Source organism: Aythya marila, assembly GCF_965140915.1.
Source record: "Aythya marila genome assembly, chromosome: 16".
NCBI lineage: Eukaryota > Metazoa > Chordata > Aves > Anseriformes > Anatidae > Aythya > Aythya marila.
Genome location: NC_139057.1, coordinates 905,689 through 972,138, shown reverse-complemented (window position 1 = coordinate 972,138; position 66,450 = coordinate 905,689). Strand labels below are relative to the sequence as shown.

At 49.2% G+C, this 66,450-nt stretch overlaps 5 protein-coding genes across 12 annotated transcripts in view; 4 read left to right on the top strand and 1 right to left on the bottom strand.

The window, feature by feature from the left end:
- The window catches only part of TM9SF4 (transmembrane 9 superfamily member 4), a 15,248-nt gene extending 654 nt beyond the window's left edge, over positions 1–14,594 (top strand). Inside the window, exons 2-18 of the mRNA XM_082773224.1 lie at positions 2,784–2,897; positions 4,432–4,531; positions 4,941–5,109; positions 5,188–5,317; positions 6,543–6,666; positions 7,038–7,156; positions 7,348–7,459; positions 7,962–8,032; positions 8,612–8,744; positions 9,313–9,394; positions 9,500–9,575; positions 9,903–9,986; positions 10,162–10,337; positions 10,665–10,728; positions 11,304–11,423; positions 11,973–12,062; positions 12,458–14,594. Coding sequence (XP_082629350.1) covers positions 2,784–2,897; positions 4,432–4,531; positions 4,941–5,109; positions 5,188–5,317; positions 6,543–6,666; positions 7,038–7,156; positions 7,348–7,459; positions 7,962–8,032; positions 8,612–8,744; positions 9,313–9,394; positions 9,500–9,575; positions 9,903–9,986; positions 10,162–10,337; positions 10,665–10,728; positions 11,304–11,423; positions 11,973–12,062; positions 12,458–12,607 — 1,914 coding nt within the window. The 3' untranslated portion in view covers positions 12,608–14,594. The remainder of the gene's footprint in view (positions 1–2,783; positions 2,898–4,431; positions 4,532–4,940; positions 5,110–5,187; positions 5,318–6,542; positions 6,667–7,037; positions 7,157–7,347; positions 7,460–7,961; positions 8,033–8,611; positions 8,745–9,312; positions 9,395–9,499; positions 9,576–9,902; positions 9,987–10,161; positions 10,338–10,664; positions 10,729–11,303; positions 11,424–11,972; positions 12,063–12,457) is intronic.
- A 5,546-nt stretch (positions 14,595–20,140) lies between these two features.
- Positions 20,141–28,688, bottom strand: PLAGL2 (PLAG1 like zinc finger 2). Of its 4 annotated transcripts, none has more exons than XM_082773651.1 (4): positions 28,650–28,688; positions 26,310–26,528; positions 24,728–25,122; positions 20,141–23,809 (listed from the first exon to the last, which is right to left on the bottom strand). In XM_082773651.1, exons 3-4 carry the CDS (start codon positions 24,988–24,990, stop codon positions 22,588–22,590), a joined length of 1,485 nt encoding a protein of 494 aa, XP_082629777.1. In that variant the 5' UTR covers positions 24,991–25,122; positions 26,310–26,528; positions 28,650–28,688; the 3' UTR covers positions 20,141–22,587. The 4 variants fall into 4 exon arrangements, with proteins under 4 accessions (XP_082629777.1, XP_082629778.1, XP_082629780.1 ...); XM_082773652.1 differs by having other exon boundaries at positions 26,379–26,528; XM_082773654.1 differs by lacking the exon at positions 24,728–25,122.
- A 68-nt stretch (positions 28,689–28,756) lies between these two features.
- On the top strand, positions 28,757–33,447 carry POFUT1 (protein O-fucosyltransferase 1). The gene is made up of 7 exons (XM_082773655.1): positions 28,757–28,961; positions 29,071–29,192; positions 29,685–29,867; positions 30,465–30,577; positions 31,023–31,215; positions 31,482–31,724; positions 31,849–33,447. The coding sequence occupies exons 1-7, from the start codon at positions 28,841–28,843 to the stop codon at positions 32,035–32,037; spliced, it is 1,164 nt and encodes a 387-aa protein (XP_082629781.1). The 5' UTR covers positions 28,757–28,840; the 3' UTR covers positions 32,038–33,447.
- A 250-nt stretch (positions 33,448–33,697) lies between these two features.
- On the top strand, positions 33,698–44,331 carry KIF3B (kinesin family member 3B). 3 transcript variants are annotated; one of them, XM_082773505.1, is made up of 9 exons: positions 33,698–33,753; positions 37,704–39,142; positions 39,740–39,841; positions 40,529–40,651; positions 40,763–40,881; positions 41,117–41,230; positions 41,921–42,026; positions 42,234–42,412; positions 43,453–44,331. In XM_082773505.1, the coding sequence occupies exons 2-9, from the start codon at positions 37,760–37,762 to the stop codon at positions 43,460–43,462; spliced, it is 2,136 nt and encodes a 711-aa protein (XP_082629631.1). In that variant the 5' UTR covers positions 33,698–33,753; positions 37,704–37,759; the 3' UTR covers positions 43,463–44,331. The 3 variants fall into 3 exon arrangements, with proteins under 3 accessions (XP_082629631.1, XP_082629629.1, XP_082629630.1); XM_082773503.1 differs by having other exon boundaries at positions 42,681–44,331; XM_082773504.1 differs by lacking the exon at positions 33,698–33,753 and adding an exon at positions 37,440–37,469 and having other exon boundaries at positions 42,681–44,331.
- A 2,639-nt stretch (positions 44,332–46,970) lies between these two features.
- On the top strand, positions 46,971–65,510 carry ASXL1 (ASXL transcriptional regulator 1). Of its 3 annotated transcripts, none has more exons than XR_014318621.1 (12): positions 46,971–47,121; positions 51,297–51,379; positions 54,284–54,392; positions 55,531–55,824; positions 56,170–56,263; positions 56,557–56,709; positions 57,134–57,297; positions 57,404–57,500; positions 58,002–58,107; positions 58,576–59,191; positions 59,926–63,838; positions 65,023–65,510. XR_014318621.1 is itself a non-coding variant. In XM_082773346.1 (12 exons), the coding sequence occupies exons 1-12, from the start codon at positions 47,062–47,064 to the stop codon at positions 62,851–62,853; spliced, it is 4,629 nt and encodes a 1,542-aa protein (XP_082629472.1). In that variant the 5' UTR covers positions 46,971–47,061; the 3' UTR covers positions 62,854–64,961. The 3 variants fall into 3 exon arrangements, 2 of the variants coding, with proteins under 2 accessions (XP_082629472.1, XP_082629471.1); XM_082773346.1 differs by lacking the exon at positions 65,023–65,510 and having other exon boundaries at positions 55,531–55,651; positions 55,727–55,824; positions 59,926–64,961; XM_082773345.1 differs by lacking the exon at positions 65,023–65,510 and having other exon boundaries at positions 59,926–64,961.
- The last annotated feature ends 940 nt before the right edge of the window (positions 65,511–66,450 follow it).

Here is a 66,450-nt window from a genome sequence, read left to right as displayed (position 1 = left end):
GGTGCTGGATCTGTCCCCGGCAGGGAGGAGGCAGGGCCCGAGCTCGTTCCGAGAGCTGCAGGGGTTTCTCCGGGGGATCTCCCGGTGTCCTGCTGTCATACGAGGGGCAGAGGCTGCTCGCAGCCCTGCTGGCGTCAAAGGGGCTCTGAGAGATGGGTGTGAAAGCAGCGCCTGGCTCCTTCCCAGAGCCTCTCAGTGCCTCCTCTGAGTGCCAGCAGGCAATAATAAAGCTGGGCCTGTGCTAACGGCCCTGAGGAGGCAGCCCGTGGGGAGGTGGCGGGCTGGCAGGGCAAGGGGTGGGCGCTGCCTGTGCCCAGCCAACATCCTGATCACCGAGCTGATGCTGATCGAGGAGCTTGGGGTGCTGGTGTCTGTGGGTCGGTGTTTCCTGCCCTGTAGTAGTGGGTGATTCCCTTCGTTCCTTTCTGATCTTATATCAAAAAGTCTCGGTAATTGGATGAAGTCCTCAGGGCGTTGTGGATCTGCCCGGAGGGGCTGTGCACAGGTCGTTTCCCCCCGGTTTTCCTCAAAACCGAAAGTTAGCAGCCCTCGGTTTGTACCTTGTGCCCTCTGTGGAGGAGATGCAGCCTTATCTGGCATCTCATTCATACCGTGTCCGCTGCTGTTGCTTCCTGCTTCCTTTTCTTCCCGTTAAGCAAATCCTTTGCTGTGTTCTCACCTTCCGGGGTGAATTATCAACCAGTGAGCCAGCCCAGACAGTGCCAGGCGTGTCACCGGGCTGCAGGGGGCTGGATCTTGCTGCTCGAAGGCTTCTTTGTGTTGGCAGCACCTAGAAAACGTCTGCCAGGAACCAGGCAGGGGCACCCGGCTGCACTGGGTGATGCTGAAGTGCCTTGGCAGGGTGCCTCGGGCTCCTGGTTGCCCCTTCCCCTAGAGAAACTTTGGAAACTTTGGAATTCGGACTCTGGCACTGGCAGAGCCTGCAAACTGTGCACGTGTGTGGTCACTGAAAGGTGTCTGGGGGGGTGTCTCCTGCTGGGTCCGGCTGGGGTGTAGTGTGACAACCCCGCTTTTTTGGCAGCGTTTGGTAAGGCTTCTGTGAGTCTTTAGAAGAAAAAAAAAAAAGGCAGTATTTTTAAATCTTTCTTAATGAGATAAATCAAAGAAACTGTCCAGGAATTGTTTGCAAATGCTGAGTCTGATAATTATCAATGAACAGCTTCTTGGAAGGGTTTCTGTGCGAGCTGTTGCTGCCTGTGCGTAGGACAAGAAACACTGAGAGAACGGCCGCAAGGAAGGCTCGAGTCAAACCACCCTGACTGAGAAGTGCTTCCTTCCAAAGTTAATCACAGGGATGGATTTTCGAAGGGGATTGCCCGTCATGTTTTCAGCACTGATAGAGGTCCCCAGGCTTCGGGAGGGCTGGATTTCATGCGATGGGATGAGGCAGTGCCTGTCGCTGCTGAGGGTGGCCTCGTGCTCGTGTGGTGCCCTGTGGTGAGGTGCTGGCTGCTCTCACGGCCGTTTCCCTGGGTTGACTGTCCTGGTCTGGAGTTGTGCGTGTCTGCTGTGCTGCCTGTTCCTTCCTTGTACAATTCCCTGGCACCTTAGAATAAAGACCGCCACCTGAGTGATTTTTCATGCAAGCTTTTTGAACCGTACAGAGTCGGGGAAGGCCACGAAGGCAGCGTCCTGCCGTCTGAAGTCTGCGCCTCACCGGGGCTCTGGGACTCAGCTAAAGCAGGGCTGCGAGTTGTGATCTTGCGCAGGAGAGGATCTGCCCTGCAGGCGTCTGAAATGAAACGACTGCCGGGGGAGGCTCGGGAGCTGTGCAGGTGTTTGGGCACGTGCCCGCGTTGCCACCCTGGCTGCTGGAGGAGCAGCTCGTCCGTCAGTCTGGGAGCTCAGATCCTGCTCGGGAAGGCTCCGAGCTTCTCCCCGCACGTGCCCTGCCAGGCAGAGCTGGCTGCAGAGGAGCCCTCGTTGGAAACGTTCCTTCGAATTTCACTTTCAAAACTCGGCCCCACCTGTTGCGTAGCCGTGTTCCCGTTTCTTGTCACCAAATGTTTTTTCTTGGCAGCGCTCTCCACAGTCCCCCTCTTTGCCTTTTCTGCTGCTCGGTGCTGCCTGAGTCATCGTCATCTGCGTGCGGAGAGCCTGATTTCTGCCAGAGGTGTCATCGCAAACTTCATCTTCCACATGCCCGTGTGGCTCTGAGCGCCTTCCAAAGCTCTGTCCTCGTTTTTGCCATCCTGCAAGCTCCTTTTTCCCTGACGCTGAGCTGTGTTGTGGCCCAGAGGGGCAGGGAGAAAAGAGTGGGATGGAAGGAGAGGCGACGTGCCCAGCCCCTGCCGAACCACCCCACGGGCAGCGGTGTGGGGCAGCCCCAGAGCTGCTGCTGGGCAGGGTAATCCCGTGCCAGGCTTGGTGCCCAGTTCTCCACGGGGTTGTGCCGCTCCTCATGAGTGTGCTGGGTGGGTGGGAGTAGAGAAATCAGATGACAGCCTGCAGAGTGAAACGTTACAGCTAAACGCATCTTCCCTGCAGCTCAGCAAAGCCAGAGCTTTCCTGAGTGCGGGTGAAGAACCAGGCAGAGTGGAAAGTGACCCAGTGAGAGTCACAAAACGAAGTGAAGAAAGCTTTCCTGAATTTGGGCTTTTAATCTGTCGGCCTTACAGGTTTTGTAACGTCTGGGGTTAATGCTTTCAGTGTTCTTTCCCACATCTAATATTTCTCTGGTGTTTATTTTGCTATTTTAGTATTATATAGATCTATATTTTAGTGTTAATATAAAAGTATGTTAATATTTCTTCTCCTTGCAGGAAAGGCTAAGGTGTTTGCTGGTCTTGCTGTTGTGGCTTCGTGGTACAGATTCTTTCTATGTGCCTGGTGTGGCTCCTATCAACTTCCATCGGAATGATCCTGTGGAAATAAAGGTGGGAGGAACCTGGATCTGGTTGTTTGTTTTGTGTAGTTTTTTATTCCTTGTTTATATCAGCATAGCTACCTGGGACAGGCAAGTCAAACTTTGGGATCGATCCTGTTACTAAATTTTGGTGCAGATTATTTCTCTTTTTTACCTTCATGTAGGGTGTTGGGGATAAGCAACCCACAAGTGCTCACTGTTGTCACCTCACCCTGCAATTCCCAGCATGATTCTCTTTCTTGTTTCTGATTTCTTCTACCGAATCCCTTCAGCAATTGCCCCAAAGTCCTCAAGTTGTTGCTCTGTTTGGCCACAGAGCGTGCTCTTTCTGCACTTTTGAAGCAAATTTAACCAGATTTTTTTTTTCGGGCACCGTACTGGCTCCCAAAATGCTCATGGAGGATGAGCCTGAGGATGGTAGGGTAAAGCAGCAGTCGAGTCAGACTTTTTCAGTGCTCTCTTCTACCCAGTTTGCACATGGAAGGTCTTCAAGTCAAGTGGAATCCATGCTAAGCCCTTTCCAGGAGCAGGCATTTGTCCTTGAGTGTTGGGACCTTCCAGCCCAGGCTTGCTGCGGAGCTGTTCCCCTACAACGTTGCTGGTAGTCAATGATGGAACCACTGCTTCTGTGCAGGAGGAAGCCAGGCCTCGCTTCCAGACAGCAGCAATTTATAGCCCTTTTCATTTATTTTTCTAAAGCTGTGGCCTCTTGTCTCAGCAAAATCCAGCACCCTTGGGGCTGCTGAGGTTTGATGCTCCCACGTGAAGCCCAACACAACTTGCTCTCTGGCTGCAGGCTGCCAGACCTTGGCTATTTTTAAGCAAATGCGATTTGCCTGTGGCTACAGTGAGCTTCCTGGAAGAGGGGGTATTGGAGGGGCTGGTCTCAGAGGGATTTCATCAGCCAAATGCTTCTTCAAGTGATAAGGCAAGTCAGCGTGCTTGCCAGCGGCTCTTCCAATAAAGGAGCTTGGCTGCACTACAAAACACTCCTGTTTTTCTGAGCAACTGTGGCCTTGGCCATCGTGGTGTCTGTCTGCGCTTCCCTTGTGCCGTGTGATTTGTGGGAACTCTCCAGAAACGTTTGGGTTTTGTCACTGCCCTTTGTCTTCCCAATCTGGTGGCCCTCTGGCTTTTCTTCCAGTGACAAAAATTGCGCAACTCTTTGTGTAGCTGGAGGCCAGACCTCTAGGTCTAGTGAAATATGATTATTTTTTTTTAATTTTATTTTTTTAGGAAATAACTACAGTCTCATATGAAATTTGATTCTTGAATCTATTTCAAGCTCTTTGTTGTTTTGTGGGACTTCACCGAGTCAAAAAACTTGTAAAAATAAAAAGAAATCTGCCATGCTTCTTTCTTCAAGGGTTTCTCTGTGATTGAAATGCCACCCAAAGTCCTAGGGTAGAGAATGTGTGACTAGGAACTGTGCAGGAGGAATATCTGTCTCCTTTCTTACAAAAGTGAACTTCTGAGAGGTGTGTTTACCAGAGGGCAGGAAACTGAGCCCTGTCATGGGGATAATCCTTCCTTTCTCCCTCCAGGCTGTGAAGCTCACCAGCTCACGAACGCAGTTACCGTATGAGTACTACTCGTTGCCCTTCTGCCAGCCCACCAAGATAACGTACAAGGCTGAGAATCTCGGTACGTATCCTCTGAACAGCATGCTCCCAGCAACAAACGGGCTGCTGCTCACGAGCTGGGATTATATCTAAAGGAGGAAAAGGAATTGCAAGCATCCTCTCTAATACACTGTTTGTGGAGAGCCTGCTCCCTCTATTTCTTTATACGCTGGCAGTTTGCAAACTGGGATGTCTGTATGCTGGAAAAAGGAAACAACTTATTTGAAGGAGGGAGCAGTTAACCAGTCATACGTAGTGCTTGGTACTTCCAACAAAGTCAGCTACCCTCCAATTTTTTCTTTGCATCTGTGGTAACGAAGCAGACTTGCTCTCATGACCCAAACTGTACAGTGCTCTGCAAACCGGGTGGCAGGATCAGTGGCAGGAAGCCTGGCAGCCTTAAACCCTGCTCCTATTCTCCTGTTTTCCAGGTGAGGTTCTCCGGGGGGATCGAATTGTAAATACACCTTTCCAGGTTTCCATGAACGTGGAGAAGAAATGTGAAGTTCTTTGCAACTTTCCCAACAAGCCGGTCACTCTGACCGTGGAGCAGAGCAAGCTGATCGCCGAGCGGATCAGGGAGGATTACTACGTCCACCTGTGAGTCACCTGGAGCAGGGGTTTGTGTCTGGGGATTCTGTGCTGTGGACAAATTTGATCTGAAATATGTGCTTTCAGCATTGCTGATAACCTCCCTGTGGCCACACGGCTGGAGTTTTATTCCAATCGTGAGGAAGAGGAAAAGAAGAAGGAGAAGGATGTGCAGTTCGAGCATGGATACAGGCTTGGGTTTATGGACGGTAACAAGGTAGAGAATCTGGGTGCTGCTTGAGGGGTCTGTAGAGGAGTGGTGGGAGTCTCTCAGAGCGTTGGAAATCCACCAGAGAGCATCAGGGTTACAAATGCAATCAACATTTTTGTATAGAATAGAAATACAAGAGGTATTCTAACGGAAGAGAATGAGGGCAGGTGCTGGAATGCTGGTAAAACAACATGGAATTGCCATAAGGCTTTGGATGTACCTGTGGAGTGGTTTCCCCGCAGTAGACCAAAGGTGTCAAAGCCTGGCTGATCTTTAACAATCTTGGAGCACCTTTTATTTAAAAAAAAACAACTGCAGTATTTATTAGTGTTTATTCTAACATTTATTAGTAGATTGGAATGTGGCGGGAAGTTTGATTTGGAAGGTAGCAATCTGAATTCCTTCAGTGCAGAGCAATTGCTTGTGGGTGAAAGAAACCTAATTACCAAAGGGGAGCAAAGGGTATGGGATATTAGAAAGTAAAAGCACTGGCAAATTGTAAAAAGAAAAAAAAATATCCTGTTTGTAACCATCTAGAAGAAGCTTCTTAAGTTTGCAAATGGAAATTTAGCATGTGTATTCCTGCAGGTATTTTTTTTTAAATGGTGTGCCTTAAAGATTGACTGTATTTAACATAACTGATTTATCTTCTTAACATAGTCAGTTCAGTTGCACACACGGCTCTGATTGCTTGGGTATAAGTTCTTACGGGTGAATGAACTTTCTGTGCCTGCAGAGAGAGCTGCTGGACTTTGTTCCTGCCGTAGGTGATGTAAGAGCTTTATGAAAGTACAAGCTTAGGGCAGCTGTGAGCACCAGCAGGCTGATTAATATTTATCTGTTAGAAAAAAGCAAGCAGGAAACTCGAGGTTGTAGCTACTGAGGTCCTTCCAACATAAATTCTGTGGTTTATTTGCCACTGAAGTCTCCCCTGAGTGCAAGGTTGAGATGGATCTCAATGGAACGGTATTGTCTGGGCCAGAAATAGACTGGGACCTCGTCACTGATGCTGGGAGTGTTTGAGGTGCCACCTCTTCAATACCTGTGTTCTCTCCTCTTGTTCTTTTAAACTTGGCAGTGTGAGCTTGATCTCGCCCTATGGCACAATGTATCTGGGAACAGTGGGAGTCTTCCCTTTTCTGCACTGAAACTGCTTTCTCCAGTTGCTTCTAAACTTTGCTCGTTCCTCTCTCGGGTGGCTAACGTTATATTTAATGTCAATCTGTTTTAGTTCTACCTGCACAACCACCTCTCCTTCATCCTTTACTACCACAGAGAGGATGTGGAAGAAAACCAGGAGCCCACCTACAGGGTTGTGCGCTTTGAAGTGATTCCCCAGAGTATAAAACAAGAAGGTGAGTGACTTTTAGGGAGGGGAGCAAGGGAAAAGAATGTCTTGCAGGCTAAGTGTTGAACACATGCCGATGTACCAGTGCCAGTTGTTACTTCCTTGCCTCAGGGCACGGAAAGGAGGGGGTCTGAACTGTAAGAACAATATTAGCTGTAACAATAATATCTTTCCTTAAAATTTGTTTATGCTGTTCACTGCTGATTGGAAGAACAGTTTTGCAAACTGCAGAGCAGCTGGGAAAGGAATGAATGTTTGCCCTGCAGTATTTGGAGGAATAGTGGCACAGTGCCTTGAACTTGGGGCCAGGCTGATCAGCGGGAGAGGTGGTGCCTCAGGGAAGGTCTGACCTAGTGTGTGCCTTGTTTTCTGTTACAGACTTGAAGGCTGATGAGAAGGGGATGTGCACCTTACCTGAAGCCACAGGCTCTGCCCCTCAGGAAATTGATCCCTCTAAGGAGAACCAGATGCTCTTCACGTACTCTGTCCACTGGGAGGTGAGGAAGTAGTGGGGAGCTGGCTGGCAGCTAACTGCCCCTGCCTGGCACGGGCTGGCAGTTCGTGCTCCAGGTATTTGTCACGGCTGTTGTGGAAGACATTGGGAAGGTGCTGGTGTGAGAAGACCCGGGGCAATGATAGCTCCTGGGGTGTCCAAAGGGCTCCTGCTCACACCGTGCTGTTCTTTCAGGAAAGCGACATTAAATGGGCCTCCCGCTGGGACACCTACCTGACCATGAGCGATGTGCAGATCCACTGGTTTTCCATCATCAACTCCGTTGTGGTCGTCTTTTTCCTTTCGGGTGAGTGAGATGTGTGGGCTGAAAAAGGCTTTACTGTAAGTGCAGGGAATTGTCTGGAAGCCTCAGTTGCCTGTAGCTCAAGGAGGAAGTGTCCACGGCTGAACCTGTTTGGAAAGGGCAGGAAATGAGCATTAACATGTATAAAACCTCCTGGTTTGGGCAGTACCCTGTGGGGTCAGGCTGCTACCCGCTTTTGTGCTCTGACTGGGGTCGCTGGGGGAGTAGAATCGTTCATGTGTTAAAGAAAGAAAAAAAAAAAAAGGCAAAACAAACAAAAAAGCAAAACCAGGAAAGCCACAGAGCCATGTTCATGCTGGAATTTTGCCTTCCCTACTCCCTGGGGCTTTGTTTCTGTTTTTGCTGTAAGCTGGGGGAGAAGAGTAATGATTTAAGACTTCCTCTCCTAGCCAGAGCTGTGTGTTGGTGGGATGAGTGTGGTGGCACAGCACGAGAGCAGCAGGGCCACACAGGAGCCTCTGAGCTAACCTGTACTTGTTTTCAGGTATTCTCAGCATGATCATCATCCGCACCCTCCGGAAGGACATTGCCAACTACAACAAAGAAGATGACATTGTATGATGTGTTTGTTCTTGGGGCTGGGATCACAGAGGGAGGGAAGCAGAGATGAGCAGGGATTTGCTTTGAAGATGTGGCTGTAGTATCTCTTCCCACCTTGCCTCCCATTTTTCTTTGAACCCTGAAGATTGGAGAGGTGGTTCTGTAATGTGCTCTCAGGATGCTTCCCATCACTGGAAGTATTCAGAGTCAGGATGGGGCCCTGAGGAACCTGATCTAACGAAAGATGTCCCTGCCTATAGCAGGGGGGTGAGGCAGCTGATCCTTAAAGGTTCTTTCAAACTGTTCCATGATGTGGTTCTGTGATAGCCTTTGCCACTCTGTATACAACAGCAAATTGCCAGTACAGATGCCTTTGTACCTAGGTAATGGCTGCTGACAAATCCATAAACGTGTCCTGGCACTGGCAGTTCAGGTCTTAACTGACTGAAGTGCAAGAGAAAAGAAGTTTGTTAACTAAATGATAGGAATCTGTAGAACTAGTACAAGAAAATTAGCCTCTTGGGGTGGCTGTGATGGGACCGTTATTTCCACTGCTAAACCATATTTAAATACCTTCTTTTCTTGTTGCTGCAGGAAGATACCATGGAGGAATCTGGTTGGAAACTTGTGCACGGAGATGTCTTCAGGCCTCCACAGTATCCCATGATCCTCAGTTCCCTCCTGGGTTCTGGAATTCAGCTCTTCTGTATGATCCTGATCGTCATCTGTAAGTGGCACGTGTTGCATGGAGTGGCCGTAACAAGAAGAGGAGCAGTGCTCAGGGGTGTTTGCAGCTCCAAACTGCAGCTTCAGTCTAGGCTCACCTTAGCTTGAGTGAAGTCACATGAGTCTGCTTCCTGATGGAGGCTGTACCCTGTGCTCAGCATTTCTGAGTTTCTAGATAGATGCCTTCAGCTTGAGAGATGCTTTTTGAGTTTGTATTTTCTGTAATCAAGATATGAGAGGCAGGGATTCTGCAGAAACAAGCACCGGGTGGTAATGGGCTGAGAGACATTTGCACGTGCGCTTTGCCTTCTGAGCTGCACCTGCTCAAATCTCTGGGCAGTGAGGCTAAAGCATGGTCTGTAGCTTGAGAGCAAAGCTGTGACTTTCTCTCTGGCCAGTGCTGGAGGCTGTGGGTGCGTTATGTTATGCTTTGAAGGAAATGAGGTCTGTGCAGGAGGCGGCGATCCCAGGCGGCTGCATTCAGCCTGTGGGGTGGCCCCTGGCCTCCAGGTGCAGGCTGGCACGTGTGCATCAGAGCCATTGTGCTCTGTCCTGGTTTCCCTCCGCAGTTGTTGCCATGCTGGGGATGCTGTCACCTTCTAGCCGGGGTGCACTGATGACTACTGCCTGCTTCCTCTTCATGTTCATGGGGTAGGTGTCACTGCTTTCCACAACTGAACTGTCCTGCCTCCACCTGCCCTCCCTTTCCCCAGCAACGAAAGCTCATTTTCTTTGTCTTGGCTTGTTTCTGTCCAGGGTATTTGGTGGGTTCTTCGCTGGCCGCTTATACCGGACTCTGAAAGGACATCGGTGGAAGAAGGGAGCCTTTTGTGTGAGTTTTTGGTGTTCTGTGCTGCCTGTCCAGGTTGACGATGGCAAGGTCTGGGGTTAATTTCCCCATGAATTTGTGGGTGGCTGGGTGCACGCTGGCTGGACCTGCAGAGATTCTCTGTGGGTTGAGTCCTCGTAGCTTTACATGAAAGGGTAAACACCAGAGCATGTAGTGCTGCAAAGCAAGAGGGTTGCCTGAGATCCTCATCTGCTGCGGGAGCAGAAGGGATGCTTTCTCCATGTGTGCTTTGTCCCAGCAGTGGACTCATTAAAAGAAGCATCTGGTTAATGTTCCGTGTTTTCTCTTACCCTGCGTTTGCTCTTGCAGACAGCTACCTTGTATCCGGGTGTCGTTTTCGGTATCTGCTTTGTCCTGAACTGCTTCATCTGGGGGAAACACTCCTCTGGAGCGGTAGGTACCTCCTCCATCCTGGGAGCCTGCTGGAGTGGGAGGCGGGTGACTGGGCTGTTGGGGAGTTTCACAGCACCTCTCTCATGTGGGTGCCAGTGCAGTGAGTTGGGCTGGTCAGTGAGTTCAGTCTCCAGGGCAGATGAACTTGATTTTTTATGACTCCGTGTGATTCCAGGTGCCTTTCCCTACCATGGTGGCCTTGCTCTGCATGTGGTTTGGGATCTCTTTGCCCTTGGTCTACCTGGGGTACTACTTCGGGTTTCGCAAGCAGCCGTATGACAATCCCGTGCGGACCAACCAGATTCCCAGGCAGATCCCGGAGCAGAGGTGGTATATGAACAAATTTGTCGGGTGAGTGATGAGTGTCTAGGAAATGTGGTGAGTTAAGCCCCATCCCCTCAGTTCTCTTAGGCTGCTGACCGTCACCTTTCTGCTGGTGTCTGGGCACAGCCAGGTCACAGAGGTGTTTTCTTGAGTAATGCAGTATCAGAGACTCAATCTTGACGTATTTAATGTGCCCAACAACAGGAGCAGCTGTGTCATTTACTGCATGAAACTTATTCTAGCAATCTGGAGCTGTAGAGCTTCTGTTAGGAGTGCTCTGGGTGGTTACAGGGAGCTTCTAATGGCCAGACAGTTATGCTGTGCTGCTTACAGTTTCTCTTTCTTGCTCTGCAGGATTCTCATGGCTGGTATTCTGCCTTTCGGAGCTATGTTCATTGAACTGTTCTTCATTTTCAGTGTAAGCATTTAACCCACTTCATTCTTGAATAGGATTCCTCTCGTGCCAAAGCCAGTATGGCTCTGAAAGGGAGGGAGAACCCACCTGGACCGATTTCATACTCCTGTCCTTATTGGAGGGGCTGACAGGTTCCCTCCGGGTCTTTCAGTGTTGTTCCTAGAGAGAGCTGGGCTGTGGGTCTCTGCAGACAGTCTTATGGCTGAAAATACCTGCAGATGTCTGCAGAACCTTCTTTTGAAGGATGGTGCTGAAGATAAAGCTCACTGTAACATTATGTCAAGGAGGGAACCCGACCTTAAGATGTTCAGCTGCTTATTTCTCACCCTTCTGTGGACATGGAGGAATTTGCTGCTCCATTGCTAGGAGAATGAAGGGGAGTGAGCAAGCTACCTCACAGCTGTCTTTGGGTATCTTTTTGCAACCCAGTCCATTTGGGAAATTCACTTGAACCTCATCTCTATGGGGCTGAGGGTACCTCATTTTTTTTTCTTACATTAGCTGGAAGAAGTAAGTCTCACATTTGCCAATTGATTACAGAAGCGTGGAAACATTTTTTTGCTGTGTCTTTGTTTCAGGCAATCTGGGAGAACCAGTTCTATTACCTTTTTGGCTTTCTCTTCCTGGTGTTTATAATCCTGGTGGTATCCTGCTCACAAATCAGCATTGTCATGGTGTACTTCCAGCTTTGTGCTGAGGTGAGGTTTCCCTTGTCATAGTTTCAGTAGCTCAGGGTGCACGCTCGTTCCTGACAAAGCACAGGTCACGTTATTGCTGCTGCTTGGCAAAAAATCTAGCACGGCCCAGATTTGTGGGTGTGATTGTTCTTTACACCTCTAGACTTTAAGGAGAGTTGAAGCTACTTGACATCTAGGCTGGGAACTGTGGTTTCATGCAGGCAATTTTGCTGGGAGCAGAGTATTTTGAGCTGACCTCTCTTTCCAAAGAAACCATTTAATTCCATCTATGTCTGAAGAGAAATGCGGGGCCAAAGGCTGAGCCATGGTCTCTGGTAGCAAGTGCTGTGATGCTGACCTGGCATGTTTCACTGTCAGTTTTCTGTCCTTGTTTGGAAATAATTCTGTGACAAAGTAGCTCCCCATGCCCAAACTGTGGTTTTCCTTTGAAGGAAAATGGGTGATGCTCTCCCAGTCCCAAAAAGTTCACAGCTCCCCTGAGCCAGTGGAAGTGGTGATGCAGAAAAGAGAAGCCTGTGGAATTAATGCTGAGGCTTTTTACCCTGTCAGGATTACCGCTGGTGGTGGAGGACCTTCTTGGTGTCTGGAGGATCTGCCTTCTATGTGCTCATCTATGCCATCTTCTACTTTGTGAACAAGGTATTGTCACCCCTCTCGTATCAAAGTGAGACTTTTCTAGGAGAGATTGTTGGATCCGGGGAAGGAAATGGCAGGGCTGCCCAGTGCGAGTCCGTCCCTGTGCTAGCACAAGGCAGCTGAGCAGCCAGCTGTGCTGATGGCATTTCCAAAACAGGAAGGAGGATTTAAGGACCTGAAGCCCCTGCCTGGGGCACCTGTGTGGAGCGATCAGTTAGCAGCAGTGGTCCCCAGCCCCTCTCTTGAAGGGGACTTCTCAGCTGAACAGTAATGCACTGAGCAGAGGGGGTTGCTCCTACTCTGAATGCCCCTTGGAGAGGATGTTGGCTGGTGTGGGAGCTGATTCGTGCTACCTCTGAACATGATTTCACTTATTGTTAACTCCTCTTCTGTTTTAGCTGGATATTGTTGAGTTCATTCCCTCCTTACTGTACTTCGGCTACACCGCCCTTATGGTCCTGTCCTTCTGGCTCCTCACTGGCACCATTGGCTTCTATGCAGCCTACATGTTTGTCCGGAAGATTTACGCCGCAGTGAAAATAGACTGAAGATGCACAGAGCCAGCAGAAAGCAGACACCTCCGAATACACGTCCTCCCGGGAGCGAAGGAGACATCTTCTCCCAGTTCTTTTAAGGAAACAAAATCCAGTGGGAGAGTGACAAGAGAAATAAATAACTCCTCATTTTGGAATGTAACTTTTGGCACAGTGTACATGGATTCTGGGCTACTTCTGGGGGGAAAAGGGGCCTGTAGATACCTTACATTTTAACTTTATTATCCTGTTCCAGATTTGAGGGAGTTTTTTAGCAGAGAAATATCCCTCTGTATAAGCAAACCCCTTTTTGCTAATTCATCTTTTTTTTTTTTTATGTTGATGATGAATGGATTTAAGACAGCAGTGGAAACACTTGTGAAAGCATTTTCTTCCAGCCCCTAGGGTGCTCTAGGATTCAGGGAGACTCTTCAGACAAGTATCAGACTGGATTTCTTTCCTGCCTTCACGTCTGCGCAGAAGAGGGAACTTGACTGTGGCAAAACAAAAAGGATCCTAAAGGCTCACCCAGCATGGGTCTGGCGTGCTCTCGCTGCAGAAGTCCTGGCATCAGCTTGTTTACAGCTCGATGGAGGTGCCCTTCGGAGCCTAGGAAGTGCAATTTCACCGTGAGAGAGCTGGAGAACTGCAACCCTCAGCATCATTTCTCCCAGCTTCTGGCCTTGGACAGCATGGGAGGGTGGGATTTCCTCTTTCGGGAGGCGCAGCGGGACGCAGCGTCCTGCTGGAAGCGTGCGGTCGCGCTGGGTGCTGGAACGCGCCGCTGGAAGGATGCGTGGGGGAACGGCCGGGGCTTGTGGTGTCCACAGCTCTCCTCCTGCTGGGTGAGGAAACGGGGCTGGCTTCCTTCCTTCCTGGGAACCCCACGGTTCTGGGAAGCCTGAAGTCGGCGCCGCCGTTGCGTTAGTGCCAAGCAACCTGATGCAGTGTTGGGCCTCGGCTGCGGCCGTGCAGAAGGGGCTGGGGACAGGGAGAGGCCCCAAGGAGTCCTCCCATTGCCAGAAGCGGGCTGCCTCACTGCCTGCCCTGTTACCCAGCTGCTCTTGCTGCTCTTTTCTCCTCTCTTAGATTCTCTACCTCCAGGGAACAGAAGTTCACGCCCCCTCAGCTGTATTTTGTTCTCCACAATACGGTCTAAGTCCCCTGGGCAGCCAGTGTGGGCTCTTCTGCAGCAGGCTCCTCTTTTTCTGTGGCTTGATGCCTGAATAAGCCCCTGGGAAGATCTTTTTAAGCGAGGTTTGAAGTTTTATGTTGGTCATTTATGATGTTTACCAGTTAAAAACTTCCACGTTGCAGTGAAGGCTCCCTCCATCCCCAGAGTGGCTGGATTCAGTCAGGGCTACAGGGCAGAGGTGTGGTGGTTTATGAGATCTATAAAAAAAAAAAAAAAAATCTGGTTTTGCTTCTTCCTGTAGTAAGAAATGAGGCCTCCAGGTGACCGGCTGTCCCAGGTGACACCATTCCAACACAGCTGTCCCAAGCCCTCCCTGTTACCAGCACTGATGCATGCACTTGAGGGATTTGGGGCTGTTTTAATCCAAATTTGCTGTAAGAGTTTCCGGTGGGTCCGCACAGGGACCTGTGTCTCGTACTGATGGCCTTGCTCCCTGCAGGGAGCTGGCTTCACGGATGGTTTGATTCCTCCTCAGCCCCAAGTCTTTCTGGCCTTGCCTAATAACTTCCTCAGCCATGCGCCATGCCAAAGTCTGATCAGCCAGGAATCAAGGATGGAAAAAAGAGAGCAGGGGATGCACGAGCCAACTGTGCTGTGGAGTACTGCGTCGGGTCTGATTTAAGATCTTTGAGATTTTTTGTTTTTTGGTTTTTTGTTTTTTTTTTGCTATCCCCACCCATGGAGAGGCTCAGCCAGCATTGATTTCTCTCCTTTCCCCCGGAGTGTTTTCTCTGTATTCTTTGTAATTTTTAATTAATGTATGTATTCTTTGTGCCCTACTGTAAATAAATCTGCCATTGTCCTGTTCTGGGTTCTCCCAAGCCACCTCTTTGATTTTCTTCTCGTAACGTTTAGCCTGCCGTGGCACCTCTGTGGTCTTTGTGTGGCTTCAGTCAGAAGCAGAGCCTGGAGCACGTTCCAGTTTCTTCCCTGATTATTTTTCTCCTGGTAAACTTGATGGAGCACTGAAGCTTCTCCCAGTGTGGCATGTCCTGTATTCTGCTGTGTGTTGTGATTAAAACGCCGCCGGTCGAGGCATTTTGATTTGTTCCTGGCTGTCGTGTGCTGTGCGGGAGGAAGGCTTTAGGCAACTCGGTTCTCTCGGCGTGCAACGCGCGGCTCGACTCGCGCAGCACCAAGGGCTGGAGCACCACGAGGGGACTGCCGAGGGCTGGCAGCATGCGTGGCAGCTCCGTGGGGCTTTGGAGCAGTGGGGCTGGGAGCCTACAGCTGAGGGAAACGCCTTCCCTGCTCACATCCCTCCCGTTGTGAGCCTACAGCTGAGGGAGCCACGTTCCCTGCTCCGTTCTGGAGCTGTGCTGCGCTGTCGGAAGGTGCCCCTCCACTGTTAGCTCTCAGCTCGGTGTCTTTACCACGAGCCCTTGTGTGTTTCTGCTCCGTGGGGCGTTTGTGGGCACAGCTCCCTTCAGAGGTGGTGGGAGCAGGAGGGGCAGCGAGCTCCCTTGGGATTTTTGCCCAGCAGAGCGATGGGGCGCGAGCAGCTCTGGCTGGGGGCACGTTATGGGGCTGCTGGTGGCTGCTGGAGGTCCATGACACTGATCAGCTGCCAAGGCCGGTGGGGAAATAGCTTAAATTTTTAATCAAAAATCATCGGAGCAGTCAATTCCACCCTTAAAAAGGGTGAAGGAAGACTTCAGCTCCACCAGCAGGACGATCTGTGCCGAGCTCGTTTTTCATTTTGAAGCAGACCGAAGTGTGCCATTTCCTCCTGGGCTGAGACCGAGCACAATGAAGGCAGCAGCGCTTTGCCAGGCTGCATTAAGAACAAAAATGAAATCGTACCCAGAAAAGCATGTGAGCAGTGAAAATGACTGTCAGCTTTTAAACCACGTCCTGAAAAGAGATTTCTGCGAGGGCAGAATCCTTTTTTTTGTCTCTGTCAAAAAGCCTCTGCAGCCGGTGTCAGTGAGGTGGTCGTGGCTTCAGCTCTAAGTTTTGGTGCTGGGTCTCTTGCCCTTGTGCAGGGCACCAAAGTTCCTGGCTGACGTTTTTCTCCTTGACACCAGATAACGGCACTGGCTGTTGCTGTGTCCCAGGCAGGATCCCTGTCCTTCCCTGGTGCTCTGCTCTGCTCGGAAGAGATTCAGAAGTCTGTGTGGATACAGGTAGGAAGCTGGGCCTTCGACTTGTTTTGTGATTCTGTCTTTACTTTAAAACAGGCCAACCAAAAACCCCATTCCCCTCCAAAACAACACTCAAGGCGAGTAATTCAAATGCTTTTAATGAACACCTTCCTTATTAAAAAAACTTCCAATTTGAAGTTCATTTTGCAAGACAAGGAAAGAGCTAACTTTAGCTGCGAATTGTACATTTCCTAATGGCACTTCATATTTTTACGATTTAAAAACCTTGTTTATAGCCCCCAAAATACTCCATTACGAGGTTATTCAACGTGTGTAAAAGTGCTAGAAAGTTTATTTTTAGAAAACCACTCACGCTTTAACGAGGGGAAGCTCTGGCTCTGCCAGCTGTAGCTGCAGGAAGAGGTCAGGTACTGGGGCTGGCACGGGCTGCAGCTGCAGGGAAAGGAGCTGAACCCCTGCCATCAGCCGCCAGGGCTGAGAAATCCCAAGCCCCCACCTTACAGCAGGACCTCTGCAGGCTCCGGATCAGGTGCTGCCCTCGGCTTGTGGCAGGAGCAGAAGTGGTGCTGCCCTTTTGGGCCAGGATTCTCAGCGGGATGCAGCTGTGAGGGCCCCGCAGCAGCTTCTCCTCCAGCAGCAGTTTCGTTGTGTGACAGCTTCCCGGGGTGAATCCTCGTGGCTTCCACAGGTTCCCTCTCGTGACTGCTTCGAAGGCAGACGTCTCTACTTTTTTTTTTTTTTTGTCCAATATCCTCATTCAAGTAAAATGCCAGTACAAGTATTACAAAAGAAGCTTTCTAAAAATAGTTTCTAGGTATTAAGGAACACTAGCACAAGAAAAAATCAAGGCTTAGGCACTCAGTAGGGCAAGGAGGAGTCAGAAACTCAGGCCAGGCTTCCAGCAGCAGTAACTGCAGCTGCCCAGGGCCAGCTCTGCCCGCACGGAAAGCAGCAGCTCAGGTGTTACCTTCCAGCACAGGACAGTGAGCTGTGAAGGAAAAGAGGCAGCTGGGGCAGGCACCTGTGTGGGAGCTTTTCACCAGGCCCATGTGCTGAGTGACACGTGGCAGCTATTCCTGTCCCGTGGGCTTTACGTGGAGCTTTTCTTTCGTCCCAGTACGTTATCCATCGGCCCTGGCTGTCTGTTTGCATAGTAGTTTCAGAGAGAGACGCGGGATGTGAAATAGAGGGCGAGAGTGAAGGTGAGGGTAACTTAGAAAAGGAGGCTGGGGGGTGTTGTTAACGAGATGTTTTCCTGTTGAGGATTGTTCCCCTAACTGAAAATGATGAGCTAACCTTTAACGGCAGTAAAAAAAAAAAAAAAAAAAAAAAAAATGGATTCCAAATTCCCTGTTCTTTCTTTGCAGTGTTTAACTTTCCTTGTCGCAGTGAGCTCCAGCCTGACGGAAGGTACCTCCATGCCACACGAGTTCTTTGCGTGTGCTGGTGTTCAGGCACTGCTGGAGGGAATTATTGGAGCCCCAGCTTCAGCTGCGAGCACCCAGCGCAGATGATGCAGAAGGCACAGAAACACGCAGAAGGCACCTGTACACATGGAAACAAAGCGTGCTTTCAATGGGAAAGCAAATTTAATTCCAGCATGTGATTTGTAAAAAGCAGAAAACGATCTATTTGGTCATTGCAAAATCAGACCCAGGAAGAATTTTGCTTGACCTGCTCCTGAGGTCCGAAGCGCTCAGCGGTGCGTGGTCTGTGCAAGCGTGCGGCGCTGGGTGCAGATCACATGGGAAGAAATGAGTAACAAAAAATGAAACAAATTTTGGAAAAAGATGAAAACCCGTGAAGTTTTAACGAAGTGGTTCTGTTCGAGCCCTTCTGCTCGGAGCCGTGCACTGGTGGCAGTCTGCTGGGCTCGGGCAAGCAATTAGCTGAAAAATAGGCACCCAAGGGAGAATTCAGTGAGGCTGAGTAGCCAGGATTAGAGAGGATAAGCAGGAAGGTAGGGTGATGGGGGGAGCATCTTTGAAGATTTCTTTGTAAAAATTTTAATTGCAGGCGGTAGAAAATGCCTCTGTGGGATTATTCTTTGCAGATAGCAAAAGTGATGCAATGTCAGAGAAAGGAAATAGGGATTTTTAACGGCGAACTGCAGGAAATCTTCCAGGCAGCTGCTATTCACCTGTCAGCAAGGAAGGAATTAAAGAACAAAGAGCTGAGCTCCCAACAAAAGTACTGAAATCATCAATCTACCAGAGGGAAAAAAGGGATTCCCATTGAAGTGACAACATTTTTCAACACGAAGGCTAAAGAGCAGGCGCTATTGTGAGACAGCTGAACAGGATCTGTCAAAACGCCGTACGTGGACATTCTGTCAAGTGAAATTCAGTGGAAACAAATGCAAGTTAACATGTTGTTCCTTCATACAAATGGATTTTGAGCAAGCTGTAATCCCATGGGGAAAAAGATCTTCAGACTTTCACACAGCTCCAGAAATCTGAGCCCGGGAAGGGCTGGCTAGGTGAGTTAACCCTGCGCTGCCCCAGAAGTGGCTTGTCCTGCGTGTTTTCTGATGAAGGAGCTGGAATTGTTCCTATTTCAGTGGGACACCGTGTCCGTGCCTTTTTGATACCCGAGGGACGTTCTGATTTGTAATTGCTGGCGTTTGTGTCACGTCCTGTCCTTTCACAGCCTTGTGCTCTCTAATTGTATCTCAGGCATCTGCACGGTGCCTGCAGGTCTTGAACCCTCGTCAGCCACACTCCAGAATATTTCAGAATATTTCTTTACTTAACTAAGCCCTTCTGGCCAATTATTTGCTGTAGTTGCTCCTCTCGGGCTCAATCTGTTGACACCTTTCTGCTACAGACGTGCCTGGAATAAAGACAACACAATGGGAGGGTCCAGGGGCACTCCCCCTGAAGCCCATTTAGCATTTAAAATGCTCTGCATCTTTGCAGTCTGTCTTGCACTTAGTAGGCTAAGAGAATGAGAAGTCTGCTGGCACAGTGTTTATTGCAGACGAGACTCAGCATTTCTGACAGAGCCATTCAGAGTTTTCCTCTCCTACACCTGGTGCTCAGTGCCTCAAATCCTGCTGAGTCCCCGCTGCCCTATTTCAGCGTAAGACCCCACCTAGCTTGCCGTCTCCTATATTTATTCAGTCTCTCTGAAAATATTGCTTTAAAAACTTCTCTCTTCTATCAAAACATTTTGTGCCTCTCCAGATGGCTTAATTTGTGTCTGTCCTGTTTGACTTGCAAAGGTACCCAGCACCTGCAGCCCCGTACCCGCTGTCCTCAGCTGCCTGCTGAACGCGGCTCTGTAACCCTAAGGCTTGGTGCTGCGGTCGCTGACACCGATGCTCTGGGTCTCTGGTTAAGGAACACTTCACATTCACCTTTTTCCCTGCAGTCTCTCACTCCCTGTTAACCACAATGTTATGGGAGAAAGCAGGACGTTAACTTAAACCTCCCTAAACCTTGATTTAAAAGAAAAAAAAACTTTCTGGGCTGAAACTTTTTATCACCAGGTAACTATCTTAACGGGAGCCATTCCCTCACAAATATCCTGTGCACAACCAGAGCAATTGCTTGCTGCAGCACAGCCCGGACATCCTCACGGCGTGGCAAGCACGATGCTGCACTCTACCTACAACTAGCACTAGCAAGAGCTTGTCTGAGCTGACTTCTGATTTTTCTAACAGCTCAGTACACGCCTCCTAAAGAATTCAGATTTAAGTGGCATATCTTAGCTTGTCGTAGTCTTTTGTTACAATCAGCTAAAAGATATTCACCGATCAGCTTCAGTAAATAATTCCTCAGTACTTCAGGTGGAAGGAGACGCTTTCAGGTGCAAACAGACGCGGTAGTTTTAGACTGGCTGAGAAACTCTTTGCAAGTGCTAGGCTCTGCTGTGCAACAGAAACTTTGACTCCAGTTTCCAGTGTAAATATCTGGTATCAGCTTGTGCACGCTGTCTGCAAACACGCTCCCCTTGCTGGTTTCAACTTTCATTTAATTAACAAATGTTTCTGCAAGTCCGATCGTTAGGGTGGCTGTGGAAAGCAAATCACACATGCAAATAATAGTGAAATGAATTCCATTTATTCTTTGACAGACTACTGGGAGGAAAAAGATGCCTGGCTCTAAGTTTAGCTACCGCTGCTAAAGGAATTCCAGTGATGACATCTGTTGAGAGTACAATGCAGGCAAAAAGCAAGAAAGCTGAATACTCGGAAGGGGAAGAAGAAGAAGGTGTGCGATGGCATCGCGTAACTCTGCTAATCCTCACTTGCAGTAAGTGATCAGTTCTGGCCATTTATTTCTCAAAAAAAAAAAAAATCAGCTGAAGACAGGGGTAAGGCTTGCATATTATTGATAACGGTGAGGAACTCTTCGGTTTGCCAAGAGAAAAGCGGTAGGAGAGGGGACTGAGGTATTCAGTGGTGGTAAACAGAAGACTAGCTGCAATGCCCTATTTACCTTTTCTATGTTAGAGAACAAGAAGGCACTCGTTGAACTTTGAAAGGCAACGTTTACGGTGGGGAAAAGGAAGTACTGCATTTAACTCGGGGAGATCATTGCCACAGGATATTGCTGAGGTAAATAAATCTTATATTACATTTTGATACAAAAGTATTATTTGCAGCATCGCTGGCTAACCAAAAACAAATGATCTATGGTTTGGAGAATCAATGGATCGCTAAACAGCCCTTCTGGGAGGAATTCCTAAGCTAAATTAAAATAAAATTTGTGGGTAAAGTGGAACGGGGACAAGCCCATGAAACACGAGGCACGGCTGATGTCAGGCTGTGGGATCGGTGGCCCAGCAGAAGGTAACTCCTGACTGCAGTGGGGGTGCTCTGGGGAGCTGAGCAAGGGCAGCATCTGGCTTCACGGAAGGAGCTGAGATAACAGAATAGAGGTAGATTTTGCATTTTCTGGATTTATAGAGAAAAATACTGACAGATTTCCTGGTTTATATTACCTACAGTGGTTCCTGCATGCTGAGGTACAAGGATCTGCACGTCTGTAATCACAAACATGGACTACTGTAGGGTGAGTGACCTCCACGTGTCATTGCTTCAACACCAGTGCCCAGGAAAATGAGAGCAGGAGACGAGACAATGCTAAATGACACCCAGCAGCTCGCTGCCACTTAGCAGTGTAACCCTCCTGCCCTCGGGAGGGAGACAGTCCGGGGAAGAGTTTAAGAGGTGGGGCAGGGAGCAAGGGAAGCAGAACTTCAAGAGGCAAGGCTCAAAAAAAAAAAAAAAAAAAGAGAGAACAAAAAGGGCAGTGGAACCAAATCCAAAGTGGAAGGGTGACTGCAGGCCCAAACTCTCAGCATTTGTTGCAACTATTAGTGTTGGGAAAAATGCTTCAAGTACAGTACCAGAGTGTAAATGAAGCTGGGACCAATTTTTCCTCCCAACTCCTTGCTGTTATCACCCTACGACAGAGGTTTAAAAAAAAATAAAAATCTATCTCTTGAGACTGCTTCGTAGATAAGCCAGAAGGGTACTGACCTCACTGAACTGTTGTGGTTAAAAAACAAAACAAACAAACAAACAAAAAAACAACCAACAAACAACAAACCAAACACTAGAAACTCGTACTCTGTTCCTCATCTCAAGGGAACCCGTGGAGTGGGGGCCTGAGGCTCGTTCCCACCCGTGCCTGGTCGGACGGTGCTCAGTGCTGCTGCCCCCTCCTCACCCAGCTCCTTCACATGCTTTGGTTTCCAGAACAGATGCACGATCTGTTTGCCTGCGGGAGATACTTAAAAGGGCTTTATCCACACACCACAAAAACAAGCTAAGTTCTGCGAGCTGCTCCATCCCCTTGACACGTGGATAGTCAGAGAAAATACACAGGGAGCTGCTGCCTGCAGTGGCAGGGGCTGAAATGGTCCGAAAAAGCAGTGTATTTCCCCATGGGGGAAGAACGTGATAAGTGAAGAGAAATCAGTGCAACCTGACTTCCTCGTGTAAACAGTGTTCTAGCTACACCAGATATAAAGCCAGTGTATCCTGGTGCCTCCTATGTTTGTAACGGTGGGAAGAGATTTGCATTGTGTAAACAAAGGTCACTGAAATGAGTTTAACCTAACGGCTCCGCAACGAGGAACGAGGAGACGTAGCTGAATTCACCATGTAAACGGTCTCGGTGCTTAACACTGATGTGGAGTAAGCTGGATTCGGTGGAGTAAGCTGTACGAGGTGATGGGATGAGAGGTAGTGGGGAAGGACAGCCTCTTCCCCGTTGGCTTCATACACAGCGGGCGTCCTGACTTCTCCTTCTCCGTGTGAAGGTATCGGCTGTTTTGCCAGAATTGCAGTGTCATAACATGAAATGGAAGCTGGACTCTTCAAAAGTTTAGCCCCGGATGAAAGAGTCTCAACTCCTTCTCAGGGACGAGCCCTTCCCAAAGAGGAACGTCGCTCCAGGCTCTCAGGGAAGGTCAGTGCTAAGTGTGGCTCCTGATTCACAGATTAAGAATTAGATAAAATATATCCAGTCTATTAGCTGAAAACTCTCTGCTGTACAGGACTGGGACTCGCACGGGGATCTCTGCCGTTCCAGTCTACAAGTGCTCCCTCCAGAGATCAGAACCTCCTGGCTGAAACAGCTCTGCAAAGCTTTCGCACCCCAAAGGGAAGGAAGAGTTGTGCGTTTTTAAGGCTCTCCACAGAAGGGTGGCCGAAAGATCTGTTCTCCAGTGCTATTTGCAGCTTATTGGAACGCCTGGTGGAAACGTGGCAGCGTGGTTGTGCTCAAGCTGGAGGTGAAGACGGGGGGCAATGAATGAAGGGGCCCAAAGTTCAGGGAGGCCCCAGCTCCAGGAGATTCTTGAGGTTGATGTTGCAAAGTGGTAAGCAGTGGCTGCGTCTCCCCCTGTGAGTAGCCCATGACCAATCCCCCTGAAGACACGGGTGGATTGCAAGGAGGAAGATTTAGGGGGAGGAAGCCAAGAAGATGAGAGAAGTCCATGTTAGCAGCACAGAGAGCCTCTGAAAGGTTAGCAGGGCTCTTGGAAAGCAAAGCCTCATCCAGGGGGGGTGGCTGAGGCGAAGAGGACTGAGGCTCACCAGATGAGAGAGACAGGCTGCCAGGGAAGTCTGACAAAAAGCTGTCCACCTCTACTTTGGGTAGTTTCTCAGGCAAATATGAGGTAGATCCAAGCTGATACTTTGGAGGAGGTTGCGGTGGGGAGGAGATGGGAGAAGAAGACTCCAGAGGATAACTCATTCCCATGGGAAGAGAATTAGGAACCAAAGAATGGGGCATTCCTGAGCTTGGCATGGTTTGGAGATGCGTGCTGTACATGCCCACGGGCAGCATGCCAGGGAAGCTCTTACCACCTATCATGTCTCTGGATGCCATACACAGGACGGGACTCAGCTCTTCTTTCACAGCTACAGACGAGCTGCAGCTCAGGAGCCCCAGCATGTCAACGGGCTCCGTCTTAATCTTCAGCAGTTCCTGGGAGTGGCTTTTCTTCATGTGCCTGGTCAGATGATCCTTCCGCCCAAACCTCTGAGCGCAGTACTGGCACAGGAAATCCTTCCGTCCCGTGTGCACCACCAAGTGTCTCCGCACATCTTTCCGGGTGTAGAAGCGCCTGTCGCAGTGGTCACACGGATGCTTCTTTTCCTTCGCCCCGCCAGAAGCCCTCCTGGAATGAGCTTTGAGGTGCTCCAGCAGGACCTGGGTGCTTTCGAAGGTCTGCAGGCACACCTTGCAGCTCAGGTCACCGCTGGCAGCCGCGTGCATGGCCAGGTGCCGCCTGAAACCGAGCTTGGTGTTGTAGTTCTTGCCGCACTCAGGGCAGTGGAGGGCCTCCTTGTTGGGATCGTGGGTCTGCAGGTGGTTGCGGAGGTGATCTTTCCGGTGAAACATCTTCTCGCAGTACATGCACTGATGAGGCTTCTGAGCAGAGTGAGTGGCCATATGCCTTTTGGGAGAAAAGCGGGAAAGTTTAGACTAGCGGCCAAGCCCTAGGAGAACACATGCTACTTTTTCAAACCGTTCCTTGCGTCCTACACTGTACGCCACAGAAATCCCAGGGGGCATTTTAACGCCGCCGAGCGGTGCTGAACTGACAGCCCGGGCAGCAGCGACTCTCCAGGCACAGAAGCACAACATCTCGAGCCACGGTTAGGGTCTGTCTCAGCAGTTCCTGGCCTCCCTAGAACGCGTCACCTCTGCGGACGGGTACTTCAGTCACCTACTCAGCTCCTGCTCTCTGTTGAGGCTACCAAAGGGGGAAAGGACAAAGAAAGTCGTAGCAGTTTGGGACAAGAAATGCTCGTCCGCTGATGAGATGGCTTCACGTCATCAGGAAGCACCGGGTGGTGGCAATGTCTGTTGACAGCCACTGCGGACTGATTTTACCTTGGTACCTTACGCTCTGACACTGTTCATCACTTCAAGTTCCTAACGATCACATCATTTAACTATTCTACATTTCAGTACGGAAATAGGAGCTCTACTTCTTCATGCTAGAGCAATAGTGCCATAGAAATACTTCTGATTAAAGTTACAGAGGCAGGGCTTAGGAAATGTGAATGCTATTCTTGCTTTTCTTTTTGGTTTTTAATCTGTGAACTTCACTTTCTGCTTCAATTTCCTCCTTAGTAAAACAGAAAACGTCTTGAGCTCAGGATAAAGTATTATCTGAGGTTCTCTGGAAGGTGCTTAAAGAGATGCCAAGTATGGTAATGTCTGGGACTCAACTGCTTCGCAAGGTAACAAGGGCATTCCCCCTCCTCCACCTTCTCAGAAATTCAATCAAAAAAACATGTCGGAGGGGTTTTCCCCTCTCTTCTGGCAGAGGAGCATTGTTCTGCAGAGGCCCTCAGCAGTTACCTACCTATACAGCTTGTACTTAGAAGCAAAGGCTTTGCCACAGTGCAGCTGGGGGCAGTTGTACGGTCTCTGCTCAGTATGAGAAAGCGTGTGAGTTCTCAGCTTGTCCACATTAGTGAAGGAGGTCTCTGATATTTCACAGTGGCATTTTCCCTGACTTGCGGTCTCTTCACCTCTTGGCCTGGGAACTAATTTCCAGCCTGTCTCTTCCTCCTCCTGCTTTGCATCTTGAATCCAGTTGGGAACACCGGGAAAAAATGCCGTCATGGCAGGCCTAGTGGAACGTGGCCATGTCAAGCAGAACTCGAGCCTGCTGGCGTCTTGCCGTGATGTTGCCTGGGTGCGGTTTCAGTTGGAGCCCTCTGTGACCAAACTGCCTTAACAGCAAAACATCATCATCTGGAATCACAGAAGAGTTGGTGTTAACCCCCTGCACCTTCCACCTGAGCACACGAACGCGGGTGAGCATCAGCAAGTGCCACAAATGCACGAAGGCACTCGCGCTGCACGTTCACAGAGGTGGGAAATTCCCAGCTCCAGAACACGCCTGGTTCTTTCCTCCCTTACCCTCTGTTCCGTCTCCCTGAATAAAATGATGTTAAGCTTCTTTGAACAATGTTTGTGCAACTGTTGAGAGCCAGCGTTACCTGCTGTGTGCATTTTCTCCTGAAATAGGTGGGTGTGTCTCTGGAGCTTTAAATACCTGCCCTTTCCCAGCACCTTTTGCAGACCGTGCTCATCCCCTTTTTTCACCTTCTTCATGGCTACTCTCCCTTGCTCTTGCTCTTTGCTCCCCTGGACCAGAAATTTAAGATCTTATTTCTTTTTTCAGCCACTCTCCTACCACCACGCTGCACTAGCAAGACCATTTTCTAAAACATTTTTTTTCTTTCATGCTCTTATCCATCGCTATGGAACTCCAAACTGTCACCCACTCACCCAAACGCACCTCCCGCATCCTCTTAATCTATGGTGATTCTCTGCTGGCTTTTAATGTAGAAGAAAATCTCTACTGATCTCTGCTAGCAGGTTGGTCTTGAGTCGTGTTTGTCTCGTTGGCACAGTACTGCATTTCTGGCAGGTTCTACCAGCACTTACACCAGTACGTGGTGAGATGGGATGGAAACCTCAGAAAAGCTCTCACTGAGTTTAGCTACCTAAGAAACTTCTTAAAATAGCATCGAGCCCTCAAGCTCTTTCTCGCTCCATGATTGCTTCAGAGGGAGGAACTTCCTGCCTGCACATCAACAAGAGTGCCAGTTGCGGGCAGGATGTGCAACTACGAGGGAACTAACCAACCCCCATGAAGAAAGTGCCCCGCCGAGGGTTATAAATAGCTGAAACAACAATAACGGCAGCCGCACAATCAACGCCATACCCGAGCCGTTCCCTCGGGGCGGGGAACACCGGGAAACGGGATGGCTCCAAGACAATGCGTCCTGTGCAGGAGGTGTGGAAACGTCCGCTAGGAACAGAATTCAGCTTTGGGCAGGCTGAATCCACGCAGGCAGAGCGCAAGGAAAAAGGACCTGGCCTGCTGAGCGCCGCTTTGGTACAACGCAGCGCGGCGTGGTGGCTGCCCCTACCCTTTAGGCTGCAGGAATCCCGTGCTTCGGAGAGGTCTTTGCTGGCGTGTAGGGCTGCGGGTATTTCACCTCTGTATGATGGGTGCTGAACGTGGTGAATGTTCTCTGTCTCCTGCTTCAGGGCTGCGTAGACGTTCCAGGTCTCTCTGCCACTTCCTCCAGGTATTTGCTTGTTTCCCTCCGAACACGCTCGGCCATCTGTGCCAGTTTCAAGGCTACCTGAAAGGAGACAAAATTTCAACTTTGCTGCCTTTAACAGTAAGGTGCACAAACCACCTGTTGCCTTCAGAGCAAAAATCCAAATGAATTAAGACCTGGTAATTTCGGTATTTGATTACTGTTAAATTTCATGAACCTTCCCTACAAACCGTGAGATTCTCACAAGAAAAAGGACACGGCCTACTGAGTCTGTTTCCAATTCTAAAGGCAAGTGGCAGGACGCTGACAGCTGCAGAGTGAGAAAGAAAAAAAAAAGCCCACAAGATGAGGCTCTGGCATAGTAGCAAGGAAAACTCTTTAGCAGCTTGGTTCACCTAAAAGGAACAGCGTAAGCACCGTGACAGGGAGCTTTGGGAGGTTAACAACACAACTCACACCTGGCTAAAAACTCGGTGTGATCTCTGTGCTCATATTTAAAACAGCTTTCTTAGCAGCACTTCCCTAAACTCTGTGGCCAGCAGAGAGTAACAGTCACCGCTGCGTGGAGACACTTAACCTGTGCTCCATCACAGCAGCGGTGCCAGCACCAGGAGCCTGTTTGTCTTATGCAGTCCTTGAAAAACACTTCCAGGCTACAAAGCTCCAGGAACCTCAGATAGGATGGTTACAGAAAACTCCCAGCAGAAGAATTTTCCTCTCTTTCAGTTCTACAGAGGTTGAGAGGTTGTCAGTGAACAAGCTGGAAAAAAAACAGGATCCACCTGAGGGCTGGATTCCCACTGGCTGCCAACACACAGGAAATATTTCACTGTGCACGTCGGGTCTGTGCGAATTAAAGCTGGAAGGCAGCGTGCAAGGACGGACCGTGGGCGATCCCAGCCAGCTGTCAGTGCACAGAACGCAGTGAGACAGGTCCCAGTTCTACAAAAACCTCTCCGGCTTCACACCAAGCCCCTGCCATGGAGTCCCCCACCTGCTCTGACCGTTTCTTCCAGCGGTTAAACCCCCTCCAGGCATGGTTCCTTACTGAGTACCTGCGCAGTGCCTGCCCCTAGAGCCCTCCGGTGACAGAGCCGTGCTGGGAACCACATGGGGGAGCTGACCCAGGTTAAAAACCACCGGGCAACACCGAAAGGGACCTGGGTCGGGTCTCTGACCTGGGCAACAGCAGAGCTGCGCTGTGGTGGGGATGGTGGGACGAGGGCTTGGCTGACACCTTGCAGCTGCAGCTCCTCTTTTCTAAAGTGCCTCTCCGCTGTGCAGTTTGCATTTCTCCATCCTCGGCTTCTGCCTGCTGCTAAGGAGCTGCTGCAGCGCTGCCCCTTTTCCTCCCGCACGCAGGCAGCTGTGCTCACACTCACGCTGGGACCAGTGAGGTCGGCCCCGGGTCCCCCTCATCCCCTTCCCTCTGCACAGCCCTGGCCCAGCTGTTCCACAGAGGGGCTCACCCTGCTGCAAAGCCTCTTACTTTGTAATTTTCCCTCCCCCGGCCAGCTGAGCCCCCCGGCCAGCTTTGCTGAGCCTCCCCACGTCGTTAAAGCCCCAACCTGCTCAGGCAGAACCCGGCGGCGACCCCGCAGAGCTGCAGCCGGTGGGAGCCCAGCACCGGGCAGGGGCTGCAGCTCGGGAGCTCAGCCCGGCCCCTGCGCTGAGCCAAATCCTCGCTGCCCCTTCCCTGCTGCCGCTTCCCACTAATTTATTATTATCATTACCATAATTAATTACCATAATTAACTGTCATTAGTAACGTTTACAGGCACCCAGCCGCAGCCCTCAGGCACCTGCTGCCCCCGCCCCGTTTCCCTCCCCCCACCCACGGCCCCGCTGCCGCCCTGAGCCCCCCGGTGCCCCCCGGGGTTGTCCCCACCGAGCCCCCCGAGCCTCTGCCCGGTGCCCGGTACCGGGAGCTCGGCCCTGAGGCCTCCCCGGTGCCCCTCAGGCAATGGCGGCAGCAGCCCGGGACCGGCCCTGAGGGGAGGCCCCGGGGGTGTGTGTGGGGGGGGGGGGGGCGCTGCCGGTACCGGGACCCCCCCCGGTGCCGCCCCCGGTGCGCACGGGCAGCCCCGGGAGGAGGCTGAGGATGAGGAGGGGGAGGTCGGGAGGGAGCCGGTGCGGGTTGGGGGGGCTCCGGAGGGAGCCGGTGCCGCCCCCGCCCCGCCCCTCCCCCCCCCCCGCACTCACCCCGCTCCCCCGGGCCCCGCCAGGCGCGGCTCCGGCGCAGGCCGCGGCGGCCCCATTGTGCGGGGCATTGTGGGAGTGACGTCAGCGCCCGCCGCCGCCGCCTCGATGGTGCCCGCGCCCCGCTAGAGCGGCCGCGCCGCGGGGCACGCCGGGAAGGGGGCGGCCTCCCGCCGGCCTCCTCCGCCACCGCCATGGCGCCGCCGCCTCCTCCTCCTCCTCCTCCCGTCGCCGTTTTCCTCCTCCTGCTGCTGCCGCCGCTGGCAGCCGGTGCCTGGGACGCGGCCGGGTACCTCCTGTACTGCCCCTGCATGGGTGAGGCCCTCCCGCCGCCCCCTCCCCGCCCCTGCCCGCCGCCGGGGCCCGGTGTGGCGGAGGCTGAGGCCCGTTCCTCTCCTCTCCTCCTCCTCCTCCCTCCCCTCAGGCCGGTTCGGGAACCAGGCCGAGCACCTCCTGGGCGCCCTCGCCTTCGCACGGGCCCTCAACCGCACGCTGGCTGTGCCGCCGTGGATCGAGTACCGGCACCACCGGCCGCCGTACACCAACGTGAGCACCGGGGGGGAACGGGGGGGAAACGGGGGGATCGGAGGGAGCAGCGGGGGGGAGCACCGGAGGGAACCAGGGGGAGAACCGGAGGGACCAGATGCAACACTGGGAGAGAACCTGGGAGGAAATGGGGGGACCAGAGGGAGAACCGGGAGGGAACCGGAGGGGAGCACCGGGAGGGAGTACCAAAGGGAACTGGGGGGACCAGAGGGAGAACCGGGGGGAGGCTGGTGGGGAGCACCATGAGGAAACGGGGGGAGGACTGGGGGGAGCACTGGGAGGGACCTGGGGGGAACCAGGGGGGTGCAGAGGGAGCACCAGGAGGGACCGGGAGGGAACCGGGGGGGAGCATGGGGTGGACTGGGGGAAGGAACTGGGGGGGAGGGACTGGGGTGAACAGAGGGGGGAGCACCGGAGGGAACTGGGGGGCAGGTCCCGGGCCTGGCCTTGGGGTACTGGGGCTCCACTTGAGGCCGTGCCCGCCGCCCGCAGCTGCACGTGCCGTACGAGCAGTACTTCAAGCTGCAGCCGCTGCTGCGCTACCACCGCGTGCTCAGCCTCGAGGACTTCATGGCAGAGCTGGCACCACGGCACTGGCCGCCCGGGCAGCGCGTGGCTTACTGCTTCGAGGCGGCGGCGCAGAGGAGCGCGGACAGGAGCAGCTGCCCCATGAAGGTACGGGCACCCTGCCCCTCACAGCACGGCTCGCTGGAGGCATTTGGGGCTGGCTGGCTCCTCCGTTTGCAGGCACGGCCCCGAATCGCCACGAGTGCTGTTCCTTTTGCTGCTCTGCGTGCCTTGCTGCACCTTCCTGGCAATTCTTCCAAAGAATTGTTTGTAATTCTTCCAAAGAATTGCCAGCAAATGCCCGGGGTTCAGGAAGGCTGTTTGTGTAAATGGGTCTTACCTCTTCTGACCTGATTGCGACTGTCAGGAAAGCAAACCTGGAACAAATGATGCCCATCTCCTACTGGTCTTTGCCTGGTTCCTGTCTGTGGTATAATTTTGCAGCTTTAGAGTAACCTTCAAAACATTTAATGACTGCGGTGTTCTTGTTCTTTTAAAGCAGCCTTTGCATTAGTTCTCAATTAACTCTCTTTAATGTTTCACTCTCTCCTTCCCTTGGAACTGATAAGGGACAGGCAGGCAGTTATATTCCCTCTGTGCTCTGCCTGTAACGGAGGAACTCTTTGGCTCTGCAGCCCGGGATCTTGTTAGCTCACTCTCAGACCCCACGCGTGCACTGAGCGAGCACTTGTCTCTCCTTTGCAGGATGGAAATCCCTTTGGTCCGTTCTGGGATCAGTTCAAAGTGGATTTTGATAAGTCTGAACTCTTCAAGGGAATCTCCTTCAGTCCTGCATACAAGGACCAGTGGATCCAAAGGTAGCAAGAAGCTGGAGGACTGTTGGCGTGATGCTCTAGGCATTTAGATTAACTCGGGAAAACAAAGCCACGAGTGACTTTAGTCATGTTGATATGTTTGGGTGACAACTGCTCTAGCCTGGGATGAAAATGTAAGCAGTCATTGCTAGGTAGCTCACTGTTACGTGTATTGGATTCTTACCTTTTCGTCTGTCAAAGAACACTAGTGAATTTGTTACTGGGTGGGAGGCTAAATGTGCTGTCGGAGTTTTGCTCCATTCTGTTCTCACAGCAAAATGGTTCGGATCTGTCTTGTGTAAATCCGGAGCAGCAGGTGCTGTATGTCTCAGGCTGTTCTTACCTTCACAGAACTTGTTCTCAGCAGTCCTTGTGCAAAATTGTGTGTGCAAGGTTGTTAAACTCCCATCTGTTTGACTTTTTTGTGGTTTTTTCTTCCTCTCCTTAGGTTTCCACCATCCGAGCACCCCGTACTTGCCTTACCTGGGGCTCCAGCCCAGTTCCCGGTCCTAGAGGAGCACCGCCCCCTGCAGAAGTACATCGAGTGGTCTGATGAGATGGTGAAGAAAGGAGACGCCTACATCCACTCCCTGCTGGTCAGGCCGTTTGTAGGAATTCACCTGAGGATCGGCTCGGATTGGGTATGGCTCAGCGCGGGGCTCGTTGCTGTAGTTGGGTGGCTGACACCATGGAAAAGCTGTTGGAGTAGAAGCTGCCCTTCTGGGACGGGAGCCTGAACCTGCTTGCACTCAGTAACTGCTGCGTTTTGCTGCTAGGAATGCTGCTGGGATTCCTCCTGCAGACAGACCGTAACGCTGCTGGAAGGGGTGGGGGGTTTGGTAGCGTGTTCTTGGTGTGTTCTTGCAGCCTTTCCGTTCAAACGTGATGTTTTCTCTTCTTCCAACAGAAAAATGCTTGTAACATGTTAAAGGACGGGACAGCCGGGGCTCACTTCATGGCATCACCTCAGTGCGTGGGCTATGACCGAAACACTGCTGTGCCCCTCACCATGGACATGTGCCTGCCGGACCTCAAAGAGATCAAACGTGCTCTCAAGCTCTGGGTGAAGAAGACAGAAGCTAAGTCTGTTTATATTGCCACTGATTCCGAGCCCTACACGAAGGAAATACAGCAGTTCTTCCAAGGAAAGGTAAAGCTAAGGATAAATCTTATTCCAGCAGGAGTGCTTTAATAAAAGCTGGTATTATGCTGAGACATTTGGCTTGTAACAACAGGTGACTGGGTTGATTTACTTTCCTTGCTTTTCCCTGCAGGTCAAAGTCGTGAGCCTGCAGCCGGAGGTGGCTCAGATCGATCTGTATATCCTCGGCCAGTCCGATCACTTCATCGGGAACTGTGTCTCCTCCTTTACTGCCTTTGTAAAAAGAGAGCGTGACGTGCATGGAAAACCCTCTTCGTTTTTTGGCATGGATCACCCGCCAAGGTTACGGGATGAATTCTGACCGAAAGAGGAACGGGCTCAATAGTTCTCTGAGCGTGGTACCTCACTGGGGGACCACTCGTGTGCTAACGGTGTTCTGTGCTGTGCAGAGCACGCTGCCGGGCTGCGGCAGGGCTGTTTCCAGCTCCTGGGTACTCCTCACAGTCACTCTTCTGTCTGACCTCACTTCTGTGTTTCCAGGGCGATACCAGACAGAAAAGAAATTTTAAATCATGAAGTTTATAGGAAACTGGAAACTATACATATACAGTTCTTATGATGTAATTTATATATCTCTCCATCCTCGTTTTTGGGGGTGTGCCAACAATTTCAAAGAAGCTGCTCAGATTTCCTCTCTTTTACCATTAGTAATTTTTATCTGGAGCTGTTGAGAAGCTTCTCATTGTCCAGAACTGACTGTAAGTTCTTTTAAAGTGCAAAGTATTGTCAGAAATATCATGGTCCTGAAAAGATAAAGCTCAGGATAGGAAATAATATCTGGGTTTTATCGGGTACAGCTGTTGCCTTGCTGGACCCACATCACCTCGGTGCCTCACTTTCCGTTCCCTGTGGCGGGAGATTCCACACCTGCCTCACAGCAGTGCTGAGTGGGCGGCTGTGGAGCAACGCCTCGATCTCCAGCAGTGCTAGAGAAGCCTGGTGGCAGCGCGTTCACTCATTACAGTTACGTGTTCAGATGGTCTCTGTATTGAACTGGGGAAGGGTTTTGGAGGGACGTGGATGGACGATTTTTTGTAGTCGAGTTGGGGACTTAGGGTTTTGTAGCTGTTGATGTAAGGTGGAAGTCTGTTAGAAATTGTTTTTAAGCTAAAGGTCCTGCCGTAGCTGTAGCGTGGGTTGGTGCATGTTTTACCTAGGTCCGTGTTAATGGTGTCTGTTTGGTTTTTTTTGATTTCTGTACTCTGTAAAAGTAACCCCTCTGACAGCAGAACCCCTGGTGGTAGGGCTGCTTCCCAGCACAGCGAACTGAACAGTGTTAGCTAATGGCGAAACAGCAAAACCACCAAAAAGCTTCAGTTTGCCCCAGCATTTATCTATCCGTGTACCTCTGGCACCACATCAGGGCCTTCAGCAGCAGGTCTCAAAGCGCCCACTGCCTTTTGTCCTCCTGTCACCTTTTTTTGAATCCAGACTGCAGAACTGGGGTTAATTCCTGATAGTGCTGCTCGTGAGGCTGTGGTACGGGGCCAGCCGCCTCTGCCGCAGTTCGCTGGGTTTAATTCTGGCATTTTGGGGTTTTTGTTGTTCCTGCTGTTACTTTCCACCTCCCTCCCCGTGCTGTGAAGCAGGTTGGCGGCTCCGTGCCTCGGCCCCCCGCTGCTGCCCGGGGGTGGGCGGGGGGAGAGGAAGAAAAAAGGATTTTTTTTAGAAAAAAAAAACATGTATTTTTCTAACAATAAAGAGCTTTTGTAGGCAATGCCGTTGCCCTGCGCATCCTTTTGGGGGGGGGCTCCGGGGCCTACCGGGGGGGGCCTGGGGCCTACCGGGGCCTACCGGGGGGGGGCCTGGGGCCTACCGGGGCCCACCGGGGAGGTGTCTCCGGGGCCTACCGGGCCCGATGGCGCTGCGGAAGCGGCGGCGTGGGGCGGGTGCGGGCGTTGCCAAGGAAGTGACCGGAGAACGGGGCGGGGGGGGGGGGGAGGCGGCGCCGCTCCGGCCCCGCCGCATCCGGTGCCGCGGGAGGAGGCGGCCGCGGGGCTCCATGGTGACGGCGCAGGTGAGAGCAGCGCGGCCCGGCCCGGCCCCGGGGGGTCCCCGTTTACGCCCCCCCCCGGTCCCTCCCGGTGGGCCCAGGCCCGGGTCGGGGGCTCCCGGGCGGTGCCCGGCAGCGGGAGGCGAGCGGGGGCTCTGGGGGGGGTTGGCCCCGGGCGGTGGCCGGGGGCTGCGGGGAGGTCGGGGGGCACCGGGCCCGAGGAGGGGCTGAGAGGCACGGGGGGGGCTGAGCCCTAGGGCATCGTCGCCCCTCCCGGTACCTGGAAGGTTCACACGGGGGAGCGGCGGTGGGATTCAGGGGGGCTCAGGGTGGTGCCTGGGAGGTGCCAGGGGAGGATTTGGGCACCGAGCCCCAAAATTCCCCAGATCTGAACCCAGATCTCCGCACCCCATGCGGGGAAGCCTCGTGAGGGCCGAGGCATTGGGGTCGCCCAGGTGTGCCACGACCTCGCTGCCAAATATCCCGACCAGAAGAGCCCGCGTTAGCCCACAGCCAGCCCGCGGCAGGGCTCATTTCCTCAGGAGCAGTCTGCTGTCGTAGAAAAGAACTCAAATGCTCCCTTTGCTCCCCACCTTGGTTACGTGGAGCCATCTTCCAACACATTCCTTCAGCCCTGAGACCCAAAAGGATGCTCAGGGGACTGACCCGGGTCTCTTGAGACCTCCCTGTATGAAGGAATCCCCATGGTGCAAAAGTTTGTGGTGCTGCAGCCTGCGCCGCGTCTCGCTGCCAGGCCCCTCTGGGCAGGCCCTGTCCAGCTCCGTCCTTGCAGGAGAGTTTCTGTGAGCACAAACACCACCAACTGGTTCTGCTCCTGGTCACGCAGCTGGGTGAGGCCGGGGAGAAACGTGATTTGATGTGCTGTGCTCCCTCAGGAAGCTTCACACCAGCAGCTAAAATAAGGGGAGATGATTCGTGATAGGTTGTTATGAAAATAGCCCACATCGAGGGTAAGATAAATTATCTGGGTCTATAAAAAGAGACTTGCAAGTGAAACGGGGGAATGCATCAAAAGTTTAGGAAGCTCATATTGCTGAGATACACCCAGAGGAGCAGCAAACATGCAGCACATTTTTTGTTAAAGGTATGTGTTGCCAAATCTGAACAGAACAGGTGCTGGACATTTCACTTTTAACTCCCAGGTGAGTATGTGCACAGCAATGTGTGCTCTTGAAAAACAAAGCAACCAATGTGAAGATTAACTTAATCTTCATCATTTAATCCTAGTCAGCATCTCTTTTGCAAGCTGCCCTTCTCATCAATGTTATATTTTGGATGTTAATTATATAAAATAGGACCAGGCTCCTCCTGTCAGAGTTTGTGCCTAATTTGAGTCTTTGCCAGTATGTACACTCCCCATGCAATGCAGATAAATGACGCGCTGCTTGTTTTGTGAGCTTGTCTCTTGTGAACTTGAACTGTAGGAATATCTCAGGTAGGTGGGGAAGGAGAAGCATCACAGAAGCACAGCACACATTTATATATATAATTACTCATGATGAGTAGAGAGAGAGTTGCTTTTTCTGCTTCTGCAAGACTTGTCCCCATTTCAAGTGTTCTTTTCTGTTGGTATACCAAAATACATGTTCCCTGTGGGCCAGAAAATAAGGTCATCTTTATTTGGAGTTGTCAGCTAGGAGGGAAATGTTTTTCTTCAGTTGCAATCCCAAATTCCTGTCATGGTTCCAGTGCAGCGTGCGGGTTGTTGAGCACTTCTGGATGATTGTCCAGTTTGGGCAGCCCCACGCACGTTCCTCGTCTTCCTGCTGGTAACTTCTAAATGCTTTCATGGGAACAACGAGGGAGCGAGGCGCTTCCCTGCACAGCAGCAAGGAAATTCTGAAGGTCGTGTTGAGGTTTCCATACAATTCTTCAACATGTTTGTTTGTTCCTCTTGTGCTATTCTTTGTAGTGCAGATCTGCAGTCTGGGCGTTGAGATAGGAGCGTTCTGCTTCCTTCTTCAGTCCTCTAGCTCTGCTCTTGAAGTTCTCTGTCACCTTACTTGAGAAGCTCTCTGGAGACATGCAGTTACTGAGTAAAAACAGACTAAATCCATGGGCTGCTGCAGATCCAGCTGGTAGAAAGATGGATTTGGAAAAAAAAAAATAAACTTCTTAGAAATCACACTGCATTTCTCGAGCTGTACCATTGAGATCTTCAGTGTGAGGCTGCCGCTTTAGCAGCAACGCAGTCCTTGTGCTCTGTTTTAAATGGCAGCTCGTGGTGCCAACTGCTGGGAAATGCAGCAGCACGTGTCTTCCTCTGCAGCCCGGAGTCATCAGCGGCTCGGGTCCCTGAGCTGGATTTGTGCACCGTGCCTCCAGGCTGGCGCTGAGCCTTGTGAGCCCGGTGGTCCCCGCTCAGCGGGTGCAGCAGAGCAGGAGCGTGGCGTGCAGGCGGTGTGGTTGGCATGCATGAGCAGAGCTGGCTTTTATGGAAAATCCCCCTAAAAGTGTGTTTTTGAAAGAAAAACAATAGCATAGGTCTGTGCGAACAGTTGTGCTTGAAGGCTCTCAGGCACACAGGGTTGTTTTCTGTTTCCTATAAAAGCAGATGCACGAGCTCTAGCTGAGGAACACATTGGTTTGCAGAATCCTGTCCCAGGGGGCGAGCACGTTAGAGAAAGACGAGGGTGGCCTCAGAGGACTGCGAGCTTTATGAAATGTTTGGAAGTGATATGGAAGGAGCTTCAACTCACCTTCAGAAGGCTGAGAAGGGCAAACCTGGCAGGTGTCCGCTTCGCACCCTCATGTCCTCTGACTGCTTGAGCATTAGGCGAGGCGTACCGTGGGTCATTCCACCTCTAGAGCTTTCCCTTCTACTCTCAGCTGGATACAGGCTGGAAATGCCACCTCTGTTTTAATGCTTCTCTTAGCTGCCAACGGATTTTGGAGTCCAGCTCACTGGGGTGATTTGGTCCCCTGGCTGGTTTGGCTTACAGTATCTGCAAGCCTTGGAACGCTGCTACGCTTGGCTGCCGTAACGCTCTACTTTGCAGCCAGCTAGAGATGTGGGAAAACTTTGGGGTAACCATTATGTTCCTTCACTTGACAGAAAAGTAAAAGTAACATCAGTTTTCCCAGGTGTGGAAACGGAACGTTTGGGGGTGGGATGCCTGGAAATGGACGAACCATTTAATGATTTTGTCTTGAAGCCTCGCAGCTGCTGTAGCCCAATTAAAGATCTATTATGCTGTAGGTAGGCTTCAGAAAGTGACTTTAAAAGTTTTAGTGCACAGGACATAAAAGCATTTGGGCAGCATTCCAGGGAACCGCTGTCACTAAAGAAAACCCAGGCATAGGTTCTAAACCTCTTGTGTCAGGATGGTCCTGATGATGCATCACATCACATCACGTGTGAGAAGACTGTAATATAAAGGTGGCCTCATAAAAATGAGATGTTTTTGTCAATACGTAGGAGGCGTAAAAAGAGGCAACTCTGAAAATACTATATTTGTGTTTTGTAATCTCTCGACTGTTGGTAGGTAGGTGAAGCACGCAGGTGAATCACCGGCTGATTTCCTTTCATGAGCCTGCAGCTGCGTTCTGAGCAATATGGACAGAGCAGGTCTGTGCTGGATTTTCAAAGCACAGGACTTAAAACAAAAAGCTAAGCTGCAAAGGGAATCAGTGGCAAGGAGTTACATCATTTTTATAAATAGTTTAAAAAGCGTTATTATTTTTAAAGGTCAAGAAGAGGATCTCTGCCAACTGCAAAGGTGAGATTTGATGAAGATTCTTAGCAGCAGAGCCTGTATAACCGATACTGACAGGCTTTGGTAAAATAATACTGTCTTGGCTCAGGCCTTTTTTTTAATTTTTATGTTGTCTTTAATTGTTATTCTTCAAAATCCCTCAGAACGTAATGCAAAATTCTGCTTGAATAGATGAGTCAAATATTGGCTCTGTGCAGCAAACTGCCTTCATATATGCCTTCCTTGTTTCTGTTCTAGGTTTCTAGCACTGGATCAGCCATTGATCAGAACACGCCAGCCACAGCCCTGCTGTCATGTCTAAGTTAAAGAGCTCTGAGTCTGTTCGGGTGGTGGTACGATGCCGGCCGATGAACAGCAAAGAGAAGGTGGCTTCGTATGAAAAAGTCGTTAACGTGGATGTCAAATTAGGGCAGGTCTCAGTGAAGAATCCGCGGGGAACATCTCATGAACTGCCTAAAACTTTCACCTTCGATGCTGTGTACGACTGGAATTCCAAGCAGGTTGAACTCTACGATGAGACCTTCAGACCTCTCGTGGACTCTGTGCTGCAAGGTTTTAACGGGACAATCTTTGCGTATGGGCAGACTGGAACGGGGAAAACATACACGATGGAGGGGGTGCGTGGTGATCCCGAAAAAAGAGGTGTCATCCCCAATTCATTTGATCACATCTTCACCCACATCTCTAGATCCCAAAATCAGCAATACCTAGTTAGAGCTTCTTACTTGGAAATATACCAAGAAGAAATCAGAGACTTGTTATCAAAGGATCAATCCAAACGGCTGGAGTTAAAAGAGAGGCCGGATACAGGTGTGTATGTTAAGGATTTGTCCTCCTTTGTTACAAAAAGTGTCAAAGAGATAGAGCACGTCATGAATGTGGGAAACCAAAATCGCTCAGTTGGTGCCACCAACATGAACGAGCACAGCTCTCGATCTCACGCCATTTTTGTGATCACCATTGAATGCAGCGAGCTGGGACTTGATGGAGAGAATCACATCCGTGTCGGAAAACTCAACCTGGTAGACCTTGCGGGCAGTGAGCGCCAAGCTAAGACTGGAGCACAGGGGGAAAGGTTAAAGGAAGCTACTAAAATCAATCTCTCTCTTTCAGCTTTGGGCAACGTGATATCTGCCCTAGTAGATGGCAAAAGCACACACATTCCATACCGGGACTCAAAGCTAACTAGGTTACTTCAAGACTCGTTAGGTGGCAATGCCAAGACTGTGATGGTGGCCAATATAGGCCCTGCCTCCTACAACGTAGAGGAGACTCTTACAACACTAAGGTATGCCAATCGTGCCAAAAACATCAAGAACAAGCCAAGAGTGAATGAGGATCCTAAGGATGCTCTGCTACGCGAATTCCAGGAAGAAATTGCTCGACTCAAGGCACAGCTGGAAAAACGGTCCATTGGGAAAAGAAAGAGGAGGGAAAGGAGAAGAGAGGGTGGGGAAGAGGAGGAGGATACTGAAGAGGGTGAGGATGAAGGAGACGACAAAGATGACTATTGGAGGGAGCAACAAGAAAAGCTGGAGATTGAAAAGAAAGCCATTGTTGAGGATCACAGCTTGGTAGCAGAAGAAAAGATGAGACTGCTGAAAGAGAAGGAAAAGAAAATGGAGGACCTGAGACGAGAGAAGGAAGCAACAGAAATGTTGAGTGCTAAAATCAAGGTAGAATTCTTCCTCGTCATACTTTCATACTTTTTAAAGCACTTTATTTAGGGTGTGGGGAGAATAGCAGGTTTCCCAGTTAGGAAAGGTATTTCAAAAGAAGTTTCCAGAATAGTGGTTTGTGTTTAATCAGATTTTAAAATAAACTGTTTCTAGACAGAAGTTGAAATTCCCTTTGTTTCCACCATTAATTAGGAACCTCAATATTCATGAGTTGCTGCATTGTTCTTATATGCTGATCTTGTAAGATCTTAAGCAATCATCACAATGAAATGTGATGATGCATCTTTTCGCAAGCTGTAGCACAAAAAAAAAGCTTCATTCTGCAACAGATCATTAACAAGATTTTATATGAGAGTACACATTTTCGTTCTTCAGATTGGCCACGTTACAGCAGTGTGTAATTCCAAGCAAGTTACTGTTTCATTTCTCCCACAGTTTTACAGGAATTGTTAGAAATAGTAATGCTCATAGCAGGTAACTTAAGAGAGGGCTGCCCTCGTGAAGCTGTCTGTAAATGAGAGAAAGTCACATCCTGTGGAAAAGACTTGTTAACTGGTCACTGAGAGGGAAACTTATGACCGTGTTTTCTTTCAGGCAATGGAAAGCAAACTTCTGGTGGGAGGAAAAAATATTGTGGATCATACAAATGAACAGCAGAAAATCCTGGAACAGAAACGACAGGAAATTGCGGAACAGGTACAAGGAAGAACATTTGTTATTTTTGTATAAAAAGCCTTGCTGTGGAACTTCTATAAAACATTGTATCAGGAGAAAGGTAAGAAAGTTTGCACAGGGTTAACCCTGAAATTGATTAAATGGCAATCATAAATCTCAAAAAAAGGGTCAAGGGCTTGTGTACTATTTGTTGTTGTATGAAATATGTAGATAAGGCTTATAATACTTTTCTTCCAGCTTTTCCCATTAAAGATTTATATTCCATCTTAATTGGATATGTCTGTAAGTGAAGAAATAATTGGAAGGCCTCAGGGAGTGACAGTTCAACTGTTAACTCAAGGGAAGGGGTGTTTACTATGTGACAGAAGCTTATTTTCTATTACGCATTTTCTGATGGTAATTCATTAAGTGCAATGATTAGTATGAATAGATTTAAAAAAAAATCTAACCACAACATTTCAGTCCTTTAATTGAAACCTGAGCGCTTACTCACCCTATCTGATTCCAATAGACCCTTCACCAAAATAAAGACAAAGAAGAGCTAATGCTTCTGGTATTTCTAAGGCAAGAGATAGGAAGAACTAGAAGCTAAAGCAAAAGCCCTGGAACCCAGGGAAGTAAAAACATCCGAAGTGTTGGTTTCATGTGTGTCAGCCTGGAGGTGGCAATGCAATTGTGGTCCCTAACATTGTACATCACATTCTTCAGAAACGTCGGGAGCGAGAAATCCAGCAGCAGATGGAAAGTCGGGATGAGGAAACACTAGAGCTGAAGGAGACCTATAGTTCTCTTCAGCAAGAGGTGGACATAAAGACCAAAAAACTCAAAAAGGTAAAAAGAAAATTCTTTCATGTCCACTGGGTTTGGAATAAAACCAACTTGTGTGTGAAACTGAGAGGAACATTGGCAAGTTATGACTTCAGCTCTTGTTGTCTGTTCCAGTTATTTTCCAAGCTGCAAGCTGTGAAGGCAGAGATCCATGATCTCCAAGAAGAGCACATCAAGGAGCGCCAGGAACTGGAGCAGACCCAGAATGAACTTACCAGGGAACTAAAGCTAAAGTAAGTCCCGTCACTTCGTTTCCTGTCAGTTAACTTCAACAGAGACGGTTTCTTATGGGGGGAGTGAAAGGAAGGACTGTTCTGCACATGCTTGTGGAACAAGATTGCAGCAAGAGAAAGCCAAAAAATTCCTCCTTTTCCACGGCTATATTAAGTCAGTGCGAGAGGAGCAGTAGAGAAAATTGTCTGCTGATTGTGTTTCTTGTGTATTTCCCATTGTTGTGGTTTTATGTAGGCACTTGATTATTGAAAACTTTATTCCTTTGGAAGAAAAGAATAAGATCATGAACAGATCATTCTTTGATGAAGAGGAAGACCAGTGGAAACTGCATCCCATCACCCGGCTGGAGTGAGTGTACTTCTAATCTTTTACGTAGGATCTAGTTACAGGTCACAAAAGACCCTCTAGTTACTAAGAACAAGGTACCCCAACAGGGGATTGAACTGGGGATATAAAATGGCCCTCCAACTTCTTAGCTTCTTGTTGAATTATAAAACAAAGTTATTATTCATCTGAGTAGGTTGAATAAAATAGGAATGCACAATTAGGAAAATTCTTGGAAGATTAAGATTTGTCTTCTAGATGAGCCCAGTAATTATATGTAGCATATACGTAATTCTCCACACACCACTGAAGTAGCAGTAAATTCCTATTGTATTTGTTTCCTAGATGAGTTGGGAAAGCTCTCAAAAATTATTATGCGAGAGCTGTGGGTATATCCTGAATCTCTACAGAGGAAGTTCTCTAAAGCAAATTTGGTAAGCAGGGAGCAACCAAGTGCATCTGTGGTCTGTATGATAAAAAACAACAACAAAAACCATAGAGATACCCTGCTTTGTGCAGGGAACAGATGACAAGGGATAACTGCTTTATCTTGTTGACTGACTGCTGAGAGCTGTTCTTGGAAATGCAATCTAGGTTGTTTTTGCTCTCTTGAAACATATTTCCATGTGGAATTTGCAGATGTTGTAGCTCATAAATTCCAAGAAGAGTTTTTGGTTCTGGTGTATAATAGACTGAGTATCTGTGTTTCTCTAGTAACCAGCAAATGATGAAAAGACCGGTGTCTGCTGTAGGATACAAAAGGCCACTAAGCCAGCACGCCAGGACGTCCATGATGATTCGTCCAGAAGCTCGGTACAGGGTAAGTCCAGACATGGTGACAACTTTCAAATGTTCGCCTTCCTGGTCAGGGGAATGTGATTTCAGAGGATTGTTAGTTCTTCTATGGGACGTACATTTTTACAGTGTCCTGGATAGATTTATAAAGTACTTCAGAATATGCTTTGGGGGGAAAAGAAACTATTTGCATGAAAACATGCAGGCTTTGATTTTGCTTCTACTTTCCCAGGCAGAGAATATTGTATTACTGGAACTCGACATGCCCAGCCGAACAACAAGAGACTATGAAGGACCAGCCATCGCTCCCAAAGTTCAGGCTGCTCTAGAAGCAGCTCTGCAGGATGAAGATGAGATACAGGTGGATGCTTCGACCTTTGAGAGCACTTCAAATAAAAAACCAAAAGCCAGGTGAGCTGAATTTTTAGTAAGCAGACTAGCCAGCAGCAAAGGGACAAAGCTAATTGCTGTCTGTCTGCAGTTCTCATCAGTAAAGCTATGGCTAACGTGGCTGTAAAGCAGAGATAGAGAGAGAAGGGAACGTAGGACAGTAGAGAAAGATGAGACTGATTAGAGTATAAATCCAGTAAAAAAAATTGGAAGTTTAATTTTGATGAGTAACAGGTGACATTGTTGGGGCTTTTTTTGTTTATTTTTTTTTTCATTTTTACTTCTTCAGGCCTAAAACTGGAAGGAAATCAGGGGGATCCTCTTCAGCAGGCACCCATAGTTCTCAGCTCTACCCACAGTCCCGAGGGCTGGTTCCAAAGTAAAACCAGCAATTCCTCTCCAGGGCGTGAACAGCCTTTGCCTTCTGAGAGCAGAGACAAGTAAAAACCTGCAGAGAGACCTCCCAGCCAGACTCCAACCCCCTTCCCCTGGAGGTGGCCTCTTTGCTGTTTAACTGACTTGTGCCAGTCCAGGTGCACTGAGCCACAGGAAGATACGTGCTTGCAGTTCAGCATTTGGCCTCTGTGGGAAACAGATTTTAGTTAGGAAATCAGAAATGCATGAGGTACGTTACAGTGTATTAGAAGCAATGGGAAGCATGGGGATCACCTCACAGCATCACCGTCTCTCCTTCTGCACTAGCCCTCTTGCTGCACTGGGCTTTTTTGCTGTTGGGCAATAAGAAGACAGAGTTGAAAGTCATCTCAACAGAACCACGGCTCCAGAGCTTCATAGTGAGAACCAAATGAGGTTAAAAAGCAAAGGATTTATCCAAACTTGACTAGGTGCACAGTTTTTCCTCTTCCTGCTTGAAAGGCTGGCATCATCCTTTGGGGTTAAGAAGTTGGTCTGACCAGGCAGAATGGCAGCTGTCAGCATGTATTCACCACCAGATAGCTGTGCCTCCCTTTAGAACTGTAGGACAAGAAGGGGTCTTGAAAGCAACTTTGTACTCGGTAGAAAGGAAGCAATAGAAATTGAAGTCCTTTACTTGTTTACAGGCGTAAGTAAGAGCTCCTCCAAACTGACCTCCTGCAGACCTCACCCCTACCAACAGGAACCACCTTGTCAAAGAATTCATCTGCATACCAGTGCCAGCTCCACAGCTTTCTTCCTCTCTGTTGCTTCCATCTTTACCCCTGGCATTTGACACCAGTATCCACACCAAGCCTGAACGGGGGGCGGCGCACGGCCATTTGCTCAAATCTCCCCCTGTTCACAGGAAATGTGGCGTTGGCATGGAGCTAACTGCCGAGCAGGCTCCTAGGGCTGGCTCTGCTCTCCCCCGTAAGCTGGGTGGAAAGTAGAGCACCTTAATGAGAAGCTGGCTTTTGAGCGCACTGTTCTTGTGAGTGTGGCCCCTCCTAAGTGTCTCAGGAGGTTCAGCATACGGTACCCCTTGTGCCTCACCCGGGTCACGTTAGAAGCTTTTCCTTTGCACCTCCTGGAGCATGCAGGGCCCGGTGGGAGCAAAAGCACACGTAACCGAATCTGGGTAATGGAATCTGGCATTAAATCCAGGGGCTGTACTTTGAAAACAAGGGAGGAAGAACTCCTGCTTTTGATGGTCTCTCTGCAAGCTGCCCTATGACTAAAGCAGGCTGCTGTAATGCTGCAGGCTTGTGTGGCGGGGTTGAGGGAGATGGAACTGCCGTGTTGAAGACAGAGTAAGGTGTCCCTGTCTAGTGTCTCGCAGCTCATTTGTAAGTTTTAGTTCATTGTATATTGAGACTTGGGATGTTATTTTTCCTGGTTGCTGTTGCCTGTCACCCTATGAATGTTTTTACCTATTTCCTCTCCTTCACTGATGACTTTCTCCAGACTGACATGTGTGAGTGTATGAGGACTTGCCTGGTTTTAGAAATGCTCTGATATATGGACTCTGCCTTGTGTGCTCGTTATGTAACTGCTGAGTGACTTCATCCAGGCTGGAGAACTCCATTGTGTCTGACCCCCATGAGCAGAAGGAACTGCACACTCAGCACAGCTCACCTCTGCATCTTGCGGGCATGGTGCCTCGGTGAGCCAGCTGCCCAGGTGGGCCCCGAAAAACTCCAAGTCAGCTGCTCTGGTTCATGGAGTGCTTTTCTGGATCACAAGATCAATACACACGCACACACATATTTTAGTTTTGGTGGAGGAAAGAGGAGTTTGGCCATAACCGAGAGAGAATCACCAGACAAATTTCAAGCAGAAGATGGAAAGCTGGTATAATCTTCCTTTTTATAAAGCACTGTTTGTGTACAGAGAGCCTTTTACTTAGCTCTTGTTGTATAATGTAACGTCAACTTCTCTTCCCTCTCCTCCGTCTCTCCCTAGCACATAATATTCTGTACCTTGACATTTTAAAAGATGATTGTATGCTGTAAGTGCTCAGAGAACTGAAGTGAAACAAGGGGGTTCTACAACCTGTACTAGCAAGGTAATATAGACGCCTGTATGTCCATACCTACGTGTATGTTTCACGGGAAGCTGCATCCACAGCCACGTGTGTTTGCACATGCGCACACTGCCTCAGTTACTTCTGTTCCATAGGGAATCCTACGTTACACTCATATGCTGGAAACTCCCCTTGTGGCAGGACTGGTACAGTGGAAATCACAGTGCAAACCCAAACCGTTCTCTTTTTAGTACTGATAAGCTAGCTGGTAAATATGTCGGAAAGGCTCTGCTTTTAATTCTGTAGAAATTCATTAGCAAGGTAAAAGAAACTCAGTGAGGTGGAAAAAGAATAAAATTGCATATTTAGTCATTGTATTTAAATCGGAGCAGTGGGTAGAGATTTGGTTAGCGTGTTCACGGGCAATCCCAGATTGTTACAGAAGCTGTTAGATTCTCATTTTGATGGACGTACCCTTGACCAGATACTCGGTGGCACTGATATTAAGATAAAATACATTGTCTTAAGCTCTACAAAACGTACTGAACTCTGTGTTGAAATTTTTAAGAAACATTCCTGCCAAGTTTGCGTGCCTCTGGCTGTTATCTGAACCATCTGGGCTTCCTGCAGGTTAACAGCCAAAGACAGGAAATCCAGCAGACTCCTGGAAGAGGCCCTTGGACCTGGTGCGCAGTCACAGCTTTTTCATAGGAATGTTTTACATCCTTCTCATCTTTGCTCTGATCTGTATAGTGGGATTTGTTTTTTTTTTAAAGTGACCTGCAGCAAAAGCAGCCCCTTGTCCCCAGGAGCAAGCACCACATGACACTGAAGTGTAGGAGTTAAAGCACTTTCTTAAAATCCTTAACATAGAAGTAGTGCCTTTTTAAAAATATTTGCATGCTGCTTGACTCTTCTGAAACACACGCATACCTCTGTGATAGCACCTGGGATTACACTGGTGCATTACACAGATCAGATCAAACTTCTCTTATTTTTTTAGCTGTAGTAGGCCTGCCTTCACTGCACACTGAGCGCTTGCCAAGTTCCAGAGAGGCACCTGTACAGCTGGATCTATTCTTCTACCTCTCTTCTACCCGCAGCGTTTAACATGCACCAGGTTTTAGGTTGTTTCTGTTCTGTTGAAACACAGATTGGAAAACTCAACCTGCAAAAGCTATAGGAGGCTGAAATGGAACAGAAGGGAGAGCCCTGGTGCTAGCTGCTCACCGTGGGTTTAACTCTGAGTGGTCCAGGCACTTACTACCTTTTTTAATTCCTCTTTCTTTTCAAACCCGAGGTTCTCCTCACAGGCACGGCCGTGTCGCAGAGCTCCCAGAGCCCTCCAAGCTCAGAGCCACACTGAGCCCGGCTGCCCCTCGGGTGGCTGAACCCTGCCCATACGTTCACGTTTTGTATTTATTTGTACCACCTTTTCGGTCCAGCAGCTCAGGGCCACCCCCACACAGAGCTTCGGGGCACCGCAGCGCGCCCGTTATCACCGTTAATCTGTGAGGGGGCGGCCGGGCGCGGGGACTTCGTGCTCTAAAGAAGCCTCGGGGCGAGCAGCGGGGCCGCCAGGCGCTGAGCCAAACGCCCCCGAGCCGCGGCGGTGCCCCCGGTGGGGCCGTGCCCGGTGCCGGTCCCGCTCCGCGGCCTGAGGCGAGGCCGGGCCCTCAGCGCCCCTCAGCCACCAGGCGAGGCCCGCGGCCCGCCCGCCATACCGCGCAGCGCACGCGCGGCGCCCTCTGGGAGTTGTAGTCCGCGCTCCTCCTGCCTTAGCAGCGCAATGCCCCGCGGCGAACTACAACTCCCAGCACCCCCCGCGCTTTGTTTTCCTTCAAACGGCTCCCAGCCCCGCCGCGCGGCCCCTCCCCTCAGCCTGGCGGCGCGCGGGGCCCTCCCGTGTCCCGGCGCGGCCACCGTCGCCTACGCCCCGCCTCCTCCCCCCTCACCTCCTCCCCCCCCCCCCAATGCTCCGAGCCCTTTGACCCCGTTGTTATGCCGGGCCCGAGCCGCCGCCGCCGCCGCCGCCTCCTCCCGTAGCGCCCGGAGCCGCCCCCGCCGCCCCGCCCGCCCCCGCCCCCACCCCCCCCGGCCGCCTCACCTCGGCCCCGCCCCGCCCCCGCCGCCGCCCGCCCGCCCGCCCGCTGCTGCCGCCGCCGCCCGCCCGCCCGCGCCTAACGGTCCGCGCCGCGCGGGAGGGAGGAGGAGGAGGAGGAGGAGGAGGATGAAGGAGATGAAGCAGCGGAGGAAGAAGGAGCGCACGTGGGCCGAGGCCGCCCGCCTGGTGAGGGGGGAAACGGGGCTGGGAGAACGGGAGGGGGGCGGGGGCGGCACCCCCGGAGCGCCTCTAGGCCCCCCCCGGGCCCACCGGGACGAACCGGGGCTGAGGGGGCCTAACGGGGGTTGGGGGGGGTTCCACAACACCGGGGGTGTCCCGGGCTCGGGGCCGCCTCCAGGCCGCGGCGCTCGGTGGGGGGCTCCTGGGGTGGGCCCCGGGCTCGAGGGGGTGCCCAGGGGGTGCCCGGGGTCCTCTCGGTCCCCCCCAGCCGCAGCCCGAGGGGCCCGGAGCTGCCCCACGCTGGGAGCCGGCCGCTGGTGGCCTCCTCCCGGCCCCGCAGCCCCCCCGGGAGAGGCCTGTGGGGAGCCCCGGGGGTGCTGCCACCGAGGGGGCTGCTCCCGGTACCGAGGGGCAGCGGGGTCCCAGCACGGGGAGAGCGTGGGGCTGGGCGTGCCAGGAGCTGGGCTGAGCCCTGGGGTTGGTGTCGGTGCTCTGGGGACGTTTGTGGAGCCCCCTCCAACTTCCCAAGCGGTGCCCGCAGCGGTGGGGCGGCTCCTTGCTGCTCTCTGCCCACCCCAGCTTCTCCCCGTCAAGCCTTTAAGCTGAATCCATCCCCACCCCAATTTGCGAGCAAGGGAACGCGACAAACCCAGCCTGGACACCTCGCAGGTAGAGAAGGTGAATGAACAAGTGAGCTCCTCTTGTCCTGCTGGTGTGCGTTGAGCACCACAGCTCACTCCTGGTCCCCGGGCAGCAGCCACTGTCCTCAGGGCACCCTGAGGGGGATCTCTGCAGATCCCAGGTGCTGGCGCATGGATTGAGCAGTGATCCCATCCCTGCTGCCGTTAGCTCCATAGCGATGCTCAGCCTCTGCTCTGCGAGGATGCGGGCCTGCTCGCTATGGAGGAAGGGATTTATTGGGCTTGAGGGTGTTCTGCTGGCTCGTTTGGTTTGTTGGGCTGTGTTGTTCTGATGTTTTAACCCGGTGAGGTTATGGCTTGGATTGTACAAACATCAGGAGGGGACAGCAAGGGTGAGTCCAGCTGAGGCTCACCTCTTGCACCGAGCGTGTCCTACAATAGGGTCTTGGTGCCTCTCCTGTGTGAGACTGGTTTGGATATCCGAGTGTGTTCTCACTGCTTGCCAGGGAGAAACCTAATCAGACAGGCATCCGTCTTCCAGCAACTTGCATAATCTTTTTGTGTGAAAATGATAATGTTTTTGACCCACGTGACGTCGCTTGAAAAACTGGAAAAGGGTGCAAGTGAACCTCTGCAGAGCCTGGGTGCGGGAAGCCGGCGCTGCGGGGCCGCACCCTGCGCCCCTGGGAGGCTCAGTGGGTAGCGACCTTGTGGCCGGAGCAGCGCTGGGTGATCTGGTACCAAATCCCCTCTCGTTCAAATGTCCTGAGCTCTGAGGGATGAAAGATCCCTATCTATGGGCTGCCCAGAACACCACATGCTGCTGGGTTTCTAAGAAGCCGTTTCCTGATGTACCTCCCCGCCCTCGTGGAGCGATGGGGAAGGGATCTCTTCACAAACACTGCTCATCTCACCTACTGCTCTTCTGGCTAGAGCCTCGGGCACATCACAGTAGGTGCGTGAGATGGCTAAGCCTCAGCAGCATCTTAGAGCCATTGAAGAACCAGAAATAGAACCATCTCCTCCTAGATTATCTACTTAGAGAGACCTGCAGTTGCGTAGCTGCACTTCCAGCTTGCAGGACTGATTGTAAATCCACTAAAAATAGATCTTTATTTAACACTAGGCTTACACATGCTCCCTGTCAAAATGCTTTTAATTTTCCTTTCTGACGCACGCTATTGGATTCTGCATTCCTCTCAGTGTTTCCGAGAATCACAGGCAAAAGTGCTTTTTAGTGTTGCTGCCCCTACAGAGCTAATATCATGCACATCCCATAAAATAAGCCTTCAAAGATCCGTTCGAACACCCAGAGCCACGGAACTGTTGGACAAGTGCTGTCAGTGCCAAACACCTCCAACACGGCTGATTTGGTGTGGGGAGCGATGTAAGGCTCCAGCACAGGAACCCCTGGCTCTCAGTACTACAAATCCTGGAGGGGAAAATCCTCGTGGGTTGGTTACGGTGTCGCTTGTGCTGCAGGATTAACGTGGCACAGGCAGGGTCAGGTTGGGGTATGGCTGCTGGAGGCTGGGCTCTGCTGGCTAACGAGGCAGGATCTTCTCCCAGCGCTTGCGTTAAGCAGTCTGTACACTTAATATAGCTGTTGATTGGAAATTGTTCCCCTGAGCGCAGATTCTTTTATCTTTATGTAAATGCTCATTCATGCTCAGTTTTAGGCTGCGCTGTGTCTGACACTTGAGAGAGGTTTTGTAAGCTGTGAAGAATTTCCTTGTTTTTTTTTCAGAACAGGCAGCTTCCCTTTTGTGGATCTTGCATCTGCCCCTGCAGCGATGTGCTTCCCCTCGTCAGCCTGTCCCCTCGGAGTGATGGGCAGTGACAGATTCCGAGGGAGGCTCAGAGGAATGGTAACCTGCGGAGGTTTTCTGATTAGTGAAGGAAAAAGTGTGATGGAGCCGTATTGGCAGGGAATTAAAATTGTTTACTCTTTGAGTATAGCTCATCACTTTGTGTTTTCACCGTGTGTTATCTCAGGGTTTGTAGTTCTCCCCTACCAGGTTAGCATCACTTATTCGTGTGATCTTCAAGCATCTGAAAAATCCATATAGGGCGGATGTCGTTTAAGAAGTTCCTTAATCAAAACCCGTGGCTGATCCCTACAGTAACGTGAGGTTGTTTTTTCCCTATTTGCAGAGGTTGGGAGATGGGATGGAGACCCAAGTGGTCCCCTGCATGGCATTGTTTGGAAGTGTCCCATTCACACAGCCCCACAAGGCAGGCAGCAGTCCCTGTGCCTTGACTCGTTGCTGCAGTGACTCAGTTCCAGATGCTGCTGATATAACTGGGGCATTTGGGTTCCTCTGCTGCTTCTCACTCAAGTCAAACTGAAAGCCAGTATCAGGTTGTGGAGCCCTCTAAAGCCTGGTGACAAACAAAATCAGGATTGTGCATCACCGTAGCCATTACACTTGGGGAATTTAGATCATGATTATGATCAGAAAGTTCCAGGCTGAATACCTGTGGCCACTTTTCTTGGCTGTTTCGGGCCACGTCACACGCCTGTGGTGCAGTCCTGATGCTCAACCAGACCCAGAGGTCTGCTGTATCAGACTCTTGCATTCAGGGAGCAGCACTGTCTGCTTCGACAGGAGGCAGAGAGTGTCAGGGAGTTGTGGGGTTATCTGCTTCCAAAGAAACGTGGTGGTTTACATCTACTGCAGCTTTCTTTTGGTCTTTGTTTCCTGATTTTGTGGATAATCTCCTTATCACAGAAAAGTCCGGTCCTCTTTTTGTGTCATTGAAATTCTTATTTCTAGATCCTTTGGAGCAGTAAGTTCTACAGGCTTTAAAAGTAATGAATAGCCTCTTTAATCCTTCATGTGTAAGTGGCAATTCTGCTCTTCCTATGATATATGAAAGGATGAGATGTTATTTATTTTATTGCCTTTTTAATACCTGACTTTACTCGTTTGCTTTCAAAGGCAAGCAGTCCAAATCTTTTTAGTGTCTACCCATAATTTTTCCCATATCCTTTGCTGTTATCGTAGTCCCTTTCTGAGTTCTGTCCTTCTCTGACAAGAATTCTGACTCTGGAGATGGAGCGAAGCTGAAATGAATGCAGTAATCCAAGGAAGGTAGGCTTCAGAAGTACATAGTTGGGCAGTGATATTGTTATTGCCAGAAAAGTACTGGATTCTCTGCTGAGAGGTAGGGAGAACTTTTACATCACTTGAGGGTCTCTAAGCACAGTGTTGAAGGCTGGATGTGGTAGCAACGTGGTGTAATGCAGGTTGAAGTCTGGTAAAGCACCAACTGGCTTTCTTGTTACGGGGTCAAAGCTGAATTCTCCTGCTTTTTTCTTCTTCATGTTCATATTTCTGCTGATCAGGGACCAAGTGAAGGTGAGGCTGTTGTAATGCTTACCGTCATCTTGAGGTAGCCTGAAATTTTTAGCACGTCTTTTGTAGGTAATGCTGTGCCACATAGAACTTTCTTTGTCTCTGAACCCCAGCTTATGGAGCAGTTCCGTGAATTCAGAAGCAAGTTCTGTGATGACACCCACTGTTTCTGTCTCTTCAGGTGCTGGAAAACTACTCGGATGCTCCCATGACCCCAAAACAGATTCTGCAGGTCATAGAGGCTGAAGGACTAAAGGAAATGAGGTTAGTATTGGGGATCTCATTTAAAACTGTGCATGGAGGGTGAGGAGGCCTCATACAAAGCCTTGGCTTGTTTCGTGTGATCCTGCCTCATCTCTAGCCCACTTTTCTTCCTTCTTTCTCTGCCAGCATGGTAATTTCAGATTACATTACAGACATTTATATACTTTTTTTTTTTTTTTCTTTGACAATAACTGGAAGCTTTTCTTGGATTTTTTGATAACATACAGAGCCCCCTTCATCCACCTATTGTGAAATAAATGCCTGTTGCTGCTCTGATTCCTGTATTGTGTTTGCCACTCGTGTTTCTCTCATAAGTAGCTCCTGGTACGTTCTACTATTGCAGCTCTAGTTTAGTAAGTTTAAGTTCTGTCTCCTTTGATGCTTCATTTCCAGAGCAGACGTTATATAGTAGGAGACTCAGAAAAGTCTCCTTTGTTTTATATTACTGTCCAGGCTTCTGCTCAGATTTTTGAGCACTGTGGTAGTGCTGCTTACACTGTTGTGGCTCTTGACATTGTGCATTGTCCTTCTCAATCTGGAAAAAAACTGATATGGAATTTAGGAAGCTACAGGAGTGGGAGATTATTTTCTTTGGTTAAGTTCCTGTGGACCTCTGTTTCTGTGAGCCAGTAGAAAATAAGGATTGTCTTGCACATCAAAGAAAATAAGTAGCTGTGACAGTCCAAGTGCCTCAGTTAGTGCCGTGTGGCCCCCCACCAAAAAGAAAAAAAGAAAGGATGAGGATTTGAGGTTCTGCATGAGTTCTGCCACTGAGGACCAGTGGCAGAAAAAGCAGTCTTTTCCATCCACAGCCTATTGACTGACTTCTGCAGATGTGCAGACTTTTTCTAGTCACGTTTACCTCCTCGCCTTGATTCTGCAGACTGTTTCCCACCATTGGGTTTGCATTTTTTGAACCTGTACTCAACCAGCTACAGAAAGTAAACTAATTTCTTCTGGGACCCAGCAACTCCAAGCGTTATCTTGTTTCTGCTCCGTGTTTGTATGCGAAGTCAGGAAACAGCTGTGGTGGTTTGAATAGTGAAAAACTTTGATGCACGAGGAGGTGTTGTGCGTGGGAGTTACCATTGTTTGGTGAGGTGCTGTGCCACCGTGCTGCTGCATCAGTACTGGAGCTGCTGGAAGCTTGTGGCTTGGGATCCTTACCGAGTAGGTCTTCTGTGGCTTGGATGCGGGTGGTGGTATCACAGCCCTGAGGCAGGCTTTTAATGAAAACTGTCATATATCTTTGTTTTAATCAATAGCCTGCACCTTTCTCAGATCAGCCCTGTTGTTCAAGCAGGTAGCTAGCTGAAGCCCTATGTGCACAGGCTGTCCTGTGCTACAGGTAACAGCAGATCCATTTTCTCAGACATTAGTTATTGCGATGTTCTCCCTGTTTTTAACAAGTGACCTGTCACAGCAGGTAGCTAAGGACCCAACTCGGTAGCATGCATCATGCTAAACCCCACCAAGCTACATCATTTGTTTAGAGGCTGGTGGTTTTCCTTTGGGATGTCTGTTTTCTTCCCGTTATTAATTCTCTGCTTTAAGCAAAGACTGTTTTCTTCACCGCATAATTGTTCAAAGAATGCAGGCAGTGATCCTGTCTAGCTAAATATGCGGCAGACTTTCCTGGTCCTTGAATAAAAGGCCTTCCTGAAACTCCATTTCCTGAAGGAAATGGCTTGGCGACTCAAGATGTGGTTTTCCCTTTGAATCAATTTAAGGCAGTGTTGTCCTGGTCCGGGGTAACGCCAGCCCGTCGGAAGGGTCCTGGCCCCTGGTTGTCCTACGTGCCCCGTGCATGAGCTGGGACGTTGGCATCCAACACCGGAGCTGGATTCTGCCTCCTGGGAAAGTTTTAACTATTCTTTTTTTTCCTTCTTTGGGCGAAAAAGTATGGTTTGGGTTTTTTTGTTTTGTTGTTGTTTTGGGGGGTTTGGGTGTTTTTTTGCCATTCTAAGAAAACGTGTTCTGTGTCTGGTTGGGTTGCTGGGTGTTCCATTAAATACAGAAGGGAAAGCACTAACAGGCCAGAAGGCTGGAAATTTTTTTTCATAGTATCTAAAAATGATCGAGGGTAATTTCCTCTGTTGTTGAGGCTGGTGAATAAACACCCAACAACCAAATGCATTGAGGGTGGAAACAGAAATTGTTCTAAGTGCAGTTTTCAATTTGAGAATGATTTTCTTTGAAATGTTTTGTCTCAGTCCAATTTTCAGTTTCACTTTTAATAATTTTGAAATCAATATTGCTTTAATGTCTTTTCCAGGTAACTTTCTGCATGCACATGTGTGACTTATTGGAAAACATGAGATTCACATGCACAGAAGTTCCATCAGTGTGAGCGTAGGCTGCTTTAATCACAAATGGCAAAACCAGGCTGGTACAGAGCACTTGACAAATCAGTTCATCAGAACTTTTCTATCCAACCCTGCCAGTGCAGTCCTGTCTATTAGGAGAGACGTTTCAGAAATGTGTATAATTTTTGCCGACTTTGTGTTTTTCTACTGCTGAGTACATCTGGTTTTTAATAAATTCAAACCAGTCCTGAAAATTTGAAGCAAAAAAGGAATAATACAAGTTAGAAATGGCTAAAATAATGACCAGGAGTAACTTCAAAATCAGCGCGTTTCCTGTTTTCTGCGGATTGTTTTACTGTGATGTGTTGAGGCTAATTACAGGTCAAACAGGAAAACAGTAATACTATCCTGACTGAAGAGCCTATCCCATAAGGTTAATAAGTATCATCTTTATTCTCCTAAGTCAGATAAATGATGCTAATTTAAAGAGATCTTTCAGGCCGTTTTCTTGATCAGCCCCTGTTTCTGGTGTTTTTTGTTGTTTTGTTTTTTTTTTTAGTTATTGTCTGAGTCCCTTTCCTGCCTTCCTCTTTTTCAGTGGCACTTCTCCCCTGGCCTGCCTCAATGCCATGCTCCATTCCAATTCAAGGGGAGGTGATGGCCTCTTCTACAAACTGCCTGGACGGATCAGCCTGTTCACGCTCAAGGTAAATGTTGAGTTTCTACTCTCAGTTGAAGGCCAAGGTGCAAGCTCTGCTTGTAATGCATAGCTGCGTGCTAAACTGTTACTGAGCATCATATGAGCTGAATGTGCTGCATCTGAGATCATCCTCTGAAAGTGTGTCTGGAATTCATTATTTCACTTTAGTTTGTATCTTTCGGCTATATTCAGCCATAGGTGATATATTCATTTTAAACCCCTTATTATTTCTTGAATTGCTCAAGATAAATTCTTCTTCCAGTATTTGGAGTTCAACTCAGGTGGCTGATTATCAGAATGGTCCTGTTTCACTCCTTTTCCGACAGCCACAAGGCCAACCAATAAATTACATTGGTCTGAGAACTTGTAGCTCCGAGTAAAATCTCAATTGGAAAATGTATTTTCATTTTCTCTGGGTGGATGGTGTTTCACTGCATCCTGTGTACAGTTAGCATCACCATCTTCCTCACATCTCAAGGTCCCTCTGAAATGTTTTTTATTTTAGTCTATTGTCCCAGTAATCATAAATGTTGAAAATATTTCTGGTCTCAGGCTTTTCTTCTGCATTGTTTTGTACTGTTGGATTCCCTGATAAATATCAGCTTAATAGGCACTGGTATTTTTGGCTATTTTGTTTGCATCCTTTTTTCCTGCTGTCAGAAAATTTTGTTAATTTGTCATACTTTACTGCAAACAGATGGAATTGAAATGGCTTTGACTATACAAGTAGTAAATGCATCTACTAAGCTTGCTATCTTAGTAGTTGATAATTCTGGTGATACCTGTTCTTTTAGTACTAAGAATGAGATGTTTCTCTTCATTAGAAAGTGCTTGCTTGTTTCTTGCAGAAAAGCGTGATATGTTAACCTTACATGTTTTGGATATATTTGAGTTATTCATCTAGGAAGTGTCTGTGAAGCGTGCTAGGAAATGTCTGTGAAGCGTGCTGATAGTTAGGATGACTTCTTTCCATTAGGAGCCTAAACATGCTTAAAAATATCTTACTGCATGAAAGGGATTAAAATAGGGAAGATAAAAAATCTAAACTAAAAGCTACATCCACTAAACCATCTGTTCCCATTGGCTCAAGTGGTAGTTGTTGGGAGGAAGGACTGTAGTCACCTGAGCTTTGTTTACCCCTTTAGAAGGATGCTCTTCAGTGGTCTCGAAATCTGTCTGTGCCAGAAGGGGATGAACTGGAGGATACAGCAGACGCAGAGAGCTGCGAGTCCAATGAAGCAAGCACTGTGAGTGGTGATAATGATGGTAAGTGTCTGATAACGTTAATCTTAAATTATAAGCATCTACTTCTGGGTCTGAACGAGTGCCCGTCTATTTCAGTGTCTCTTGATGAAACCTCCTCTAATGCTTCCTGTTCCACTGAATCTCAGAGCAAGGCATCCTCTACTGCCAGGGAGAGCAGCAGAACAGCCTCACAGGTAGGAAAATGTGGGACTAATGGAAACAAAAAGCCTCCGAAGGGAAGCTTTCATTGCTGCATGCTGTTGGGATTAGCATGACAGGGACTAGGTGTGCAGAGGTGCCTCGGGGAGAGTTACGGGCATGTCTCCTTAGGCAGGGAGTTTCTATGACATGGAGGGATCATATACAAGGAGGTAATTTTGAATACTCCGCTATTTGTAAATGTAATTAATGACTGACACCTGAAGATTTACCTAGGATCTGGGTGGTTCTTTACTTGGGAAATACGGTACATGGAAGATTAACCTGTCTTTCTGTAATGTCTGTCTTTGTTTTGTTCTTGTTTTCTTTCTGGACCACAGACAACCAAACAAAAGAAAAAGACCGGTGTAATGCTGCCACGTGTTGTTTTAACACCGCTGAAAGTAAATGGGGCACACATGGAGTCTGCATCTGGTGAGCATTGCTTTTGTTTTGGTGATTTTTGCAATGGCTCTGTAGTTAGCTCTTAATCAGTAGTCCCTAATTTTAATTTTGACTGAGGACTTCTTTAACAATTGCTGAGAATGCATGTGACTGAGTTGTGCTGTTGAGTATATGTTTATCTCCATCAAAATAGCTGGTAACTGGACAAAACCTTGTAGTAGTGAAACTTGTTCTTAGCAGGTAATTTTGGTATGCTAAAACCACTCTGCAAGTTGGGCTTCTGCTGTTCTTTGCATGTTTTTGTGAGATTGTTTTGCTTTTAGGCTTCACAGGAAGGCATGCTGATGGGGAGAGCAGTAGCACATCCAGCAGTAGCAGCAGCTCTTTGGCCCTGTGCAACACCACCTTGCGCAGCAGAACAGAAATAAACAGGGATCCGCCACAGCTACTGAGAGGTATCCGAAAGCCCACAGCTGGTAAGTGCTCCTGATTAAAGTTAGGAGAAAATCCTCCATAAAAGCAGGCAATGTTGAAGTCTGTGTATTTCCGAGAAAAGAACACCAGGGTTCTCTTCCTTTGGAGGACATACGACATTCTTAAGGCTCTTCATCTGGACCTTCCTCTCTGAATTATAGCGAGCCAGTTGTTGAGAAGTTTGTCTAGTCTGAAAAGCAGTATCAAGAACTGTACCTGAACATGACAAAAATATGACCTCGTATCAAAATCCCACATGCGTGCTTGCTATTAATTAGCATGGCTGAGAGAGCCATTCTTCACACTTGAACATTACAGTCTTTACTCATTTTGCTGCAGTAGTTTGTGTTGTGGGGTTTTTGCCGATAATGTTGAAACATTTTTGTACAATAATGTTTATCTTATTTGCCTGTCCTTAAACTACAGGGCAAATGAAACGAAACAGGGGTGAGGATATTGACTTCGAAACACCGGGTTCCATTCTTGTCAATACAAACCTGCGAGCTCTGATAAACTCCAGAACATTTAACGCGCTCCCATCGCACTTCCAGCAGCAGCTTCTTTACCTCCTTCCAGAAGTTGACAGACAGGTATGGAGGTGCAGCACTTGAGTGTTTTCCACTCGCCGTGTAGCCTCTAGCTTGCAGAACATCTGAAGCAAATGTTTTCTCTTTGACCTGTTTTTTGTCCTCTTAGGTTGGGGCTGATGGGCTGATGCGTCTCAGTGGCAGTGCTCTGAATAACGAATTTTTCACCCATGCTGCTCAGAGCTGGAGAGAAAGACTAGCTGATGGTGAGTAGGTTTGCTTGCTTCTGTGGTTGGAGAATGGGTAATCATTTCGTGGGCTTTCTTTGTTTTTCCTCTTACAGTTAGCAAATGGAAATTCAGTCCAGTTTGGCTGTATATCTGGCTGTATTGCCCCCAATTTTTATCTCTTTTTTTTGTTAAAATCAAAGATGTGTTTTCCTTAGGTGCCATGGGACCTTCAGAATGGAGTGGTGGAGGTGTAAAGTAACATTAGACTTATCTTCCGTTAAATGGTGACCTACATCTGGTAAAACAGAATTTGTTTTGTTTTGTTTTGTTTTCAGATTTGCTTGAGGCTGTGTGACTCTCCTTAAGTAGTTGCAGGCGGCTTGTAGATCCGTAATAGGGTGGAGAGCAGCATGATAACAGAAGATATGGCCTTCAGAGAGAGAGAGCTGCTGTACTATACTATTAAAACAAAAAAAGGTTACATTTGCAAAATTTATTTTGTTTGGAACTGAATTTCAGTATCTTGCTTTCGTGTAGGTGAATTCACACATGAAATGCAAGTTCGAATTCGGCAGGAGATGGAAAAGGAGAAGAGAGTGGAACAATGGAAGGAGAAGTTCTTTGAGGACTACTACGGACAAAGGTAATAAATTTTGCTTCCTCTGTCCTGTTTTATCTATGCTTATGAAGGCGGCAGAGTGTTTCTGCTTGTAGTTACCTGAGAAGATGCACCATGAACTCCTTGTAAAAATATAGTTGTGGAGTGAATCATTCGGACTGTTGCTTCAGGGGAATCCTTAAGTGGAATTGGCTTGGTCAGAGCAGACTTTTATAGCCTATTTATTTTGTTTTTGAGACAAGTGAATACTATTTGTTTTCCATCAGATCTTTACATTTTCTGATTTTCATCGTTCCCTGTGACAGTAATGTGGGATAGCAGATGTACAGGTTATCTCATTGCAGACTGACTTAATGAGGTTTTGATGAGTCTCTGCTTTGTAATGTGTATGTTACTATGTATAGTGGTGACAGTACAGCTATAAATAATAGATGAAATGCTTAAATTAGGATGGGCTTTAGCTTCTAACTAGTTTTTATGTTTGCCTTATAGGTTGGGCTTGACCCAAGAAGAATCCCAGGAACAGAATTTGGTGCAAGAAGATGCTGAGAACAGGACAGGACTGTCTGTTAAAGGAGAAGCAAGATTGTCACGTGGTCCTTCTACACGGCAGAGAGACGGGCACTTCAAGAAACGCTCCCGGGCCGACCTGCGATGCAGAGCCAGGAGGAGCCTGTACAAATTACGTGAATCTGAGCAAAAGGAGGCCTCCAAAGAGACTGCCTCTGTGGGACCAGATTCCTCTCTTCGTAAAGAGACCAAACCTGAGATGGACCTGAAGAAAGATGATCCAACAAGCACTTCTACTGCAGTACTGAATCCAGAGAGTTCAGAACTGCATCTCTCTCCAGAAACTTCCAAGTCGCACAGTAAATCGGAAGATCCGTCATCGGCAGCTGCAAGCAGAATTCCTAGTTTGCCCCAGGAGAACTCAGCTCGGGAGTCAAAGGACCAGAAGAGGAAATGCTTTGAGGAGGCTGCCTCTGCATCCTTCCCCGAAAAGAAGCCCCGGCTTGAAGATCGTCAGTCCTTTCGTAACACAATTGAAAGTGTTCACCCAGAAAAGCCACAGCCTACTAAAGAGGAGCCAAAAGTCCCACCCATCCGGGTAGGAAAGAGAATTATAGCTGCTTGGTATCCCAGGGCTGTCATGCTTATTAGCATCAAAACATTACTGAAATGTCAAGTGTTGTCATCTTAGCAGAAGTAGTCCAGGGTTTCATTGGCAGAGCTGGCTAAGTACCTCGGATTACCACAGGTCACTATCTTGTTTAGAAGGGCAAAGAATGGAAAATCATTCCAAGGTCTTTGCACAAGAGCGCAGGGTAACCTTGACTGTTAGTTTGCATTTTTGCGAATACAGAAATCACTTTTCTTGAAACTATCTGACTTATTGCAGAAGAGACCTTCAAATCGTGTTCTTTATCACGTGTAGTTTCCCAATTCCTTTCCTTTGGGGGCAGAAAAGTATTCCTTCTCACTTTTGCTGTTTTAACTAGAGGCATCCATCTTGCTAGCTTCAGAGTAGTCATCCTGATGTAAAGGAGACCATTTTGATTTCTAAAGCTCTGAAAGCAAACCACCCGTTTCATATTCATCTGCTGGCTCTGGTAAAGCAGTGTTAATGCTAAGTGAGCTTTACGTGTCGCGTGACAGAGCGCATAAGCAGAGGTTACGGGAGCCGTGCTACTTCTCTGCCAAAGTTTGTTTTTAAGTTGGAATTTTAACTCTTTATACTGAATTCTCATAGCAAGACTTACGATGAACAGATGTTAATAAAATGCATTTCACTGTCTGAAAATAGTCGAGCCTTAGCACTAAGTGCTTTTCTCTTTCTTTCAGATTCAACTTTCACGTATTAAACCACCCTGGGTGGTTAAAGGTCAGCCAGCTTACCAAATATGCCCCAGGATCATCCCCAACACGGAGCCCTCCAGCCGGGGCAGGAGCGGGGCCCGAACACTCGCAGACATTAAAGCCCGTGCTCTGCAGGCCCGAGCCCAGCGAGAAGCTGCTACAGCTGCCATCGGAGGTGGGGGTGGCCCAGGCGGAGGGAGCAGCACTGACGAAGGAGGTGGCGGAGGAGAATCCAACAGCCACACAGAGCACAGGAGATCAAAGAGAACTCATGGAAAGCGTTCGTCAGATCTACAACGAACACAATTACTGCCGTCTCTCCGTCTAAATGGAGAAAAGGCTGACTCTGAGATGGCTGCTCAGGCAGCTAACGCGGATTCCTTTGCCTCTTCAACACAAGACTCCTTTTCTTCAAAGCGTGAGGGAAGCGGCGTTCCGGAGCGCGCTGCAGGCACTAGCTCAGGGGAAGCTCAGCCCGTGGATGGCTCACCTAGAAGGCAGTTCTGTGATGCTGTGACTGGGTCATCGTCTGACAGTGCAACTTTGGAGAGGCGGGAGGAGAACCCTGAACAGCTCCCCTGTGATGCAAGGACTGAAACCCCAGCTTGTGTTGCATCAGAGGAGAGGCAAAGTATAAAGCTGAAATGCCTGGTTCCTCCAGTAAACGGTCTGTCTTGTTCTCAGGTACAGGGAGCTGTGATCAGCCCTACAGGAGATGGGATTCCGTCAGAACTCAAAGGTGGTAGCTCTCCCCCAGTACAGTTGGATTATCCTTCTGATGTAAAGGAAAATTCATCCAGTTGTCCTGCTCTTCTGCCAGAATTGTCATCAGGTGGTAAAGAATGCCATGAGCCAGAAGTGATATCTAGATTTAGATGTAATGGTTCTGAAACATTTGTGGAACAGCGCGCGAGAAACGATAGCGATAACTCCAGAACAGTAACTGCCGGAGTGGAGAAAGTAATGCCTGCACGGTATCAGTTCACACATCTGCAGGCAGAGAAAGAGAGTGATGGCAAAACAAGTAATGAGGAACAGAATACAGAGTCTCTGGTGAAATCCTCTTTATGTGAGGACTTCATTTCTCAGAATAGGATAGATACCTCTGAAAAACTTGTGCAGCCTAGAGAGAGGTGCCCCAGAACAGAATCGGAAGATGTGTGTCAGCCACTGAGAGCGACTCAAGAGTTCAAGCTGAATGGAGACGATGAAGTACGGAGTACACACAGTGAGACAACAGATACTGCTTCGGATTTTGAAGCTGACGTAGCTGATGAGAACGTAGAGATGGATATATGTTTCAGAAGTGTCAACTGCAGGGAGGTAGCAAGGAAAGACTCCTGTCAGAGCAACACTGAGAGACGTGATAGAGTTAGATCGAAGTTACCTGTGGAAACAGATAGTCTGGCCTATGTTGTGGACTTCCCTTCGGTCACAGAGACGAGTGCTGCACCTCCACCTCAGAGATGGGGGCTGCATGCACCATTGCCCCCAAAATCCGAGAGGCTGTCAGGTTCTGCTCGGCCCGTATCCTCTGTTGAAACCAACAACCCTTTGGTGATGCAGCTGCTTAAGGGGAACCGTCCACTGGAAGAAGTCATCCCAGGATCTCAAGCCAGTGTCAAGCTGGAAGTTACACAACCGCCTGCAGGCAAGCAGTCAGAAAGCCTCTCCGTGCAAGTGGAGAGAGGTAGCAGTTGCTATTTTGGCAAAGAATCTTCTCCAGATGTACAAATGAAGACAAGCACCCTAAGCAGGAGTGATGACTTCCACTCAGTGAGATCTGTAGATCCCCAGGAAAAGAAGCGGGGACCAGGGGCAGCGGTGCCTAGAGCAGAGGATATGGAGAATCAGTCTATTCCAGAAAAACATTCCAAAATTGACTCAGCTTTAAGCTGCCAAGACCAACTAGTAAATGTGGCAAGTGCCTCTCAGAAGCATGAAGAGATGAGCCCTCAGGAAAGAAAGTTTTCTTCCTGTAGCTTTGAAGAGCAAAAGGAAGTGTCCAAGACCCATCGGGTGCCGCAGCGCAACCCACTAACAAATGTTATCACAAATAAAAGTCCTGAGAAGTTGAACCCATCTCCAGAGCCTCCGTTTTTATCTCCAAATGTGAATTCTCTTGGTCCAAATAAGACAGGGAGTACACCGGCCAATAAAAATTACATTGGAGTTAAAGGCAAAAAGCTCTTTGGTTCTGGTTTTCCTTGCAACGCCAGTGTCAGACTACATCACTCGAGGGCTTCAGATCAAGTTTCAGACATGGGGACCTTGGCCCCCAGCAAACAGATTCCTTTGACCAAGAGCTGTGCGTCTGGAGAAGGAATGCCAGGTGTAAGGGAAGAATGGACTTCAAAGCAGCACGTGAACACCATGGGAGAAATAAGAAATGAGAACGCGCTGGCATGTGACAGCCCAACCAAGAACAGTGGAGAGAAGCAGAAGGAAGCAGCACAAAGCCCTCTGGAGCTAACTGAGCACTTGCAAAGTGTTCCGCTGGTTATGGACCTGCCATTTCTTAAGTTTTCAAGGGAACCAGGGAAAAGACACAATCACCCTTTGGAGCCTTCTTCCATACCTTCTCAGTTCAATATCAAACAGGCATTTTATGGGAAGCTTTCTAAGCTGCAGCTTAATTCCACCAGCTTTAATTATTCATCTAACACTCCAGCTTTTCCCAGAAGTCTTGCTGGAAGCATGATGCAGCTAACCCACAAAGCGAACTTTGCTGCAAACCATAATACATCCCTTTCTGTGCAGATGTTTGCTGATAGCAGCAGTGTTGAAGAAATATCGTTCAAGTGTTCGTGCAGCCTTAAAGCCATGATTATGTGTAAAGGCTGTGGGGCATTTTGTCATGACGACTGTATAGGACCCTCTAAGCTTTGTGTATTGTGCCTTGTGGTGAGATAATAAATTATGGCCATGGGACAAATTGTATATTCAGTGTGTGTATTTTGATAATGACTGATCCTAAAACCTGTACACAAAATGCTATTCTGTTTATAGTAGAAATGCTGTTACACTTTGTTTTGGTGAGGAAAGTTGACTTGCCTTCCCACTGAAATCTACAGCGCAAAACCCTTCCTTGCTCACAACTACTCCACTGTCTGTGGGCTGCGCCCCACTGGAGCCATCCTTCTGCTTAACGCTCTTGTGGAAATACTGATTGTGCTCTGGTACACATGCTGAGGCTAACACCTGGCCGGGAGGCAGTTTGCTGTGGCAATCCGTGGACCCTCTGTAGAGGAAATCTTTACATCCAAAGGAACTGGAACAGGGTGTTTTCTATTTCAGGGCTGCGCTAGGTTAGCCCCTACAGTCTTCCACTCTCCCCTTCTGCCATCTCCATTCTCGGTTTGTGTGGGCAGCACCACTGTGCAGTAAGTGCGAGCAGAAAGCTGCTCTGCAGGAGACGGTTCTGCACGGGCTCTGGATGCTGCAGGTGGACGGAGGGACCAGCGAAGCACTCTGCAGGTGGAGCCGCGTGCAGCTGACCGGGTACTGGATGGAGCCAACTGAGAGGATGCAAGAAGCAAATAGGTGGCACGTGCCACCTGAATGCCTTCTGCTGGTCTGCAGGAAGACGCGTGGGCCATGGGACTGCGTGCCTGGCTGAACTCTTGGACCAGCTGCTGTGACTGCCTCTTTTGGCTGGCTGTTGCTACAAGTTAGTGGGGAAAGTCAAAGGTTCCTAGAAGCTCGTTTAGGTGGCCAGCGATCTCTGTATTGTAGCTCTGCAATGAGGACCTTAACGTGACAGCATCTGACCACTTGCAAGTGTCTAGCTGTGCATCTGTGTGACGATCATCTAACATTTAAAGCAGTATTTTTTTTTTTTTCCTTTTTTAAAAAATATTTTCATTCTTGGATGTATAAAGTGAATTATTTGGCTCCTGTAAGTATCCTCTATGCATCTGTTTGATCATGTATTTATATGTTGTACACAGTACTGGCCAACTCTGTAAATGGATGTAATGTACATAGAACATAAAGGGTTCTTTTTTTTCCTTGGATTTTCGGGCTCTACAGCAGTATTGCATTAAAGTGGTGTTAGTTATTAATCTGCATCTGTAGTCAGAGCCACTGTATTCTGTCTTACCTAGCGTGAGGCTCGACATGCAAAGGTGACTCTCGGTTCTGACAGCCTCCTCCTCTGCCCAGGGCTCCGTGCTGTGTTGTGCAGGTAGACTGTGATGTAGAAGCTCGAGGATGACCCGAGGGGCTTTGCTGAGCTGAGTGTGCTTTCCTGGTCACTCCGAGCTAGCTGCCAGCTGTCGCTGTAACCGCATCTCCCAGCGCTCGGCTGGGGCTGCACTGCAAAAAGCTGAACGGCCTCGTGCAGCCGTGGGCTGGCAGAGAGCAGAAACTCGCCTCTCTTCCTCCTCGGAGTAATTACTTACCAAAAGTGAATTGCTTCAACGGGGGCAAAAGTCGGCTGTTCTTCAAGCACACAGTAGCAAGAATTGTGGGGGGGTTATTTTTATTTTTTTTCTGCTTGTATCTTTTCTAGCTCTATCCTACCTCCCTTCACCGTGCACTTTTTTTTTTTTTTTTTTTTAAACTGAGATGCAAGCCTGAGGGATGCAACAAGTTTAGTCTCAAATGGTTTATCTTTAGTGCATCTGACAGTCTCATACTGTGGAAGGAGAGAGAGAACCAACTCCTGCGTGCACACGCGCACCCTGGGATGAGCTGAAACGCAGTATTAGTGAGGTCGGAGCGGAGGTGTGAAACCTGCTTACCAAAGATCGGGAGCAGAGCTGGGGTTCTCTGGCTCTGTCTCCTCTGGGGCCACTGTAGTGTACAGATTGAACCGGTCTGGTTTGCAGAGCCCTCCGGGGGGGCCTGCTCATGTATGTCCCTTGTGGTATTGGAAAAATAAACACTCTGTAAAACCTCCATTTGTGGTTTCAATCCTCTTTTTCTGAAATCATCCGCTGTGCTCTTTAAGGCAATATTGCTTTTTTTTTTTTTTTTTTTTAACTGGGAGTGCTCCAGAGCTTCTGGGCTCAGATGATTAAAAAGAGGGGGGAGTGTTGTTGTCACAGCCTCATCACGTTGTTTTTTATACACTTGCAGATAACCGAAGACCATGCACCTGCTGCAAACACTGCGTGGCTCTTGGGAAGTAGATGCTGGAAAGGCTCACACAGAAGCCGTGTGGGTGTGGGATGCTGCTGGAGCCAAGTTTGCACGAGCCCCTCCGCAGTGACGGTGACCCCAGCCACCAGCCTCCCCGTGGCACCGGGCTGCAGGCGATGTGCTGGGGCTTCCCCAGCAGCACCGGGCAGAGCCTCTGCTCCTGCTGTTGTACAGCTTGTGTGCTATGGTGCTGTCCTAACAAGCTGCTGAGTAAATGGATCTGGAAATGTTTTCAAAAGCACAACATTGGGATACCAATTACACTGTTGTTTGTGGGTTTTTTTGAAGCTATCTGTACATTATTGATACATTCTCTTTTTTTTCTTTTTCTTTTTTTTTTCTAGGTAGGAAGCATTTTTAAAAAGAATAACACGAAAGATCCCGTTACGTGCCTCGCTTCTGCTCTCACTGCGTGGATCCTCCCAAGGCAGGTGGCGATCTCATGCAGCGGGTGGTGGGGCTGCTGGGGGTGCTCGGATCTGTGCAGCAGTGCAGCGTGTAACGAGGCTCTGTCGTGCTGCAAAACGGCCGTGGCCGTGCTCTGCTCTCAGCTCCACCACGCAATTAATTCTGGGCTGTTCGCATGCACGAGCGTGGTGGTAACAGAGCCCACATTCCTTGGGCTGCTTGCTTTAAAAATAGTGATAGGAATGAAAGGGGGGGAGCAAAACCAAAAGCTGAATGTTTGCTCCATCTGAGTGCAAAGAGAAGCTCTGTCCCAAGCACAGGAGGAGGTTAAAGCTCTGAATCCTTCGCTTTTGGAGCTGAGATGTCTCCATGTAGCCGTCAGTCCTCGCCGCAGTCTTTCGGCAGAGGCAGCTGGCTCGTAGAAACCCCCTGACCTCAGCTGGCTGAACATCAGCTGCTGCTGCTCTGGGGTCCTGTTCACGAGGGGAGCCATGGGCTGGGTCAGCAGCTGCTTTGGCACCAGCTTGGCAGGGAGAAAAAAGGGCTTAGGAAGGAGAAAAGGGGGCTGTGGCTTGGGGTGGTGTGCTGGTGGTGCCCTGACTGGCAGCCTGTGTCTGCAAACATGGGTGTCTTTAAACATACCCAGGTAATTTAAATAAGCTAAAACCAAGGAATGCAAAAACTTTGTTGTTACTTAAGGGAGCTTTGAAATTGTTAAATAATTGAAATCAGCAGTTGTCTTTCATTGGTGTGGTGAAGGGTGATGTCAGGATTAGTTATCTGCAGAACAGAGGAGCTCAGAGGCTTCAAAGTAAAACTGTTATTAATGGCTGAATTTCACACAGAACAAATATAAATATTTTTTTTTTCCTCCATGACATTTATCTACTAAATAACCGATTTCCTCTTCCAAAGGCAGTCTCCTGCCTGCTGTTTGCATCCCGCTTTGCAGTGCCG

What these genes read in the sequence shown, in the direction of transcription:
- POFUT1 (XM_082773655.1), top strand. Translation starts at nt 28,841, where the DNA reads ATGGCGCCGCCGCCTCCTCCTCCTCCTCCTCCCGTCGCCGTTTTCCTC. An exon ending in ACCGGCCGCCGTACACCAAC is followed by an intron (nt 29,193 to 29,684) that starts GTGAGCACCGGG and finishes CGCCGCCCGCAG; the next exon opens with CTGCACGTGCCGTACGAGCA. An exon ending in GGAGCAGCTGCCCCATGAAG is followed by an intron (nt 29,868 to 30,464) that starts GTACGGGCACCC and finishes TCTCCTTTGCAG; the next exon opens with GATGGAAATCCCTTTGGTCC.
- ASXL1 (XM_082773345.1), top strand. Translation starts at nt 47,062, where the DNA reads ATGAAGGAGATGAAGCAGCGGAGGAAGAAGGAGCGCACGTGGGCCGAG. An exon ending in GGGCCGAGGCCGCCCGCCTG is followed by an intron (nt 47,122 to 51,296) that starts GTGAGGGGGGAA and finishes CTGTCTCTTCAG; the next exon opens with GTGCTGGAAAACTACTCGGA. An exon ending in TTCCAGAAGTTGACAGACAG is followed by an intron (nt 57,298 to 57,403) that starts GTATGGAGGTGC and finishes TTGTCCTCTTAG; the next exon opens with GTTGGGGCTGATGGGCTGAT.
- PLAGL2 (XM_082773651.1), bottom strand. Translation starts at nt 24,990, where the DNA reads ATGACGGCATTTTTTCCCGGTGTTCCCAACTGGATTCAAGATGCAAAG. An exon ending in TCTAAGTACAAGCTGTATAG is followed by an intron (nt 23,810 to 24,727) that starts GTAGGTAACTGC and finishes TTCTCCCAAAAG; the next exon opens with GCATATGGCCACTCACTCTG.
- KIF3B (XM_082773503.1), top strand. Translation starts at nt 37,760, where the DNA reads ATGTCTAAGTTAAAGAGCTCTGAGTCTGTTCGGGTGGTGGTACGATGC. An exon ending in TGTTGAGTGCTAAAATCAAG is followed by an intron (nt 39,143 to 39,739) that starts GTAGAATTCTTC and finishes GTTTTCTTTCAG; the next exon opens with GCAATGGAAAGCAAACTTCT. An exon ending in AGACCAAAAAACTCAAAAAG is followed by an intron (nt 40,652 to 40,762) that starts GTAAAAAGAAAA and finishes TGTCTGTTCCAG; the next exon opens with TTATTTTCCAAGCTGCAAGC.